The sequence below is a fragment of the Vigna unguiculata genome, chromosome 5 (genome assembly GCF_037176805.1).
Source record: "Vigna unguiculata cultivar grain cowpea cultivar isolate G323 ecotype 2 chromosome 5, ASM3717680v1, whole genome shotgun sequence".
Lineage (NCBI taxonomy): Eukaryota > Viridiplantae > Streptophyta > Magnoliopsida > Fabales > Fabaceae > Vigna > Vigna unguiculata.
Window position 1 is genome coordinate 47182145 of NC_140796.1, and position 72089 is coordinate 47254233.

General features: G+C 30.4%; 7 protein-coding genes, 1 long non-coding RNA gene and 1 other non-coding gene across 15 annotated transcripts; 6 read left to right on the forward strand and 3 right to left on the reverse strand.

The window, feature by feature from the left end:
- Positions 1-1460: 1460 nt before the first annotated feature.
- On the reverse strand, positions 1461-6757 carry LOC114185499 (pentatricopeptide repeat-containing protein At1g06270-like). Of its 5 annotated transcripts, none has more exons than XM_085674034.1 (4): positions 6470-6757; positions 5585-5642; positions 3540-3665; positions 1461-2689 (listed from the first exon to the last, which is right to left on the reverse strand). In XM_085674034.1, exon 4 carries the CDS (start codon positions 2633-2635, stop codon positions 1607-1609), a length of 1029 nt encoding a protein of 342 aa, XP_085530160.1. In that variant the 5' UTR covers positions 2636-2689; positions 3540-3665; positions 5585-5642; positions 6470-6757; the 3' UTR covers positions 1461-1606. The 5 variants fall into 5 exon arrangements, with proteins under 5 accessions (XP_085530160.1, XP_085530158.1, XP_027929050.2 ...); XM_085674032.1 differs by having other exon boundaries at positions 4497-5642; XM_028073249.2 differs by lacking the exon at positions 6470-6757 and adding an exon at positions 3798-3836 and having other exon boundaries at positions 4497-6456.
- A 2863-nt stretch (positions 6758-9620) lies between these two features.
- LOC114184832 (shikimate O-hydroxycinnamoyltransferase-like) lies at positions 9621-26541 on the reverse strand. The gene is made up of 4 exons (XM_085672991.1): positions 26382-26541; positions 14100-14504; positions 13871-14024; positions 9621-10509 (listed from the first exon to the last, which is right to left on the reverse strand). Exons 2-4 carry the CDS (start codon positions 14496-14498, stop codon positions 9779-9781), a joined length of 1284 nt encoding a protein of 427 aa, XP_085529117.1. The 5' UTR covers positions 14499-14504; positions 26382-26541; the 3' UTR covers positions 9621-9778.
- On the forward strand, positions 11267-13229 carry LOC146886496 (uncharacterized). 2 transcript variants are annotated; one of them, XR_014994885.1, is made up of 2 exons: positions 11267-11648; positions 12540-13229. It is a non-coding gene; the product is annotated as an uncharacterized LOC146886496 (long non-coding RNA). The 2 variants fall into 2 exon arrangements; XR_014994886.1 differs by having other exon boundaries at positions 11267-11644.
- A 6597-nt stretch (positions 26542-33138) lies between the features above and the next one.
- Positions 33139-35694, forward strand: LOC114185326 (rac-like GTP-binding protein RAC2). 2 transcript variants are annotated; one of them, XM_085673144.1, is made up of 7 exons: positions 33139-33544; positions 33637-33724; positions 33916-34025; positions 34183-34246; positions 34354-34418; positions 34540-34608; positions 35333-35694. In XM_085673144.1, the coding sequence occupies exons 1-7, from the start codon at positions 33446-33448 to the stop codon at positions 35429-35431; spliced, it is 594 nt and encodes a 197-aa protein (XP_085529270.1). In that variant the 5' UTR covers positions 33139-33445; the 3' UTR covers positions 35432-35694. The 2 variants fall into 2 exon arrangements, with proteins under 2 accessions (XP_085529270.1, XP_085529271.1); XM_085673145.1 differs by having other exon boundaries at positions 33147-33544; positions 34354-34422; positions 34547-34608.
- A 1244-nt stretch (positions 35695-36938) lies between these two features.
- On the forward strand, positions 36939-37011 carry TRNAR-CCU (transfer RNA arginine (anticodon CCU)). The gene has a single exon. It is a non-coding gene; the product is annotated as a tRNA-Arg (tRNA).
- Positions 37012-40263: 3252 nt separating this feature from the next.
- On the forward strand, positions 40264-42197 carry LOC114185324 (ras-related protein RABA1f-like). The gene is made up of 2 exons (XM_028072986.2): positions 40264-40614; positions 41606-42197. Exons 1-2 carry the CDS (start codon positions 40403-40405, stop codon positions 42042-42044), a joined length of 651 nt encoding a protein of 216 aa, XP_027928787.1. The 5' UTR covers positions 40264-40402; the 3' UTR covers positions 42045-42197.
- A 6973-nt stretch (positions 42198-49170) lies between these two features.
- LOC114183022 (proteophosphoglycan-like protein) lies at positions 49171-51292 on the reverse strand. The gene is made up of 2 exons (XM_028069853.2): positions 50603-51292; positions 49171-49621 (listed from the first exon to the last, which is right to left on the reverse strand). Coding segments are annotated over exons 1-2 (597 nt in total). The 5' UTR covers positions 51199-51292; the 3' UTR covers positions 49171-49620.
- Positions 51293-63451: 12159 nt separating this feature from the next.
- FLA13 (FASCICLIN-like arabinogalactan protein 13 precursor) lies at positions 63452-64578 on the forward strand. The gene has a single exon (XM_028072491.2). The coding sequence runs from the start codon at positions 63634-63636 to the stop codon at positions 64372-64374; it is 741 nt and encodes a 246-aa protein (XP_027928292.1). The 5' UTR covers positions 63452-63633; the 3' UTR covers positions 64375-64578.
- A 552-nt stretch (positions 64579-65130) lies between these two features.
- Positions 65131-69140, forward strand: PHB7 (prohibitin 7). The gene is made up of 6 exons (XM_028072490.2): positions 65131-65374; positions 65644-65828; positions 66064-66180; positions 67637-67807; positions 68159-68371; positions 68747-69140. Exons 2-6 carry the CDS (start codon positions 65652-65654, stop codon positions 68936-68938), a joined length of 870 nt encoding a protein of 289 aa, XP_027928291.1. The 5' UTR covers positions 65131-65374; positions 65644-65651; the 3' UTR covers positions 68939-69140.
- The last annotated feature ends 2949 nt before the right edge of the window (positions 69141-72089 follow it).

Below are 72089 nucleotides of genomic sequence, written 5' to 3' on the forward strand. Positions count from 1 at the left end.
AAATCAAATTGCACTAAGGCGAAATTAATGAGTTAAGAAATATTTTAGACCGAACAATTTCTTCTTTTGAGTAAATGTATTTTTTACCCATTTTTTAATTAGAAGCAATATGTTTTCCTCTTGTATGTGGTTTTTCTACATTATAAGCACATCTTAATTTGTTACAAATTGTTGGAAGTCCCACATCTACTAGAGATAAGGACAATTATCTATATATAAGTGGGGGTCAAACCTCACCTTACAAGCTGATTATGTGGGGTTGAGTTAGGCTTAAACTTCACTACTAACACAGATAATAAAATCATGATCTAATTATTGATCGAATTATTCTTTGTGTAAATGGAGCTTTAGTTCTGATTCAATTATTGAAGATTTTAAGTCATTGAAAGAGCGTATAGCAACACTCTTACTAAAGGTAATTTTCTCTTTTTTTAATATATTATTATTGATGTTAAACTTTATGTTTCACTTTCATATATATTAGTCATTTTTGTTAGATTCTATTATTATGTGTGTTTGTTTTGAGCAAAGAAAATGATAAGAGAAAATGAAAAAAAAAATTAATTAGAAAAAATAATTTATAAATAAAAAATATAACTTGACCCCCTTAATTTTTTGTTCAAGTTCCGCCACTGCTTACTATGAAACTCAATCACATCTTCAATATACATTTCCTCTTAACACAACAATTGTGCAGTTATGTTCAAATGATGTATACCATGTCAATTTTTTTTATGTTGCACATTTGAATATTTCTACTCCTTTTTAATATTGAATATTTGATAATATTATCTTTTCATGATCAGAATATTTTACTATTTTATAAAAATTAATTAATTGATATTTCAAGAAAACGAGTACAGACATATATACATGTTATTCGGTAGGAATGAGGATGAAACAAAAACTTAATCTGAACCATATACTTTTAATATTTAATTTTATTTAAATTAACATCGTCAATGCTAAGTTATATCTTAATTCTAAATTCGTATGCATTCTTCACGATTAATATGAACCATATTTTAAATCTAAAACCTATAGATTTAGATATGACAAATCTCCTCACCCATAATTTTCAAATAAATATATATATATATATATATATATATATATATATATATATATATATATATATTTCATTTATATTCATCCTCCTTTTCATCTCTTTTGTGAATACTCATCTTCTTCGTCCAAAAAAATCTCTTTCATCTATACTATTTTTTTTTCTATCCACACATATCTTTAATTTAGATTTATTCCATCATCTCCTTCATCTAAATTTCTCTTCTTCTCTTCTTCATCTACACTTATCTTTTTCATCAATTATATTTTTTCTATCGTTTTTCACTCAATTTTTTGTTCATATTTTTTTTTTCATTCACATTCTTCTCATTATTTTTTATTTTTTTGTCACGTTATAATGTTTTTATGAAATCATCGGTTAATTCAAATAAATATTAAAAATAAATAAGGTAGTGTCAGCTGACGCTAACCTTAACAATTAATATGAATGGTAGGACACCCTAATAAAAAAGTCACAAGTCTTAGCATGTCACCCCATCGGCATTAAGCATTGTACTTGCCCCTCCAAATAATTTAACAACTAAGATTTAAGTGCTGCAAATCTATGTCTCATAGCACAAGCTATCTTCCACTCCTTGATATTGGCCAAACCTTCAATAATCTTCTGTCTGACCCTTATATATGGTATAAACCCTCTTTCTGTCATCCCTGTTGCAACCTTTGCAGCCAAAACATACTCACATTTCTCCAAACACCCTTCAATCACTAACTCATAACTTTCAAATCCGACAGAGTTACCCTCTTTCTCCATGAATTCAATCATCTCAACAGCATTCCATATTTCCCTGTTTGCCCGTAATGCTGCCAACAATTTCACCAGTGTTCCCTGCCCTGGGGTTAAACCATACTGCACCACCATTTGCTTCATCAAATCCTGTGCCTCAGTAGTCTTTCTCACTCGGCTCATGGCACCAATTACAGTGCCATAACTATTTGAATCTGGTATACATCCAGCCCCTCCCATGCCCCTAAGGACTTTAACGGCTTCCACTAGTTGGTCAACAGCACAGAGAGATGATAATAGATAATTACAAGTCCCACAGTCAGGAGTATATCCAATTGTTTGCATCTGAAGTAAAATATCAGCAACAGATTGGGAGAGGCATCGCCTCTCCAACCAAGCCGATGAGAGGAGAACACGAGTCTGAGGAACCGGAAGGCAACCAGACCGTAGAGTCCGTTGTAGGACAGCAAGTGCAAGGGGGAAAGGATGAGAGCTTTGAAGAGTGTAAGAAAGAAGATAGGAATAAGCTAGCTGAGGCTTGGAACGTGGTCTGATAGGTATAAAAGATTGCAAAATTTCATCAATAATTTGCACTCGTAAGTTACGAGGAAATGAAGAAAAGAAAGAGAAAGGATTTGAATTTTGGCACGACTCCAACGAAATGAAAAGGTCAGGAATTTTAACATAGTTTTTCGCTTCTACTTCCTCTCTTACAGCATGCTCAAGCTTTTGCAATGAAGACACTGAGCGAGCTGAAGGACATCGGCTCAAAAAAGGCCGGAAATGAAGAAGAAATCTATGCTGAACTGTTGCTCCTATTACCATTCTTGATCAGCTAGTATTGTATTGGAGCGCCTTCTGGCATGAGAGAAATGAAACCTGAGGAAATTTGCAGAAAATAACTTAGTGCATTAATAGGGCAAAAGGGTGTGAGAAAAAAAAAATTGATAGATATGGCCACGCATTCACAAAATAAAATATAAATATCTTTTTCTGTATGCTTTACAGAGAGGTTCCTTCACACGGGGGACATGAAATAAGGTTTCACTAGAAACTACCAACTGAACGTTACCGGTGGTTAAAGAAAGAAGTGAAATGATTAAATCACGAAATTGTGGCACGCCAAGCAGTACATCATGACCAAAAAGACAACACATCTGCGTATCAATGTATAGAATCCAAATTGAAATTAACAGATATAAACATACAATGCAACGATTAACAATAAACATATAACTAGGTTCAAACATTATGATGCAAACAGTGCAAAATGAGTAGGGAATCAAAATACCTCTCCTTGGAACATGCAACTGAAATAAACTACCCAAATGTAACTATATCAGACAACCATAAAGTATTTAAGGGTGTTGCCAAATTGAGATGCAAATTGTGGTGTTATGCTGGACTGTGGTGCAAACGGAAGTTGAGGTGGATTACTAGGCCTTGGAGTATGATTATGCCCTGGAGTATGAGTAATTCATTTTCCTTAAAATTTCCTAAGACTTTTCAATGCTTACTACTGGTGAAACCCATGGTGACCTTTTCAATACAAACTATTGTAACCGCAAAACCACTTAAAATACAATAGACAAATGAAAAGTGATGAGAAAAATAGAAGGGGAACACATGCAAATAGCCCAAATTCAAAAAAACTCTTGATATCTTTATTAATGAGCCTATCAACATCAAAATCTACACCCAAATCAGATAGTTTTTTTATTCAACTTACTTGGGCAAGATGGATGAAGCGCAGGTGGACACAATGTAGATGGTGGTTGACCACTTCTACTTTGGGTAGGAGCTGAAACTTGGTCATTATTCTTCTTCATGGATATTTTCTTCATTGTCAGGAATTCTATAAACAATAACATTATTACAAGTCAATTCACATTCATTAAATCATGATTAACTAATATAATTCATGCATAACTAATATGGATGATAACGTAAACAAAACTAATATAGAAATGTTTAATTCCAGTATGACCTTGTTAATGGTATATTCCCTTCTCCATCTGGTATACTCCTATTTTTTCACAAGCAAAATAAATAAAATTGGATTAATTGCTATTTTGTTCATGAGAGGATTTTTTCTACAGAAATCATTACGTCTTTTATTAGTTCCAATTATCAACCTGCTTAAACTACCAATTTCTTCACAGGCAAGGAATGTCTTACATGCATAGCAAGTTAGATGTGTGCGACTTATATGCACCAACTTAAAAGACTATCATGAGATTATATGTAGATAACGAGATTGGAACAAGTTTCTTTGTAAATTTGATTGATAAAGGCTGAGAATACTGAGTTGTTAGAATATTTGTTGGTTGCTGTAAATATCTCCTTTAATTAATTGTTCATTATATACATAATTAGGCTCAAATATTTTCCTGATTATGTATGACTCTTTCCATAATTTTTGGGATCTACCTTGTCTTAGTCTATTTATATAATTACAAGCCTAACTTGCTGACTCTCAAGCATGTTTTTCCCTCAATTCTAAGTCTCTAATGCAACATAAGAGCCATAAGATGAGCCATAAGAGCTTAGCAGGTTCAAATGCAACATCTTGACCCTATAAAATGTCCAAACATTCAAATATAAATCAATTTATCAATGACAAAGTTTGCTTTATAAAAATACAAACAAAGGAATATTAGATAACAACTCTAAGGCCTTGGCTTACCTTCACATTGTTCAACACACCGGGGTTGCGAATTTAGGATGAGCAAAATTTGCAAATTAAACAAACAAGTTAGTAACTATGACTTAACCCCAAAAGAAGTTGTTTTACAAAGCAATATTAAAGGGACAGGGAGAGCAGCATTGATAATTCAAGATAAAATTATTAATAACAACTTAACAAGCAAAAAGTTTATCAAGATGTAGACCTCCCATAAAATTCTTCAGCTAGCTCAACCGCAAAAGAGAGTCTAGAGATGTCAGCTTTACGTATCTTAACACACAAAATTAAAATTTCAGTCTAACCTAAAATTGAAGAGTTCAAGACTATTCAATTTCTAACAAGTTGAAACTTGATATCAGAAAATTTTCTTTAAAAGAAAACTGATCTGTGTTCAATGGTTCAAAGACAAAAAGCAAACCATAATTTGTTACAAATTTAGAATTGCAAATACCAGGTATATTTATTCTGCCCACATTGGACTAAGGTAATTTGTAGATGAAAGTGGACCAAAAAATGGGTGAACAGAGATACCTCGTTAGAAGTCACAAAACCGGAACCCAAGAAGGAAGGAGAGAATGACACCTCTCTTTCTCTCTCTCTCTCTGGTATTTCAAAGTGTTTCACTCTTGTACTTAAATGTACATTGCCCAAAGTTCTAACTAATATATTATCAATATAGTTCTCAACACATTGGCTATATATTCAAAATAACAGCTGATATTTGGGAATTGGGTAATTTCTAGCTTTAGTTTTTATTAGGTGTCTAGAAATTCTAGCAAATCTACTGAAGTTTAAACAGTGTAAAGCCCTAAAAATAACCAATCTAGCACATCATAGGAGTATTTATAATATTAGAAACAGTCATCAAATTATTAATAGTGAGGTAAGTTGTCTACTATTCTGTCTTTCACAAATTATTTAATGAGCGCACATGCTTCAATTTCATGGGTTTCCAAATCCTTTCTCCAACCCATACTCAGTATCCTCGCTTTAAAAGCATCCCTTATACCAACTCTTTTGTGCATTTTACATTACAAGATAAACACCAGCCAAAAACAAGAAATTGGGAGATGACAGCAATTACTAACCGTCTTAGGAAAATTATATATATGTACAAAACTCAAGACAGTTGCCAGAGCAAATATGCTGCAAAAGAAAATACAAAAGAAATCCAATAAAAAAAAATCAACATACCATTCAACACAGAAAACAGCATGCGTGCTCAAAAAGCAATTACCGATCATCATATACATTGGACTTCCCCACACTTTCAAATCCTTCGGTGTCAAGGTAAAAGACAGAAGTTCTTACTCCATTAATATTTAGGCACAGAATAAGGTATATGTACACATAATATGATACTGTTTTTCATTCATTATTGAATTTGAATCATGATTTGCACTGTCTTATTATATGCACAGAATAAGGTACATGTACACACATTTATGTATTACTAATAATAATCCAGTGACTCCTCAATTTGTAGAAGAAGCTATATAAAATGGTCATAATTCAAACACACTACCTCTTGGCTATGGATTGAAACAAGGGCTTTCAGTTGCGCTCACCTAAATAATGCATGATTATGTCCATGTAAAACATCAAGAAACCATAATTGTAAAGATATACAAAAGGCACAGTTTGTTTCAAATAAAAATGTTCGCTATTATGAACTATATAGAATATGCCTTCAGAAAAAAAAAAAAAAAAAAAAAAACTAACTGGCTATACGAGAAATAAAACTAACTGGCTATACAAGAAAAAGCAAGAACACCCCTGGTAAGCATCAACGAAATGTTATATAAAGCATCTCAATATTGATGCGAAATCAAAACTCATTAAGTATCTACTCGAAGTCACACCAATCTATTATTATTTCCTTTATGTATTTTTGGTGACAAATGAAATTAAAAAATACAATCCCTAACAGTGGTTCTAAACGAAATTCATCCAAATGGAGAAGAAAACCTAACCTTCGTATTGAAGAAAACGAAATTGAATTTCGGCCTCCGCAATGATCGAGCTTAACGATGTAGTGGATCCAGCGCCTCCGCAGTGGCCAGCCTCCCAATGCAACGATGCAGAGCAGGTACGGCAGTGCGATGTCGGTGCAGCGGAGCGGTTCCACCGATGCAGTCCAGGTCCGATGCGATGCAAGTCTGGTGCGGTGGCGATGGAGTTAAGTGCGACGAGATTCCTACGACAAAGATACTAAGGTTTAAGGGAAAACAAACAAGTGGAAGAGAGAAAAATAAAATAAAATAGTTTAAATTGTCATTCTATATGGCGATTAATATAAGTTTGGTTCTTAAGTTTTGTTATATCTCAGTTCTTATTTTTTTTAAAATATTTAATTTAATTTTTATTATGTTAAAGTCAATATTATTATGGGTTAATTTTTAATTTTTTAATTTTTTAATTTTTTTTACATGTGTCACTTTGTATTTGTCTCATGTGTCAAAATGATTCAATTTTATTTTTATATTTGTTTTCAATTTCAATTTAATCTCAATTTGTGTGAAAAATAAAACAATATTATTCCTCTTTAAATTGATACTCTATTTATTTTTTTTTATAAATTTTATGGTAATATTTTACTAAAATTAACGTGTTTATTAAATAATTCTAGAAATATTTTAAATTACCTTTAAAGTATATACAAAGTTTTAAACTTTGGTTTTGTTTTGAACTTGAGATTTAGTTTCTAATTTTATGTGTGACAAATTATTTAACTTTTAATCTTCATTAAGTTTGTGTAATATAATTACAAATTTGACATTAGGTTTAATTATTCGGATGATACCCACTTTAGTACATGTATGTCAATCTGGTACCCGCTTTTAAAAAAGTGTCAATTGCATTCCAACTTTTGAAAAAGTGCTTCAATTAGGTCCCTTTCAGACGGAGTTGACTAACACCGTTAGTCAACGTGCCACGTGTCACCCTGTGATTTTTTTATTTTTTTTATTTTTAAAAAAAATTGAAATTTTTTGAAATTTTTTGAAAAAAATAAAAATAAAAATGCCATGTGTCAGGTCCCTGTGTGTGACACATGGCATTGTCATTGTCACGTGGCATTGCAATGCCACGTGTCAGTGTCACTATCAGATGTCATTGTGTTGATTTCGATTTAGTCCCTATATATGTCTTTTTATTTCAATTTGGTACCCACTTTTGTGTATCTGATTCAATTTTGTCCTAATTTTTTTAATAAGAAAAATATTTTTGTAATCCATTTTTTTAAGATTAAAAGTAATTAAGTATAAATATTTTTGCAAAATTATGTAGTAATATTTATATTGTTTTACTAATATTTTTTAGACTAAATTTATTATTTGTATAAAATGTTTTACTAATATTTTTTTTATTAAAAATGACTTTTTAACATATTACTTTATTAATTACTTTTTTATTAAGTACTCATGTTTTGTTAATTTTTTTTTCAAAATAGAACAATATTGTCTCTTACTAATTTTAAACCAAAATTTCTATTTGTCCGAATGTTATACTAATTTTTTTTTATTAAAAATCACTTTTACCACTAAATTTTAATATAAATATCAAATACTTAATTTTTGTAAAAATTTTATACTTAATTACTTTTAATTTTATAAAAAATGGATTTTAATTATTAAAAAAAAATTAGGTCAAGATTGAATGAGATACACATACGTAGGTACTAAATTGAAACAAAAAGACATATGTGCGGACTAAATCGAAATCAACACAATGACATCTGATAGTGACATTAACACGTGGCATTGCAATGCCACGTGTCACACACAAGGACCTGACACGTGGCATTTTTTTTTTCAAAAAATTTAAAAAAAAATAAAAAAATCACAAACTGACACGTGACACGTTGACTAACACGTTAGTCAACTCCGTCTGAAAGAGACTTAATTGAAGCATTTTTTCAAAAGTTGGGATGCAATTGACACTTTTTTAAAAGCGGGTATTAGATTGACACACCTGTACCAAAGTGGGTACCATCCGAGTAATTCAACCTTGACATTACTTGACAAATACAAGAACCAGAAAAATAATTTAACCTAAAATAAAACAAAATTAATCTTTTAATTATTTTGTAATTATTTGATTAAAAAAATATTTAAAAAATATTTAATTACATATATTTACTGAAGTTTTAAATAAACCTAGACTAATTTCCTGAGGTTTAGAAATAAATCTTTGGTACTTAACCAAGGTTTTTAACAACCTCTGTTACTTAATTTTATTGTTGGGGATATTTTAACTTCTAATAAATAACCCCGTTAAATCCAAATCTTTTTGTAGTGAGGGTGTGAGAAAAAAATAAAAGGAGGGAAATTATCTTTTGACAAATTAACAAAGTTTCTAAAAGTAGAATTAAAGTTGATTAATTTTTTATTTTTTAATTAAAATAAAATAAAAATCGATAGATATGCCCAAGCATTCACAAAATAAAATATAAATATATTTTTCTGTATGCTTGACAGAGAGGTTCCTTTACACGGGGACATGAAACGAGGTTTCAGTAGAAACTACCAACTGAACATTACCAGTAGTTAAAGAAAGAAGTGAAATGATTAAATCACAAAATTGTGGCACGCCAAGCAGTAGATCATGACCAAAAAGACAACACATCTGCGTATCAATGTATAGAATTAATTGAAATTAACATAAACATACAATACAACTGTTTTTCAATCAAGATTTATGGTCTCAATAAGCAAATTATATAACTTGATGAAAGTAAGATTAGATCAGCAGACAAAAATTCATGCTTTACAAATTTATGTCACTCAAGGCTTCGAATAACGAATGACATTGCAGAATCAGATTCAAAGGTAGAAGCTTGAAATAATCGATAAGAATTATGTGATAAACAAAGAGGAACTTAAGGGTTCCTTTGCATCAATTGAACTGACAATTGTAATGTCACCGACAATCATTTTGATGAAATGCCTAACACCAAGGTATCTTTAGTATGCATATTTCAAAAATGTTTAAAAAAAGAAAGACAATTAGCTCCAGCAGAATACATTCGTGAAACAAAGTTGTTTTCATAACTGACTAGAGAATTTATTACATCTTCCTGCAAGTGGTTGGAGTAGAGATTTGATTACATCTTCCTGCAAGCGGTTATTTTTAAAACAAGATGCTCACTTATTCAAGACAATTATATAAATAGTTGCTGATTTAAAACCAAAAGAAATCCACAAAGAATACTAAAGGAAGGCGTGCGTCGACAAAGATAGGAAGCGAGAATTGGAGAAGGGTAGAAGCTGATATCGAACCCCTCATATGTCATAAAAGAATTCTTGAAACAACTTCATATGATGTTGTGGTAGGGCGATTGCCAAATACAAAGTGCCATCATTTTCTGAGCTTGGAATTATGATTGCTAGACCCTCGTGTGCAATCCAACCAGGTCTCATGAAGATTGGTCTCCCCCAACCAAAGTCAGCATCATAGATTGGAAACTTAGCCCAGCTATTGATACCAACATTTGGAGTCCCAAAAGTATGAGGTCCACGAACAAGAGCACTTAGATCAGGCTGTAGCTGTAGATAGTCAAGAGCCGACCTCAGATATTGGTTGTCCATTCTCATAATTGCATTGTGGATTTTGTTTGCAGCATAGCATGTAGGTTTCGACAACAGATCTCCTACCAGTGCTGTGGGAATGGTGGAGAAGATGACATTGCCAAGGTAACCAGGAGGAAGAGCAGGTTCCAGCCTTGACCTTCCATCAATTGGAATATACAGTCTCGTTTCCTCCTCATCAGGAAGCCCTCTTGCTCTGCACACACTTCTCCATATATGTGCTGCCAACATCTCATAACTGCTATACTTCATTGTGTTGCCATCTTCTTTGTATTTGCCCTTCAGGATGTTGACATGCTCACCACTCACTTTTAGAATAGAAGCAACCACATCGGTGTTGGTGGTGGTGGTGATGTTAATGCGGGGTCGTGAGAGCTGGTATTCGTGGTGAGGAAAAGCTGGTTGAGGTGGCTCCCTGGCACGAACACTACTAGATTTATTAGATTTAGTAACATTTTTCTGTTACATTTATTCTAAATGTTACCTTATAAATGACTATAGTAATACTTTTCAAAAAATGTTACCATAAGTAATTAAAAATGTTACTATTGTTATTATGATATTGTAACACTTTTAAATAAATGTTACTATAAATAAGTAATTAATTTTTATTTTTTTATATTAATTGTAAAATTTTAAAATGATAATAGTAATTTTATTATAACATTGAAATAGTTAATATTAATTTAAAATTTAATATTTTAAAATAATATTTTAATTTATTTTAAAGTAAATTTAAAGTAATATTATTACAGGATTTCCTGACTTTAGCAACATTTGTGTAGTCACATTTACTAAAAATACTACTATATACATCCTATAGTAATGTTATCCCACAGTAATATTTTCTTAAAAACGTCATTATAAATAATATTAATCATAATATTGCAATAGGTTTTGAAAATGTTACTATAAATAAATAAATTTACTGTATAATATAATTTTACTAGTATTATTAGAAATTAATTAAATATAAAATAATAATAACCCATGCCTTGTTAAAATGTAATTAGAAATTATGTTCTAGTAAATTTTAATTTATTTTAGAAATTAAATTTTAATCAATAAAAATTATCAAAATAGAAACGAACTTTTTAGTTTTTAATTATTGTATTATTAAAAATTTGATATTTTTATCTTTATTCTCAAAATTTAGATGTTAAAATTCACAAAACCATTTTTTTTTCTCTAGGGTTAATTCAACGTCTTCGAACAACTTTCCCTTCTTCCTCTCCACCACTTTGCTTCCATCTCCGATGAAGTCTGCACGCCGCCTCATTCGCCGCAGCCGCAGCCGCAGCCGCCTCATTCGTCGTAGCCGCAGCCGCCTTATTCGCCGCAGCCGCAGCCGCAATGCATCACCAAAACCGACATTAGCGCCGACAGTTGCCAACACTTTCAGCCATCAACGTCAGTGCCGCCGTTAGGGAGATGTCGCCGACAACGACACAATTTCTCGTCGCCTTCCCCCTCTCTCGAGATCGCGTGTGAGGTTTCTCTTCTTCCTCCATTTCAAACTTGGGTTTCTACCCCTGAACCAGCCATAAGAGACTTTCTTGTGTAGGTTCGTTTGTCTAAATTGATTTTATTGCTTTTTGTTTTGGGTCCAATATTTTGAGGTTTAGGTTTTATTTTGTTATCTTAGTAAGATTTTGTGAATTGGGGCTAATAGCCTACCTTGTTCGTGAATCAGGTTTTATTGATACTTTTTTTTTTTTCGTATTTGCTTTCTATGATATTCAGACGATAGATGATAGATGGGTTTGCTTATTTAAATCCAATTCTTAATGTAAAATCGCTAGATAATAAAAAAGTGAATGTCTTATATCTCTCATTAACTGTACACTGTCATATAGCATTAGATGTAGAAGAGGAAACTAAAAACTACGATCACTTTGTGTTGTGAAAGGAGAAATAGGAAAGTTAATGCCCCTGCTTCAGTAGTTTACCTATCACTTTTCATTTGTGGAAGTTTTGTGTGGTTCATTTAAGGTTGTAATTGAAACAAGGAGGTCATTGTTTGTGAATAGTGTGATTTATACAATGTTTGGTGATATGGTTGGAGTATAAAGCCTCCTCATCCACCTAGATTTGTTTTAAGAAGGTTATGTTTTTTGTTTCACAGTAGATCAAAGTCCAATGCAATTTCAAAGAATTATTATTTCTAATCTGTTATATGCTGAATTATTATTGAATTTCTATTTTGAAGAATATTTTATCTATTTCCTGGAAGTTTTATTTTGAACTCCTTTATTACTAATACTTTTTAAATTGAAAAAATAAAATAAAATAAAATACCTCTAATTATGGACATAATGCTATAGTTGTGAATGAATTTCTTGGTCATGGTTGGAGATAGGTAACATTTTTTTTTTGCAATGTTTAATATATTTTGAGAAACAACAAGCATTGGAATCTTAGGCATATATTTATGAGATGATTTGTTATGTTGTAGGTTACTCCCAAGTCCAACAAAACTTTAGGAGTTTTGGTACTGAAAACTCGTGGACTTTTCACATAAGCTTATTGGTATTGGATTGGAGTAGGAGCATTAATTGGTTATGTATTTCTATTTAATTTTTTGTTCACCTTGCCATCTTCATACATCTTTTAACTGAGAAATTTACTTGGATTCTTTTATATAACCACAAACATAATTTGTTCTCATTGAATATGTTTCTTCTGCAGCATTCGGAACGAATCAAGCAGGGCTATCCCAAGAGACATTGATGGAGAGAAATGCTTCAACAATTGAAGAGTTATTTCAATTAACTAATGGAAAGAGCTCATCTGGTGAGTCCTTGAGCACAAGTTACATTTTCTCCATTTTCAGCTTGTGCTTTGGTATTGAGGCCATAAACTATTGAATGTGATGACAAGGCAGAAATGAAAATGGTAGACGAAGCAACTATGTCATTAAGGTCATTTTCTGGAAGAGTTAGTGACAAGGCTAACAGAAGTGGAAGGAGTATGGTTCTTCCTTTTCAACCTTTATCCTTCACTTTTGATGAGATCAAATATTCTATAAATATTCCACATGTACTTTATTTTAGTTCCTGTACTATGTTACTATTTCAGTTTGAGCTTGATTCTTTCAGTTTAATGTTTGGATTAGTTCCAATATATGTTTTGCTCCTTCCATCAATTTATCTCACCAACAATAATATTTTTAGCTAAGTTGACAAACAATTTCAATGATGTTTCTAAGGTAATATTTCATATCTAAATTCTCATGTGTTATGATAAAGTACAATGTAGTGTAGGATCTAGGTGAATCCAGATTAGCAATAAATGTATCATCTCCAACTTTTCCTTTCCACCAAGCGGATTCTCCAGAAATTTCTCCATATATTTCCAGCCCAAGAAAGTCCCATGATCTGGTAGTGTACAATTTATAGTCTTTGCTCAAGAATTAATTACACTTGGGTGTTCTACATTTAGTAACATTTTTTAATTGTTATAAATAAGAGAATCAATAACATTTACTTAAATGTTAGAAAATATATAGGTAACATTTTTTTAAATGTTAGAAAATGGATAGGTAACATTTGTAAAGTGTTAGTAAAGATACTAATTCACAACATTTTTCTAATGTTAGTAAAGATACTATTTGGTAACATTTTTAAAAATGATACTAATAATACACAACAATGTTGTTAAAACCTTTTGGTAACATGTACTATACACAACATGTGTATAAATGTTACCTTTGTAAATAACAACATTTTTTTAATTTTTAGCAACATTTTTTAAATGTTATTGAAACTAATATATCTAGTAGTGGAAGTAAGGTCCTGTTAATAAATGGAGGAACAGAAATGTCAATGCCACGAGCCACATCGGACCATGCATTGATGAAGTGAAGACACGATGCTCCATCTGCTACATGGTGCTGTATACCGACTCCTAACGACACCCCTCCACATTTGAAATATGTTACCTGAATCCATGCAGTGCAGTGCGGTAAATATGAGTTTTATGTTATCCTTGAATAAGAGAAAGAAAAGGCACGCACCTGTAATACCACTATCGGATATGTTTCGATGCCGGCACAATAATCCACCGCGGGAATAAGGTTGCGATGGTGAAAGGTGTGAATGAAGTTGTCCATGGCAACGGTGGCATGAGCCTCGACGAAAAGTACACCCTGACCGTCACAATAAATCTCCACACGGTGGTCTTCACCGTGACGGAGACGGGCGGCCATTGGGTAAAAAAGGACGAGGGTCTTACTCAGAGCTTGTTTCAGAATGTTGGCGTTGAAGAAATTGGAAGCCCCGTTTGGTTTGTAGAAATAGACGGTGGGAAGGTGGTAATTCCCCACCAGCAAATCTAAGTCTGAGTTCCACAACACCTTTCGCGGTGTCGCCTCCGCGGGTTGCACCATTATCGACTCCTCCACACTGATCGTCATCAGTTTCTGCTTACAACTATATGGCACCTTTTATCATGAAAAAACATGCATATGTATAGCCGTAACATCTCTGTCTAAAATTATCATAATTCAATCAACAAAAATATATTCGAACATAAAATTCGAACTCAATTTTGACATGGGACGTGACACCCTTTTTTTCTTTTATTTTTATTTTTTTTAAATCAAACAGAACCCATGGTCACGTGCGTGGAGGTTATGTGCTGTAAACAGACGTGGAGAGAGAAAGTAACACAAAATGCAAAATTTGGTAGTTTTGGTGAGAGAGGGAGAGGAAGGCGTTGCCGGAGAACAGGTGTCTGACCAGAACTCATCAACGGCGAGGTATTCAGGGTTAGTGCTATTTTCAGAAGACGACCACTAGGGCTTCCACAAATCGAAGACTTCCGGCACACAACAACGAGCACGGTGGGTAGAAACCTTTTTCTGGCCTTAATGTATTTGTTAATCGTTGATTTTTTAATAACCGCTTATATGGCAGAAACTGTGCGATTTGAATTCCGTTTTACTTATCTGTAGGGTTTCCCAATCATGGAATCATGTATTGAGGTTTTGGTTGAGTAAAGTGAAATTTCCAGTTGGGTGTATTGGTGCTTTTGATTTTATCAGTGTACAAAACAAGGCAGTTTGGATGTTGAAATAATTGATTGAGGTGGTCAAATAATTGTTCATTTAATGTATATAATATTTGTGAAATTCTTAACATTATGATTTTTTACATATATGTATTTTCGTCATTGCTGTAAAGCGAAGTTCATTGGTGCTTTGAACGAAAAGTTAACTGTGGCACAAAAGGAGTATATTGCAAGCACCTCGTTTTGGTGGTTTCCGATGTTAAAGCAATCATTGAAGATAAGTAGAAACGTTTTATCTCAGTTATGTATTAAATGGGTTGAAAGAAGGGGTGGTTTTGATGTTGGTGGTGAAGTGGTGGACTTTAGTTTATTAGACGTTTGTTTAGGGTTAGGATTGAGGGTGGTCGGAGAAAAAATTGATTTAAATAGGAAGTTGTGGAGAGTGAGACGTTGAATACTTTTGGGCGTCAAAGAGTTGATGTTAAGTTGATATATGATTTTTTGATGAAATTTGATGATGATGTTGGTGATGTTGAATTATTTTGCAAGCTATATGTTGTGTTAGGAATATCAGAGGTTCAAGAGTGTTGCCACAAAAACACCATATTCTGTTTATGGAAAAAAGAAGTTGAAATCACTACAAATTGGTTGATTTTGTTAATTTGAAAACACCATTGCTATTTAATTTTGAGTTATTTAAGAATGTTTGTTATGGATTGATTTTACAGGACAAAGTATGTCCATGATTCTGTTATGTGTTTTTGTGTTTGAAAATGTATGTTGCAGGTTTTTAGATGTTTTGCATTTATTTTGCGCAGCAGTAATATTTTTTTGTTTTTTGTGGGTGGTAGAACCAAATTATATAGCACAACACCCCACTTCATTTCCCTTCACCCCTCATTTTGCTGTGAGATAAAAAATATGTAATAGAAGTCCTTAGTGAATGTTGTGGGGAATTAAATTTTGGAGGCCAGGAATTATGAACCATATAAAATTGACTTTCAGCAGTTTGTTGTTGGCACGTATTTGTCATTGCTTAAGCAGATTGGGGCTGTTCACTTGAACCAGAATATATAACAACACTCCCCAATTTGAGTACTTGTACTCCCCACTTGATAACGTAATTGATACTTTTAAGAACATTTTATTTCCTACATAAAATAAAAGTTGTTATTAAAACTGTTTTTCGCATTTTGGATTGGTCATAATAAAATTAAAAATTTAATTGCTTAACATAATTCAGAAATTTAAGATGGTTATTAAAGTTGTTACTGTGAATCAGAATATATAACACCAGTCCCCATTTTGGATAGTTTTACTCCCCACTTTGTAACGTTGTTGAAAGTTTAAAGAACATTTTATTTCCTTCCAAAAATAAAATGTTATTAAAAATGTTATTTTAAATTTGAATTGGTCGTAATTAAAAATAAAAAATTTAATTGCTTAACAAAATTCAGAAATTTAAGATGGTTATTAAACCTGGTACTGTGAACCAGAATATATAACACCACTCCCCATTTGGGATACTTTTACTCCCCACTAGGGATGTCAACGGGGCGGGTAGGGTACAGGTAGTAGCTCCCCCGTACCCTACCCGCTGGATAAATATTTGCCCCGTACTTGTACCCATATCCGTCGGGTATCCATTATGCGGGTACCCGTCTATTTTTTTCATATCCGCGGGTATCCACGGGTACCCGCGGGTATCCACGGGTACCCGCGGGTATCCACGGGTACCCGCGGGTATCCACGGGTATTTACAAAAATATTTAAAAAAATATATATTTAACCATAATTAGTGCTTAGATCAACTAGTCCCCTTTCTCCGATTGATTCTTAAAAAACAAACAAATAAAAAATCACTATCAATTTATATTGTAGTTTATTTTTGAATAAAATATTAAAGAAATTACTAACTTCATCAATGTCTATCTCTTGCAACATTGTATAAAGTTTCATGGTTGTCCAATTTTAATCTAGAAGAGCCTTAAAACATAAGAAGTTCAGTAAAAATTTCTAACAATCACTTAATTAAAATATCTAAGTAAAAGTGTTAATTTCTTTACCTTCCATGTTGGTCCATAACCAGTCTTAGAGACACATCAATGCCTCCACAATATATGGAAGTAATTTACTCATTTGTGGGGTAAGAATCTGACCACCATTATTGAATGAAGACAATATATATATATATATATATATATATATATATATATATATATATAAGGGTAAAGTTTAGCGGGTACGGGTATCCACGGGTATGGATACTATGATACTCGTACCCGCCCCATTAACATGCGGGTATCAAAAATACCCATACCCGCGAGTAGCGGGTATCCATTTTTAATATCCATTTACTATCCGTTGCGGGTTTTATCCGCGGATACCCGCGGGTACGGATTTTTTTGACATCCCTACTCCCCACTTTGTAACGTTGTTGAAAGTTTAAAGATAATTTTATTTCCTTCAAAAATTCAAATGATATTAAAACTGTTATTCTAAATTTAAATCGGTCATAATTTAAAATAAAAATTTAATTGCTTAACAAAATTCAGAAATTTTAGATGGTTATTAAACCTGGTACTGTGAACCAGAATATATAATACCACTCCCCATTTTGGAAACTTTTACTCCCCACTTTGTAACGTAATTGAAAGTTTAAAGAACATTTAATTTCCTTCCAAAATTAAAATGATATTTAAATTGTTATTCTAAATTTAAATCGGTCATAATTTAAAATAAAAAATTTAATTGCTTAACAAAATTCAGAAATTTTAGATGGTTATTAAACCTGGTACGATGAACCAGAATATATACCACCACTCCCCATTTTGGAAACTTTTACTCCCCACTTTGTAACGTCATTGAAAGTTTAAAGAACATTTAATTTCCTTCCAAAATTAAAATGATATTAAAACTGTTATTCTAAATTTAAATCGGTCATAATTTAAAATAAAAAATTTAATTGCTTAACAAAATTCAGAAATTTTAGATGGTTATTAAACCTGGTACGATGAACCAGAATATATACCACCACTCCCCATTTGGGAAACCTTTACTCCCCACTTTGTAACGTAATTGAAAGTTTAAAGAACATTTAATTTCCTTCCAAAATTAAAATGATATTAAAACTGTTATTCTAAATTTAAATCGGTCATAATTTAAAATAAAAAATTTAATTGCTTAACAAAATTCAGAAAGTTTAGATGGTTATTAAACCTGGTACGGTGAACCAGAATATATACCACCACTCCCCATTTGGGAAACTTTTACTCCCCACTTTGTAACGTAATTGAAAGTTTAAAGAACATTTAATTTCCTTCCAAAATTAAAATGATATTAAAACTGTTATTCTAAATTTAAATCGGTCATAATTTAAAATAAAAAATTTAATTGCTTAACAAAATTCAGAAAGTTTAGATGGTTATTAAACCTGGTACGGTGAACCAGAATATATATCACCACTCCCCATTTGGGAAACTTTTACTCCCCACTTTGTAACGTAATTGAAAGTTTAAAGAACATTTTATTTCCTTCCAAAATTAAAATGATATTAAAACTGTTATTCTAAATTTAAATTGGTCATAATTTAAAATAAAAAATTTAATTGCTTAACAAAATTCAGAAATTTTAGATGGTTATGTGAACCAGAATATATACCACCACTCCCCATTTGGGATACTTTTACTCCCCACTTTGTAACGTAATTGATGGTTCTACTACCCCTTTAAAGTTCATCTTTCTGACCAGGAAATAAAATTTACTTAGTTTCATAGTGTTCATTGCTTGAGAACACAAACACTAGGAGACGAAAACCAAAATATTCATGATCACTCCACATCAAATTATTCTTGACGCCTCAGATAGGACATAATTTGTGGTATTGTTGTTATTTTTGTTTTCCTCTTAATTCATGATTGCTCACATCCTAATGATTTTGCACCTAATGTGTTGGTCATATTAGTATCTAATAATTCACAACTATCCGCACATTCAAACATGAAACAGATGTTTATTACAATAGGAGGTGCAGAACACTTTGGTTGCAATAGGAGGTGCACATTCTCATCAGATTGTCCTTTACCCACCATCCTTTTCTATTTTACAACTGAAAACATTTACCCTTCAATGACATAGTATCAAATAATTACACAAACCAAATAAAATTCCAAAAAGAACAAACAATAACAACAATATCAAACACCAAAGCCCATCCCCTGAAACATAAAAAATTCCTATTTTCCATATCTAACCATAACTCAGTAACATTCGGCCACCCAAAATTAAAAAAACCCCAAATGTGCTGCTTTGAAAATTTTGGTGTTGTCCAAAGGCACAACATTGTCAAACACCACTACATGCCACTACAAAATCAAGACTACAAAACCACACCACAATGCAAACCAGAATATACCAACGACTCTGTCAAACAATGTTGCACCAAACTCGAAAATAAATGAAACGTTTTTCCCCCAAAGATTAAACCTTTTCGATTGGTGAAGAAAAAAACACGAACCTTACACTAAAATGGTGTTGTGGAACGGCTTCCGGTAGGTTGGTTGTCATTGTCGTCGACTCGCTTCCACTGGATTCGATCCCCTCCACTATCGTCGCTGTCGCAGGTGTGTCCTCTCACGGTGACCGCCTCCCGCCTCGCTTCTGTAACACCACAACTTCTCTGTCTCGGCTTCCTCCGACTATCTCAGTCTCTCTCGGCCGTTCCGCCGACTTCCTCACGCTGGCTTCACCTTTCCACACACTTAATCACCCTGTCTCCGCCTTTCCTTCGAGTTGCTCACGCTGTCGCTGCCTTTCCGCCGACTTTCTCACGCTGTTTTCGCCTCTCCTCCGACTTGCAGAAACTGTCTCCACTTCCTCCGACTTTCTCCCTCCCTGTCTCACGAACACTCTACAAATTTTGCATTTTGTGTTACTTTCTCTCTCCACGTCTGTTTACAGCACATAACCTCCGCGCACGTGACCATGGGTTCTGTTTGATTTAAAAAAAAAGTAAAAATAAAAGAAAAAAAGGGTGCCACGTCACCCATGTCAAAATTGAATTCGAATTTTATGTTCGAATATCATTTTCGTTCAATCAATGCTCTACCAACTTCAACTTTCAACCTACTTTCTATGCTAGTGAGACTGATATAATATTAATATATATATATATATATATATATATATATATATATATATATATATATATATATATATATATATATATATATATATATATATATATATATATATATATATATATATATATATATATATATATATATATACTTTGTGTTCAAATTTTGGTATTTTAATTTTATTTTTAATTATTATTTTATAAATTAATTATTTTATGAATAATTTATTTTTAATCGTTATTTTAAAAATATCTTTTTGTCTTTAATAATTATTTTAAAAATTTCTTTTGTATTCATATTTTATTTTTCTATTTTTATATTTATGAACTATTTTAAAAATTAATTAGATACTTTTTATTAATCTTAACTCAAATTTCTATGAAAATTAAAAAATACAAACACATAAACATGATAGCGTTTGTGTTTTCAATAGTTTATTTTAAGTTATTTTTTGTTCCTTTGGTATTGTTGAACTCATTCCTATTTTGATGGAAAATTTCTACATTAACAAGCTATACCCAACTTTTTCAAGAATTTTGTAATTGGGCATGGGATGGGATGTATACATCCATCCTGTACTCGTTTCCATATCCGTAAAAGTTCTCGTATTCGTTTAAATTATTAAAATAATTATAATTTATTAAATAATTATATATATATATATATATATATATTACATACTTTCTATTTTTTATCTACTCATTGTTTAGCATGTTATGAATTTCAATCGTATCTCCAATCTCCAAGGTATTTTTCTTCTTATTACAATCTTTTGTGCAATTATATTAAAATTATATATATATATATATATATATATATATATATATATATATCAATTAAATGTTTTTTATTTCTCACATTTGAATATTTATACTCTTTTTTAATATTTTTATTTATTATATATTTATTTTTCATATGAGAATGTTTAACACTGTCATTTTAAATGTTTGATAGCATAAACCTTTTATTTTATTATCTCTCAATTATTCAACTAGGTTGATATTTGAAAATTTTTCTTAGATCTTTAAGGTATTTTTCATCTTATCATACCTCTAACTAGAGATGGCAAATAAACCCGTCCCCGTGGGTATTGCCCGAACCCGTCCCCGTTTTGACGGGGAATCCCCGCATTGACTGGGTATGGGTATGGGTATAGGGAATCCCCGACTTTTTCAATTGGGTATGAGGATGGGTATGGGGATGTACATATCCCCGCCATATTACCCGTCCCCGTTTAAATTATTAAAATATTCCTAATTAATTAAATAACCACATATATATATATATATATATATTGTTTTTTATTTATTCTAATTATTTGGTTTGTCATGAAACTAATTTTGCATTTCAATTATATTTTTCATCTTATCATAATTTTTATATAATTATGTTCAAAAATATGTATGTTAATTAAAAAAATTTATGTCTCACATTTGAATATTTCTATTATTTTTTAATATTTTTATTTAATGTATATTTTTCTTTCACATGAAAATGTTTAATACTCTCAATTTAAGTATTTAATAGCACAAACATTTCGTTTACCAGGTAATATAAAAAAATCATTTACTTATTATTCTTATTATTAGTTTTTGTTTCATTTGAATAACTTTTTTATTTCACTAAAACATTTTTTGTTATTTCTCAACTACTGAGTATATATGTTGATATTTGAAAAGTTTTCTTAGATCTCTAAGATATTTTTCAACTTATCATACCCTTAATTATACATTTGTTTTCTTTTGTGCGATTTCTTTCAATAGTCTCTCAAATTGTTTGTAAACATTTGTTGATTTTTTAATATTTTATTTCTTGTTTATTTTCATTATGTATAATACTATTTCGATATATTTTATTTAATTATTTTTTATTTTTTAACTCATTATCAATCATACTGTAATTTTTTCACTATAATTATATAAATAACTTTTATTTACTACAATATAAAAATTTAATGTAATTGTCATTAATATTTTTTTATCACCATCCAACATAATTGAAGTTCAAAAGATACAAGATCTATGTTAAAATTTTATTATTATGATTATTATTTGTTCTTTGTATCATTTTGATTAAGTAATGTATTATAACTTTTATTAGTGTATAAAAAAGAGATTCATTAGAATTTAAAATATTGAAGTAAACAAACATTTAAAATATATTTTAATTTGAATATTTGTTTCCTTTTATGGTTTCATTAATGTTTGCAAATTTAATAAATGTGTTGGTTCTCGTGAAATTTTATTTGGTATTATATTCTAAAATGTAAATAATTATAATTTATTTTAAACTTTTATTATGATTATTATTTGTTCTTTGTATCATTTTGATCAAATGATGTATTATAATTTTTATTAGTATATAAAAAAGATATTCATTAGAATTTAAAAGATTGAAGTAAACAAACATTTAAAATATATTTTAATTTGAATATTTATTTTTCGCTTATACTTTTAAAAAAATATTTTTAAATATTATCAACTAGGTTTCATTAATGTTTGTAAATTAATAAATGTGTTGGTTCTCATGAAACTTTATTTGGTATTATAATCTAAAATGCAAACAGTTATAATTTATTTTAAACTTTTATTATGATTATTATTTGTTCTTTGTATCATTTTGATCAAATGATGTACTATAACTTTTATTAGTGTATAAAAAAGATATTTATTAGAATTTAAAAGATTGAAGTAAACAAACATTTAAAATATCAATTATGTTCTTTGTATCATTTTGATCAAATGATGTATTATAACTTTTATTAGTGTATAAAAAAAATTTATTAGAATTTAAAAGATTGAAGTAAACAAACATTTAAAATATATTTTAATTTGAATATTTATTTTTCTTTTATATTTTTTAAAAAATATTTTTAAATTTTATCAATTATGTTTCATTAATATTTGCAAATTTAATAATTGTTTTAGTTCTCATGAAATTTTATTTGGTATTATTATATAAAATGTAAACAATTATAATTTATTTTAAAGTATTTGATATGGAAGAAACAATCATCATTCTAATATTGAATATTTGATAATATTATGTTTCCTTTATCATAAAAATTTTACTATTTTATAAAAATTAATTAAAATTAATATTGAAGTAGTAAGAAAATGGGTATGGGTATGGGTACGAGATTATACCCGTTACCCGGTGGGATGGGGATAGGTCAAAAGTTTAATACCCGTTGGGTTTGGGTATGGGGATGAGGATGAATTTTTTTTACGGGGATGGGTATGGGATAGCGAAACCCGTGTCCGCCCCGCTCCGTTGCCATCCCTACCTCTAACAATACATTTGTCTTCTTTTTGTGCAATTTAGTTCAAAGGTCTGTCAAATTGTTTCCATCTGATATTTTTTTAATATTTTTATTTGTTGTTTATGTTTATAATGTAAATTTTTGTTTTGATGTTTTTATATAATTATTACTATAGTAATTTTATTGTTGTATAAATAAATTTTATTTACTATGATATCATAATTTAATGTAATTGTCATGAATTTTTTTATCATCGTTAGACATATATTGAAGTTCAAAAGATGAAAAATCTATATTAAATTTTAATTATGAAATATTAATTTAATCTCTTTTTTTTAGATTTTGATTAAGTGATGTATTATAATTTTTATTAGTATTAGAATTTAAAAATTGAAATAAAAATACATTTAAAATAATTTTTAATTTAAATATTTATTTAAGAAAAAAACTTTTAAATTTTATCAATTAAGTAACATCGTTTGCAAATTTAAAAAATATTTTCATTCTCATAAAATTTTATTTAGTATTTTAATTTAAAATAATTATAATTTATTTATAAATATTTAATATTAATAAAAAAATACCATCCTTTGAAAAAAAAAATTTGGTAACTTTTTATTATTTCAATACCTATCTACGAATATCATAATTCAATCAGTGCTCTCATCAACTTCAACTTCCTAATGGTATGAGTTATTTATGATCTCCTTTATGTCACATAGTTTTTTAATTTGATTTTACATAACAAATGATACTAGAAATTGTAATGATTATCTCAAGTAGATATAATAAAAAGTTGTTTTAATCATCCATATATTTATGGAGAGGACATTATTACTTTTTACACCTAATAAATTTTACATAAATTTTATATATACGTTTTTATCTTAGATTTTTTTTTCTAGTGGTCACTAATTTTTTTTATTTCATTCATTTTGATATTTTTTATCATGTTTCGATTTAATTTAGTTTTTCGATTATTTAAAAAATTCAATTCGACCCTTTTGACGTTAACACTCTATGTCATATGTCAAGTTGGTGCAATTTTTAATTATTTTTAAAATATATAAATTGTTTAGTGTTAAATTATAGTTATGCCATATGACAATGATAGTAAATATTTTCAATTTAGTCTTCTATTTAATTTGTTAATTCAATTTAGTCTTTTTATTCTTTAAAACGATCCAATTGATCTTCTCTTATTTCAGAATAAATTAGTAATTAAGCTCAATTACAACTTATAAATATATATATATATATATATATATATATATATATGTTAAAATAATTTTTTAAAATTTTTATATCAAATTACTTCACCTAAATACTCAAATAATTTTATTTTAATTTTTACACTTATAAAAAGTAAAATAATTTGAATATTTAGGTATAGTGATTTGAAAATTCAAAAAATTATTATTTTAACATGTATATATAAATTGTAATTAAGTTTATTTACTAATTTGGTATCAAATTAGAAAGGACAAAATTTAATCATTTTAAAAAATACGAGAACTAAAATAAATAAAAAGTTTAAATAGATGACTAAATTGAGGACAACCACTACCATTACCACATATCACTACTGTGTAACCTCACACATGAAAGTTTATATATTTAAAAAATAAAAATAAAATAAAGGTTAAAATACATTTTTGGTCACAATTTTCGTCAAGTTTTGTCAAATAAGTCTTAACTTTGGTTTTGTGTTCAAATAGATCTCAATTTTCGTCAATTTTGTTCAATTGGGTCATTTTTTGCTAACACCGTTTAAATTATTATCGGTCATGAACAGTGACTACCACGTGTCACTTTGATATAAATTATAATTGTTTACATTTTATATTAGAATACCAAATAAAATTTCATGAGAACCAAAATATTTATTAAATTTGCAAAGTGTAAATATTAATGAAACCTAGTTGATAAAATTTAAAAATATTTTTAAAAAAATTTAAAGAAAAAAAAATTCAAATTAAAATATATTTTAAATGTTTGTTTACTTCAATTTTTTAAATTCTAATGAATCTCTTCTTTTATACACTAATAAAAATGATAATACATCACTTAATCAAAATGACACCAATAACAAACAATAAACATAATAATAAAATTTTAACATAGATATTGTATCGTTTAAACTCCAATATATGTTGGATGGTGATAAAAAAATATTTATGGCAATTACATTAAATTTTGATATTGTAATAAATAAAATTTATACAATTATAGTAAAAAAAAAATTACAGTATGATTGATGTAATAAATTAGAAAATAAAAAATAATTAGATAAAATATACCTAAATAGTATTCTACATGATGAAAATAAACAACAAATAAAAGTATTAAAAAATTATCAAATGTGTGTCTTAGAAACAATTTGAGAAACTATTGAAAGAAATCGCACAAAAGAAAACAAATGTATAATTAAGTGTATAATAAGATGAAAAATACCTTAGATATCTAAGAACAGTTTTCAAATATCAACATATATATATTCAATGGTTGAGAAGTAATTGTTTTAGTGAAACAAAATAGTTCTTCAAATGAAACAAAAATTAATAAAAATAAATAAATATTTTTTATATTACCTAGTAAATAAAATTGTGTGTTCTGATATATTAAGTAAAACAGCAAAAACATTTTCCCTAAAAGGCAAGATTGGTTACATAGATCACATAATGCTGCTGCTGGACTTCATTAAAGACCACATTTTCAGAGATATTATTTTTGGCCAACTAAACCCTAGCTCCCAACCAAACATTTAATCTAAACCCAAGTAAAACAATGGATTATGAACAGAACAAGATCACATAACATATAAGAAGATTTCAAAAGAATTAAGAAATGAAAAATTGATGAATTGGAAACGTAAATGAGTGCTCACCTTATGCGGTAGATCCTGCAGCGTTTGAAGAATCGACAGACAGAAGAAATAAACGAACCATTTGACTCCTTAGTGGTCCGTTCAAGACTTGCACTTTCTTCTCGATGGAATGGGTTTCTGGAAGGGGCACAATTTGTGGGGGCGAGGCTAGATTCAAGCTAATTTATTGTCAAAACATAATTTTCCTTTAATAATTTGATTTCCATTAAATCCATTATCCTAACAAATATTCAACCTAGAGTCTCAATCAGTCTTTGAGCTTATTGCCTCAATCGTGGTTGAATTTAACACCACACAATCCTCTTATTGTAGTTGAATTATTGATGAAATTTTTTTCTAAGATTAACTAAGCAACATCTGATATTGGTCAAGTCACTTAAAAGCTGTTGTCCTTTATGTTCTTTCAAATATGCTCTAATTTTCTTTTTGTCGTTTATAATAACAGTAATAACAACTGTCCTTAATAATTTTATTTTTGATTTCTTATCTGGATTCCTGTAATTATATAGGTTGTTGATTGTTAAACTTTTAGTGGCTGTTTGTGTTACTTTATAATGACAGTCTTGGAAGTAATCATAGAGGCATGTTCTTGAAACGAGGCAAATTAGCAAGCTTTATTATTTGCTATCATTTGTCTAATCGAGAACAAAAAGTGTGATACTTTTGTAAATGGAGAAATTACTAATACCAAAAAAGCACAACTAAATGTAAAATTTATAAGAAATGTTAAATTTATTATAATAATTATTAATCGTGAATCACGTCAATTTTGATAAAATAAGACCTCACAAATGACTATAAACATGGTACTAAAAACTCAAGATAAATATATCGTAATTTACTTGTAGCTGAATTTAGCTTTGTTTATTTGATTTATACAGACAGTTTTTCTCTTTCAATATATTGTAGTGAAAGTAATCTTTTAAATATTCGTTTACTAAAATACTTTTTCAATGTGCCACTTTTGTTAGTGTGTGAAAGAATTAGTAGTGAATCATTGGACCTATAAAACAAGCATGTTACTATACATAAAACACAAACTCAATAGAATTTCGAATTTTGCATATATCTGTTTACAAACTTACATGAAACATTGAATCTTCTGTAGAAAAGGTCTCCATTCAATAATGTCAATGAAGTTAAAACTTATTATTCTTTACAAGGTTAGATAACCTGTTACACAACTATCATGAAACTGGGTTGATTAGCACACTTGTTTCCAAGTATATAGTTATTCTCAAATGTGAAATTGGATCACTTACCTCAGAAAGACAAATTCATGAGTATAGTTTTTTGTTTTCCTTATTCTGGGGTTTTTTATTTCTATAACTGTATAACAGTTATTATAGGAAAATGATATATTAACAACTGATTTTTAACAACTTCTCTCACTATCTGACATAAGAGTGATTTTTCATTATTTTTTTTTTCACAATTCCACGTTAGATACTTGAGTAAAGAGAGAAAGGGAGGTTGATGGAGTGATAGAAGTGAGAGAAGCAAGGAGAGAGAACGAAGTGGAAGTGGTGAGAGAAGTGGAGAGTAGTGTGTGGTTTCTCCTTCTCTCAAGTTTTTTCTTCCTCCATCTTCGAAGTCTATTGTTCGTCACCCCTCTAATTTTCTTCTTCCTCCATGCTCGTAGTTTTCTTCTTCCTTCATTCTCCAAGTTTGTTGTTCCTCCGTTTTGGAAGATATTTTCGGACTGGGTTCGTCATTTCCCTTTTGGTGGAGCAGAAAAAGTTTTAGGTTTACCCACTACAACAAATTTTTTGTATTCGTTGATGTTTGTGGAAATGAGGCATTTTTGTTTCTGTTTTTGGTTAATATGTGATAAAGTTTGGATATTTTTTTAAAACAATGTTGTTCAAGAGCGGATTGATGAGGCATGATTGGTGTTTTTCGTTCTGTCGTGGTCTACATTGGTGAAGAGGTAAGCAAAGTCATTATTGAAGCCAACCCATTGGTGGGTGGTGTGGTAATGAAAACAGACTTTACGTAATATAAAATGTTTATTTATGGTTGCAGGTGGAGCTGCAAAAATTTAGGCAATACTACATTTGTGATTGGGGTCTGGATCCACAAAATATTCACCGCGACGCTGTTCTTTTCGCCATTCAGTACAACACATTTGAATTCCCAACACTAGATTGATACATTTAGAACATCAGATGTTGTAAATGACACACTGCTTTTTAATCATTAAGTTCATTAATTACTGTATAGGCCATGCAATTTAAATATTAACAGCTTTTGATGGATGTTCAACTGTTTGCAATATTTGTTGAAACCCAAGAGCGAATAAATGTTAAACTTTGCTTCAGTTATTGAAATTATGCCCATAAATTTAATATGGATTATTAAAAATTTCCAATTTATGTGTGAAGCAGGGGTTTCGTAAGTGCGAACCTGAATTTTTTTGAATAACTTTGTTATCCCTCACTGTGGTTTGCGTATTAGCCATTACGTTTTTAGAATTTAACATGTCTGCATCATGGTTGAAGTGTGTTGGAATAAGGTGTACCTATTTAAAGAAATGGTTTTGTCGGTCGTTATCCCAGATGTAAGTGCAAAGCAATGAGTTAGGTTCTGCTAACCTACGCTGAATGATTTGAACAAAACATTTTCCCTGGTTGAGTTTGATTATAAGTATCCTTCTGGACAGACCCCTTGGTGGCATCAATAATTTATAAAGTTTGTTAATTAAGTGACGTTAGAGGAAGTTTTAATGATAAATTTTGCAAATTGTTATAAAGTTATTGAATATGAAAAACTTTCAGCTTAAGTGCAAAGTTGTGTTACTGTAAGTGCAAAACTAAACTTTTATGCATTACATTGTTTTCCCTCACCCATATAAAAGTAGTAGCCCTTAAGTTTTAAGAATTTAACACGTTTGGTTCGTGGATGAGGTGAGTTGGTATAACATGAACCCATTTCAATAGGTGGTGGTGTGACAAGTGATCCAGGATTTAAGTGTCAACCCAGGAGTCCCTTTCTGCTAACCTGCGTTATATGATTTGAAAAAAATGTTTCCACTTGTTGGCTTGGATGATAAGTATCTCGTTTGGTGGTGTGAGTAAATTATACACTTCATTAATAAAGTTAACTCACACCAATTGATAAGACATAATGTTTATAAATTTTGCAAATTGTTTTTAATTTATTGGATATGAAAAGCTTCCAGTTTAAGTGCAAAATTGTGTTATCGTAAGTGCGAACCTATATTTTTTTGCGAAACATTATTTTCCCTCACCCATATAAAAGTAGTAGCCCTTAAATTTTGAGAATTTAACATGTTTAGTTCGTGGATGAGGTGGGTTGGTATAATATGAACCCATTTCAATAGGTGGTGGTGTGACAATTGATCCAAAATTTAAGTGCCAACCCAGGAGTCCCTTTCTGCTATCCTGCGTTATATGATTTGAACAAAATGTTTTCACTTGTTGGCTTGGATGATAAGTATCCCGTTTGATGGCGTGAGTAAATTATACACTTCATTAATAAAGTTAACTCACACCAATTGATAAGAAATAATGTTTATAAATTTTGCAGATTGTTTTTAATTTATTGGATATGAAAAACTTCCAGTTTAAGTGCAAAATTGTGTTATCGTAAGTGCGAACCTGTATTATCGTAGGTGGTGGTGTGACAAGTGATCTAGGATTTAAGTGTCAATCCAGGAGTCCCCTTCTGCTAACCTGCGTTATATGATTTGAAAAAAATGTTTACACTTGTTGGCTTGGATGATAAGTATCTCGTTTGGTGGTGTGAGTAAATTATACACTTCATTAATAAAGTTAACTCACACCAATTGATAAGACATAATGTTTATAAATTTTGCAAATTGTTTTTAATTTATTGGATATGAAAAGCTTCCAGTTTAAGTGCAAAATTGTGTTATCGTAAGTGCGAACCTATATTTTTTTGCGAAACATTATTTTCCCTCACCCATATAAAAGTAGTAGCCCTTAAATTTTGAGAATTTAACATGTTTGGTTCGTGGATGAGGTGGGTTGGTATAATATGAACCCATTTCAATAGGTGGTGGTGTGACAATTGATCCAAAATTTAAGTGCCAACCCAGGAGTCCCTTTCTGCTATCCTGCGTTATATGATTTGAACAAAATGTTTTCACTTGTTGGCTTAGATGATAAGTATCCCGTTTGATGGCGTTAGTAAATTATACACTTCATTAATAAAGTTAACTCACACCAATTGATAAGAAATAATGTTTATAAATTTGCAAATTGTTTTTAATTTATTGGATATGAAAAACTTCCAATTTAAGTGCAAAGTTGTATTATCGTAAGTGCGAACCTGTAATTTTCTGCGAAACATTATTTTCTCTCACCCACATAAAACTAGTAGCCCTTAAATTTTGAGAATTTAACATGTTTTATTCGTGGATGAGGTGAGTTGGTATAACATGAACCCATTTCAATAGGTGGTGGTGTGACAAGAGATCAAGAATTTAAGTGCCAACCCAAGAGTCTCATTCTACTAACCTGCATTATATGATTTGAACAAAATGTTTTCACTTGTTGGCTTGGATGATAAGTATCCCGTTTGGTGGCGTGAGTAAATTATACACTTCATTAATAAAGTTAACTCACACCAATTGATAAAAAATAATGTTTATAAATTTTGCAAATTGTTTTTAATTTATTGGATATGAAAAACTTAGTTTAAGTGCAAAATTGTGTTATCATAAGTGCGAACCTATACTTTTTTGTGAACCAAAATTTAGGTCCACAGTAATTAATGAACTTAATTATTAAAAAACAGCGTGTCATTTACAACATCCGATGTTCTAAATGTATCAAGGGTTGGGAATTCAAATGTGTTGTACTGAATGGCGAAAAGAACAGCGTCGCGATGAATATTTTGTGGATCCAGAACCCAATCACAAATGTAGTATTGCCTAAATTGTTGCAGCTCTGCCTGCAACCATAAATAAACATTTTATATTACGTAAAATCTGTTTTCATTACCACACCACCAACCAATGGGTTGGCTTCAACAATGACTTTGCTTACTTCTTCACCAATGTAGACTACAACAGAACGAAAAACACCAATCCTGCCTCATCAATCCGCTCTTGAACAACACTGTTTAAAAAAAATCCAAACTTTATCATATATTAACCAAAAACCAAAACAAAAATGTCTGCTTTCCACAAACATCAATGAATACAAAAAATTTGTTGCAGTAGGTAAACTGAAAACTTGCTCCAAAAGGAAAATGACGAACCCAATCCAAAAATATCTTCTAAAACGAAAGAACAACAAACTTGGAGAATGAAAGAAGAAGAAAACTAAGGGCATAGAGGTAGAAGAAAATTAGAGGGGTGACGAGCAATAAACTTCGAAGATGGAGGAAGAAAAAACTTGGGAGAAGGAAAAACCATAAACTGCTCTCTACTTCTCTCACCACTTCCACTCCGCTCTCTCTCCTTACTTCTCCTTACTTCTCTTACTTCTGTCACTCCATCAACCTCCCTTTTTGTCTCCACTCAAACATCCAAAGTGAAATTGTGAAAAAAAAACATTAAAAATTAAAAAATCACTGTCACAGGTAATAAGAATCAGTTGTTAATATATAATTTTCCTTTATTATACCGCCAAAACTCTACTATATTTGAATCTAATAAGAACTCTGTATAACGGTTTACAGACTAATGATTCCAAATATTGCTTCGCAGATTGAAAGCTTAAATTTTCAGCTGGGACATGATTTGTCCCTTTTTATTATGGCATGAGATACATTAAAAAGTAATGTAGCTACCTTGCAAAAAGAGGGTTGAACTAAGCTTTTTTCATACTAAATCATCATGTTAAGCCCTGGTTATTGGAGCTGTTGTCTAGATTAAGGAAACTCTCTATTAACATGATGATGCATTCAACATGTTAAAGCTAACTTCAAGTGAAAATGAACCAGAAGAGCAAAAATCCTTCTGATTTTATGTCTTAGCAGTGATAGGAATCCTTCTCTTTTATTTTGCAAAAGAAAAGAAAAATCACAGTTGCTTACAGATGAATGAAATCACAGTTGGTGCTCAATTATACTGTGCTGAGTTACATATTACTAATGCATACATAGAATTATTAAAAGTCAAAAAGTTTGCTTTGCGGATGAAAATAAGAACACGTTGGTGGGTCTTCAATAACACTAACCACCCAATAAAGATGTGGAAAGATCCACCACAGCCAAGAACAGAACGTTGATTCATCATTTGATCAGTGTCAAGGTGACTTGGAAAATCAATAATTTTTTCCATGAACTATAGTGTCAAACTCATCCACCCACTTCCACTTTGTCCAATATTTGGAGTCTGTGTCGCTTTACGGCACCATATAGTGCAACTTCATACCATGCTTTTGGTTTGGTAATGTCCAAACTTTCAGTTTTTACCATCTACTTTCTTTTTCACCAATTGTAATTAATGATTCTCATTTGGAGCATTAGTTAGTTCTGGTGTAGCCATTACCCCAGCAGTGGCTATGTTTTTTTGTTCTTCACAATAAAATATTTATCAGCTTTATTAACTATTCATGTGTCCAAAACATGACCAACAACTTTTAATGAAGTTTTTTTATTGTAAGTACGTTTTTTTATCTTGGAAAACATGAGTGCATTCCATTCAGACTAACGTAATGTTGATAATGAATGCTTATGTTCTAAATACTAATTATTCTCTCTCTCCCTTGTACAATACTTAACCAACAAACACCACTACTGCACCAAACAACTCTTTTTGCTGCTCTGGCCTTCCCCTTAAAGAAACAGAAAGCCAAATGCAATAATGGACAAGATAAAAGAGGGTCACTAAAGTTGGTGCTGAGGGACTTAGCTTATTAAATGCTGATCATCCCCTCCATTTCTTTTCAAAATTCAAATTGACCCTTCTGACCTTCTCACCCCTCTTTCCAACCATCAAGCTTCTTCTCTTCATTGTTTCATTTTTATTTCCAATTCTTCAACTGAAAGAAGCTCAGGAGCTGAAAATCATGACAGCAACAGAATGCTAAAGATGTGATGTGAGGTGAGGAAACCACAGGAACTTGAAAATGAGTACTGCAAGATTCATCAAGTGTGTTACTGTGGGAGATGGAGCTGTGGGAAAGACCTGTATGCTCATCTCTTACACCAGCAACACCTTTCCCACGGTATGCAATGCATGATTTTTAGCTGTTTCAATGTGCTGTGCTTAGTCAATAAAAAAGTTCACTTTTTTCTTTCTGCCAAAAACAAAAACCAGGACTATGTGCCTACAGTTTTTGACAACTTCAGTGCAAATGTGGTGGTTGATGGAAGCACAATTAACCTGGGATTATGGGACACTGCCGGTATGTAACAAAACTGCTAGTTACTATATATCACTAAGCAGTTGTATACTTGTACTGTAGTAATGTGCATAGTGGTGAAAAGAAGGTTTTGTTCACTAAAACTAGATATTGTTGAGATTAAACTTCTTAATTCCTGATATAGCTACTGTTTTTCCATCCCTTACTCATTTATTGTAGCTTCATAAATTCAGGACAGGAGGACTACAACAGGCTTAGGCCTTTGAGCTATAGAGGAGCTGATGTTTTTTTGCTGGCATTTTCCCTCCTCAGTAGAGCCAGCTATGAAAATATCTCTAAGAAGGTTCTTCTTCTGCAAGCCTCTTATTTCTCCCTCTGTGATGACACATTCACACATACTGATATTACACAAAGACACATAACATCTCACATGTGTGTCTGAACTGTGATATGGTATAATTCTTGCCAATAGAATCTGACACTAGGCCCATTTTATGCAGTGGATTCCTGAGCTGAGACATTATGCCCCAACTGTGCCAATTGTACTTGTGGGAACCAAACTTGGTATCAGCTAATAAATACTATGAAAATTAATTCATATTTTGGTATTATTTAAGCTTTCATCTGTGCAATCATCTGTTAGTTAAGGTGATCTTATAATTTTACTGCAGACTTGAGGGAAGACAGGCAGTATTTGATTGATCATCCTGCAGCCACACCTATAACTACTGTCCAGGCAAGTCACTCAAGTTCTATGTTCTAACAAAGACCATTTTCTTGTCTGTGGCACAGAATTTTTGTTTCTTTTTTTTTTTCTGGTTTTGTTTTCAGTGCACCTGAATGCTGTAAATGTTTAGCAGGGAGAAGAGCTGAAGAAGGCGATTGGTGCTGCTGTGTACATAGAATGCAGCTCAAAGACTCAGCAGGTTCTGATATTTCAGTGCTTATAGATAGACAAAATTTTAGATACATTCTAAGCAAATTGCATTAAAAGGGTCCTATTGGAGATTCAATATGAAATTGTACCAAGTTGTTTAACTTATGGGGTAATCGATTAAGTTATACTAGGGAGATTGTTATAGCAGAACATGTACCAATTATAGTTTCAATATTAACCACATTAGGTTATACAAGACCAATTTGTCCACACACAGCAATTATTTTTGCCACTTTTGCACCATCTAACCAGGGACAAATATCTAGTTATCAACATGCACTATGTAACTAATGGAGATAAAACTAGGTTTTAACATATATATGTATAGGCTTAAACGGTAGAAAAGTGGTTCCACAAACAAAATAGTAACAACTTCTTTTTAATAGATCATTTAACCTAAAAAAGTCTCTATCAATAATAAAATGTATATATATACAGTGCAGACATTTTTTTAACGCAACTGTATAGTAACCATAGCACTTTAGTCATTTTGCTGCAGATGTCAGACCACTCTTGTGAATTATTTTTGTTTTTTAAAATTTGTTTGTGAAATAGCTTTCTCCGAGACATTGAATTTGGTAAACAATACACAGCATCATTTGTCTGATAGTGTATGACATTATTAAAGTTAATTAATAATCTATCAACTTGTGCAACATGCTTGAAAGTACATAATTTTAGCCTGATTTGATGTCTATGCTGCAATATTTCAGAATGTGAAGGCTGTGTTTGATGCTGCAATCAAGGTTGTTTTGCAGCCACCAAAGCCGAAGAAAAAACGAAAGAAGAACAGATCCTGCGTTTTCCTTTAATTGGAATACATGTTTGATTTGCATCTGTAACATTCGTGTAACCTTCTCTTAAGTTTTCCTTTCTTCTCTTTCTGCATTGACCTTTTGAAACATATGTATTCCACACTCTACCCTCTTTCCGTTTTCTCATATATTTTCTTGTTGGTGGATCCAAATGATGTTCCAATGCACTCTACATATACAAAATTGTACTCATTTAAAGATAAATTTTGTGATGAGAGGAGTATAATAATAGCATTAATCATCACTTCTGTGTCGCTCAACTTTTCTTAACACTGTTCTCTCTTCTAACTTATGGTTAAACTTTCTATCATGACTGTTCTTACCCGAATCAATCGTGGATTTTTAAACTGGTGATAAAATCCAAATGGTGGTTTGGATGAGCAAATATCTCTTTTACTTTATTTAGTCAAATTAGACTGTTGAACCGTATTCTTTTAGTATATTTGTGAAACTGGGTAGTTGCAATGACACGTTTGTCGTTAATTGTTAATCAAGTCCTTCACGAGCTGCAACAAACATAGTTTTGTACTAGCTGCAATAAGCATAGTTTTGTACTAGCTTTGTCATTTATGTTTAACTGGGACCAAAAAGTTTAGCAGGTAGAATCATTGTTGATTTTCAAGTCTGAATTCACATAAAAAGCAATAACATCATGTGAAGTTATTGCTGTGATTGTTCCTTCTTAGTTATTCAGTTATCTATATTGAGGGAGGACCAGGTGCAAGAAAAGTCTACTTTGGTCTGGTTGGCATTGGTGTCTTCTACATCCTACATTAATTCATCATCAAAAGCTTACTTATTTAGGTACTCAAATGTCTATTACTTCTCCCATCTTCATCATTCTTGTTCCCCACAAAAAGCAACCTCAATCACCAACTTATTTCACAACAGATCAAAATGCAAGAGAATAATACATGCACACCAACTTGAAAACAATCCAACTTTTATTTTATCAACATTATCATCATTATTTTATGTTCTATCATTCTATTGTGAGATACAATATTCATATCACAAAATTAAATTACAAGTATGCCCCTCAAAATTTTAAATTATTATTTAATTTATTATTATTTATAATTTTTGTGTATTACGAATTAAACCGTCTTTAATGTCTTTGAAGGCATATAGGTAACTTTCTAGTTTATTCATAAAATATTGACATTAGAATATCTATATAGATTTATCTATCTTCCGCTTAATTTTTTTATGGATGATGTCAACTAACAAATTTGTTGTCACTTTGTGAAATCAAATTGAGATTAAAATATCAAATGATGTCTCACTTAATGTATCACATAAAAAAACTAACTCTTTTACAAAATATCTATGAAAGGCAAATCTTAAGTGCTCTAAGCTACTAATTTTTTAAATGTTGACATATGCAGAATGAGTGGTGAAATATATTTTAAAACTGCATCATTATTTTTCATTTTCCCGTATTTCTCATTTATTTTACATAATAAAATATATATTTTTCTTGAACGAGAAGCATAACGTACAAGCGCCTGTAGCTCAGTGGATAGAGCGTCTGTTTCCTAAGCAGAAAGTCGTAGGTTCGACCCCTACCTGGCGCGATGATTTTTTGGGGTTTTTAAATTGATTTTATTTAATAATTTTATTTTATTAACATATATATTTTGGATTACTTAGCGGATCACATAAGTACTATTGAATATGTTGGTACGTAATTAAATTATTTAAACATATTAAAATATATTTTCATCCACTTAAATAAAAAATGATTTAGCGAAAAAGATAAAAAATATTATAATAACTTTTACGTCTTAAAGAATCAGTCTCTGATAAATATCATTGGTGTAAACCAAAAGAATAAGCAGATAAATGTTGTTCTCTCTGGCTGGATCAACGTTGCGGAAAAGTGATTGTGACGAACTTGGATTTCAACTTGGAAGCAGTTTTTTGTGACACAACAATGGCTTAGCTAAGCTTTCTTTTTCGTCATGAATGTGAAATGAAAATGGTGAATATTTTATGATGAATCAACACCGTAGAATAGTAGTATTTGGAATTCAAAAGTTACGACCAATTCATGAAAGAAAAGTATATTAGTAATATTATACGGTCAGATGGGTGAAGTTTCTCCTTTTACGCGTAACAAAATGTTGAGAAGCTTTATATATTTACTGAAAAAAGTATCTTCATGTAGTATTAAAATAATATTTTTATTTTTCATTTAGTTCTTCTTTTGGTGACAGTTAAAAATTATGTATAATTGTGTTACTAAACAGAATAACAAAATTTTATAAATCATATCGAATCTATTATCATTAAAGCGGGTTTTTTTTTCAGTTTTAACATGAAGTGAAAATATTAACTTTAATGAGTGGGATAATTTTTTGAACTAGTGAAATTCATGAAATTGGACTAAAAGAAGTAAAAATCGATATAAATTTAAATCATTATATTTTAAAAAAATAACAGTATTTTAAAACATGGACTAGTTATTGACCTGATCAGAAGTATGAGATAGTAAATTAATAATTATCTCAGTATTTTAGGAGAAATAAAAAAATATTAGCAATTGCGGAAGTGATTAATAACTATTACATTAGTTTAAACTTATTAACTAATCTAAATATGTAAATTAATTTTAGTTTAAGAAAAAAAATTATTTTATCCTTCTCTCTTAAAACTATTTATGAAATTGTTTAACTAAAGCTACTTCGAAGATGAAAAATTGAGAGACATGTCCTTATTCCATACATATTTATCAATTTGTATATACTATATTAATTAATAAAAAGTAATTATTTATGTGCCTTGAACTTTCGAGAACTCTCCCCTGGTCTTTTCAATCAATATAATTAATTAATTATATTCTTAGACTTAATAATTTATGCACTCTAACTTCTAAATGTTGTTATTTATTAGCATTTTAGTGAGACTGGTTTAAAAAAAATATATATATTACAATGACAGGTGAATAATTAATTGAATTCATGAACTTAAAGGGTCATATTAGTATTTTCTTTTCAAGCATCAACTTTAATTCGTCTATTTTTTAACCTTAAAATTAGAGTCAAAAGATTAATTATACTTTCAAATAATCTTGTATTTATAAAAAGTTACGATGTACAAATATGATATGTGTATCAAATACGATACGTATATGATATATTGATACGTTCATGTTTAAAATAATATGATATGATACGTGATAAATATGTTATATATAAATATTAAAAAGTGTACAATAATTTTTTAAAAGTAGAATAATTATATAATTGTTATTGTGTGAATCTAAATTTTCTTAACAGAGATAAATTATTTTGATAGCAAAACCTGATATCTAATGTTAGTGACCAATTTAGAAACCAATTCATAATTAAAATTATTTTAATTATCAATTTAAAGATCAATTATAATTTTTTGAAACTATTTTAGTTGTCAATTTAGTTATTGTACGGTGACTAATTATTTTTTGTCACTAAAATTGATCACTATTCAAAACTTTTCTTGTAGTATAATACGATTTTATAAATTAGATACTTAATTGATAAATATTGATAAAGTATTAAACACGATACATGTCACATATGAATACGTGACTCAAGTTGAAGTATAGTGCATCATAGACAAAAAGGTCAGTGAAATAATTATTTTTAAATTTTAAATTTTTGAGTAAATGATATAGAGACTAAAAGAATGGTTACATTGGTCTGTTTATAACCTCTAGTCCACTAAAACGTAATGTCAGGACAATCTCAAGTTAGAGGTTTGTGAGTTTGTCCATTGGTTCAATTATAATAATAATAATATTATTATTATTATTATTATTATATACTAAAGTTATATTTAATTATATAATTTTTTTCTATTTCTTAATTAGTACCTCTAGTTTGTATAGGCATTAAAAACATGTTTAATCACATGAATACTTTTTATCTCTTAATTAATACTTCTAGAATTATGATTTGAGGGAATTTTTATTTTTACATGCTAAACTATTCAATTGTCATTATATCTTGTAAATGTTCAAAATGTAAATTGCAATTTATATCTCTATTATATCTCCATTAAATACTTATATCCTTCAAACAACACACTACGGAATTTATAATTACTTTTTTTAATTATAGTATTTTATATTAATTATAATAAATTAATTTTAAAATTATACATATTAATATAAAACTATATGTAATAGGATTTGGGAGTCAGCCAACCATTTAATGGTACGAGCCTTCATGATATGAAGAAGCAACAAAGAACAACAATCTTTTCATCCAGGAAAGAAAATTCTATTCTCCATTAATTAAAAAAAAAACATAATTAAGTAACTTGTGTATTATACAAGGACGTAAATTAATGTTACTTATTTTTCAAAAACTATTGTTATATATACTCAATAATCTTACATTATTTAGAAACTTTAAGTTAAAGATAATTTAAATATATTATGTTTTTAAAAGTAAAATCATAACTCTGAATTTTAAACACACTTTAACAATATTGTCTAAACTAACATTAACGCTATTTGCAAGTATTCATAGAAAAAAAAAATTGACAAATAGATAGTCTAATAATAATCTTATAATAGAAATTTTACAGATGAATTAATGAATTAAATGTTTTCATACAGTCCATTTATTTCTTTTCTGATAAAAAAAAACAGTCTATTTCTTTAATTTAAGTAAAATATTTAGCAACAAAAATAATATGGTGAAAGGTAATAATAATAATAATTATATTATTATAATATTGAAGAAAAACGTAGGAAAGTAGGAGAAGAGTCATTTTGAATACTTCTCCCTCCAACAGCCAAAGCCTACCTTCCTTCCTCGTACACGCTACACATACACCTCTCTCTCTCTCTCTCTCCATCCGTGTCTGCTATAACCACAATGTTTAGCAATTTGCAACATATAATAAACTCACCCATTTACTCTCTCAACCCAATTTCCTTTCTTTCACCATCCATTGCTTTTCCTTCACCCAAACTCAATGGGTGCCGACGAAGACTATGACTACTTGTTCAAGCTCGTCCTCATCGGTGATTCTGCCGTTGGAAAGTCCAACCTCTTGTCCCGATTCACGCGAAACGAGTTCAGCTTGGAGACCAAATCCACCATCGGCGTCGAATTCGCCACCCGCAGCGTCCCCGTCGATAGCAAACTCGTCAAGGCACAAATCTGGGACACCGCCGGCCAAGAAAGGTCTCACCTTTTTCGCTTTCTCCATATGCATGTCATTCTTGCTTTAATTTAACCTTCTTGGGTTCTCTTAGTTTTGCATTTGAATCGTCGGATCTTTGTGGGGTTCTTGATTTTGATCCTCATGATCAGGTCACTGATCGAAGAACTGATGCCTGATTTCACTGTGTTCTGTAATATACGGTTGCTGGTTGGCTAGGGAAGGTTTTCAAGACATCAAAAAAGTAATAGTTTGTTCAATTTGTCAGGTTTCTTTGTCGGACAGGATCTGTGTAGTTGTTCTATCTAGGAAACATGCGTAGATTTGGATTGGGATCACGTGCCTCTTTCTTTACCTTTTCAATTCAAAAATAACACCTTTTCTCCGGAATGGGTGGAGACAAATTTGCTCGTATTCACAACTCACATTTCTAACATGTATTACAATGCTGATTTATCTTGATGAAATATTAAGCATCCGATCTTGATCCAACAATTCTAAAATTGCCAGATGGGTGAATGCGTGCAAAATACTCTGCAAAAGTCCAGAATGACAGTATTTTCTCAATGAAAAGGAGACAAGTGATTTGATTTCCACGTGTTGTTAATCTTTGTAAATAAAATCTATGTTGAAATGAAGAGATGCAGAGTTCTCTGTCATTGACCAGTTAAATATTACTAAGTCAGTCCTAAGGTCATACCAAATTTTGATAAATCTTATTTAGAAGCTCGATCCTGTTCCAATTTGATCAAATACATAATTAAGTGATTCTTACTATCATGAAGTGCGATTTAACAAAACATTCTTTGGTTTATTTTCATCTGCCAAAAGAATACTGCAATTGAATCTTGGTCAACACATTGTACTAAAGTCTTATACTGATAAACTTGCAATGCCTTTTTCTTTTCCTGAACCCTATAGTTATAACTCTTAGTAATTCCTAAATGCATACCAACTATGATTTCTGAGAGGTGAATGAAAACTGAACTTCTTTTTCTGTTTACCTTACCACAGATATCGTGCTATTACAAGTGCATATTACCGAGGAGCAGTTGGTGCTTTGGTTGTGTACGATGTAACTCGACACGTGACGTTTGAGAACGTGGAGAGATGGTTGAAGGAGCTTCGGGATCACACAGAAGCCTATGTTGTGGTGATGTTGGTGGGAAACAAAGCAGATCTTCGACATTTGCGTGCAGTGTCTACTGAAGAAGCCAAAGAATTTGCAGAAAAAGAGAAGATATTCTTCATGGAAACCTCTGCGCTTGAGTCCTTGAATGTGGACAGTGCTTTCGTAGAAGTGCTGACTCAGATATACAATGTTGTGAGTAGGAAAACCCTTGACACAGTGGATGGCTCTCATTCAACATCCTTGCCCAAAGGGGAAACCATTGTTGTTGGAATCAAAGATGATGTCTCAGCTGTTAAAAAAAGTGGATGCTGTTCCACATAGTTTGTTTGAGATACAAAAGGTGTTGATTATGCAGTATAACATGATGTTGTGTCCATCCATTGTTTTATTTTGTTCAATTTTTGGTTGCTCATATATACTATTCACCTCAACAGCCCTTCATTTTGGTCATAATACAGGTTTTCTATATTCAAATTTCTGCCTTTTTCTGTCTTGTATTATCTGGACATGATGATTGATAAAGAAAACAGAGTTGCATGATAAAAGAAAAGTAACATAACAGGTTTAAAATGTTTGATAGTCCTTGAAAATTTGGTGAGTTTTAATTTTGGTTTTTAATGTTTATGGTTGATAAAAGTAAAAGAAAGTAAGAAAGTATTTTAATATATTTTTTAATGTTTATGGTGAGTTGCCAGATTTTTTATTTGTTTTTAGTTTGGACTTTGTTTTAAACTTTTTTATACTTTATTTTCATTATTTGTATTTCTTTCTTGAGAACATCAAGGTAGAATCTAAGTGTTGTAATAAAATAAGGGTGGAAAGATTGGGTCCAACTCAAATTTGGCATCTCCTATTGTTTGTATTTTTAAATAAGCATTAGTGTATCATATAATATAATAACTAAATTTAAATGGCTAATATAATAATAAGTTCAATATAATAAATAAAAGGAGTTATAAAAGTATGCATAACATCCAATATACTAAATAAAAGTAATAAAAGCTAAACGAAGCATAACATATAACTGTAAATTTTGATTCTGTAGTTCTGAACATTATTTATTGATGTACTCGTTATTAGTTTAATTCATTTGATTTGATGATGTGATTTAAAAAATTAAATTATAAAAAATGGAATTGAAACTTTTAATTATAAAAGTTAAGGAGTTTTTATGAAATAATTGAATAATTTAATCATAAAATTATTTTCATCAGAGTTATTATTAAATGTGATAATATCAATCCATTTAGTCAAAATATTCGTAGTTGAGTCTCCTTGTGTGAATACTCATACAATCAACATCAACCACGCTATTGCAACCAAAATTAGTTTCTGACCAAGTAGATGAAAGCTCATTCCAATACTAAATAAAATATCAAATCCTTATTTTAAAATATACATTCACCTCCTTTATAATATTAATAAAGTAAAAATTATAACTTTTATTTTATTTAAATAAACCTGGATTAAAATTGTATAATAATATAGTAATAAACAAATATTATTCTTATTTTCATATGAAAAGAAAGTATAATTGCAAAAAATAAAATAGAATATCAAATAAATAATAATAATATTTTACTAATTTAAAATTATGAGGATAAGAGTACGAAAAATATGTACATATTCATCATCATATTTGTACTTATTTAAAAATGTAGGTATTATTCATAATTATACTCACATCTTATCTATACGAGTATTCTTTATTAATATTGAAACAAATTTAGACAATATACATAAATATAAGTTTATTTGATTCATAATCATTTTATTAAAAATATAAATGAGGTAAGTGAATATTTGTTGTAATGTAGACGGGGAGTGTATGTAATTTAAAGGAAGGTAAGTTTAATTTTCCTTTTTTTTTAACATGAAGATGAAAAGCAAAGAGAAGGGAAATAAAGAAGGAAGAAGAATGATATTTCAAGAAAATTGTTATCTAAGTCTCACTTTCTATGTATCTCATAGGATACAAATTTGCTTTCTTTTTCTAAGTTGATTTATCTATTGTTGGAATATTTTCTAATATCATTAATAAACTATTTTTTCTTCTTCTTATTGAAGTAGGACATCTTTCCCTTTAATTTAGGACAACAATTATTTTTTTCTTCTCTTGTTTGCTTGAATCTCCAATTTTATATGCATCTGTTTTTGTTGAATTTGAACACATTTGTGATCTTTGTTCTAAAGATGAACTTCATGAATCCTCAAAATACTTAAAAGTCCTTCATCCTATATTAATATCTTAAGTTACATGTCCTTACGGTTTTTTGGTTCTGTGATTATTTAAAAGATATTTTTTCACTGTTTATATATTATTATTATTATTATTATTATTATTATTATTATTATTATTATTATTATGTCATGGTTAATGATTATTATTAATATTATTTTCTTATAAATTTTGACACATGATTCCACGATAATATATAACGTATTTCAAATACCCATATAAATATATATATATATATATATATATATATATATATATATATATATATATATATATATATTATAATATTTTATATATTTTTTATTTATATCATTTGGTACATATTATACTTTCTACATTAGGAAAGGAAAAAAATATTATTTATTTACAATTTTTTCTCATATATTAGTCTTCAAGTATTTGGAGGAAAGGGGTTATGGATGAGATTCACTTGGATTAAAGAGGGTAATAGAATTTTCCAAAATGACATAGAATTATTCATGCATTTGTTTGTCATGTATTTTCCGGGAAGACCGTCATGATGTCGATGAAAAACGAATCAAGCATATCAGAAGCGGCCATTAATGATGAGATTATAAAAAAAATTCATACAATCTTTTCTTGAATAACATTTTATTCATTTAAATCCTTAAGATAACGTCTCGACTACAAATTAATTTAACTTGAGGGAATATAACAGATAGTAGATAATCCGATAGAATTGATGTGAAAATTCATACACATAAATTAAAGTGAAATAGATAAGAATAATAAATCAATAAATATATATCATATATATATATAATAACTATTCTTAATTATAATAATAAAAAAGATTGTTCCGTGTAAATATATACAAGTTCATTTAAAATATTATAGTTACATGTTTACGTATTTAGTTATAAGTAAAAGCATTATTTAGTTTAGATTTTTTTTAATATATATATATATATATATAAATTAAATTATCATAAATAATAATATATAACTCCAGTATATATATTTTCCATATTACAAATATACATATATACATATATTAAATTTAAGCCTCATAAATATTAACAAAAAAAAAATAAAATTAAAGTACTCCATTTAATAAAAATAGCATGAAATAAATAAGAGAAGAAATAAGATCGGATTAGAGACATCTCACTCATTAGTAAAAATAAGTACAAGAAAGATATACCATGGTAAATATCTCATTTCTCATACTTTAGAGATTGTAAGGGATAAGTGTACGTTTTCCTTCTTTATACTCTCGCATTGTCAGGCTCTTTTCTTGTTAATTATGTCTTCTCTATTTTTATTTTTCACTTCACTACATTACTTTGTTTCACTCTCTATGTCTTCTTCTCTATTTTTTTTTTCCTTTAGCCGTTTGAACCAATGCTATTTATAAGCATCTTAATCTATACATACATGTATAAATACACTTTTTCATTCAATTTCTTTGGATTTTGGTTAGATTTAGTTTATCTCCATCTTGGAATTTCTATAGAAAGTTTTTAAACATTTAATGTAACTGACACTTTGTATTTAAATTTTATTCTTTGTCCTTCTTTGTGACTAAGCGAAATAGTAGAAGCTATGATTATTTTCTCTACATCTTAAATTTCAACATATCGAAAAGATAAAACCTAATAAAAGTCTCACACACACACACATACACACACACACACACACACACACACACACACATATATATATATATATATATATATATATTAAACAATAAAATTTATAAATAATGTGATTGTAATGAATTGTATATTATTGCATTATAAAATTTATGGATGTTAGAGGTTCCCACACATTGAATATGTCATTTGTTCGAACCTCAATTTGTTTGAAATAACATCATTAGGATTAATTACTATATTTGAAATATTGTTGACTTTAAAACTTAGAGTTTTTTCACCATTTTGTTCTTAAAAAACATGTAAGGGGATTAATGAAAGACTTTATTTAAATTATCTTTGATTTGTGTTCTGAATAATGTGAAACTATTGAGATACCAAAACATTATCCAAGATCTTCAAGTTGATTTGAGCCTGAGAGAAGATGTGTTGTAAGACTTCCAATTTATTGAGTAGAACCTACATTCTCCAAAGCATGTTGTTTAGAGTTTCATCCTTCATCGTGACGAAGCTTTCATATATATTCAATGGTGAGAGTGACAATTTTTATGAATCGAACATTTTCATTTCCTTAATAGTTGATACGTATGAAGTATCATAGTTATTTCCTTAATAATTGATACGTATGGAGTATCATAGTTGTTTTCAACTTACACACCTTTTTATCTATTTTTAGATAAAGCATGTAATATTTGACTTTTGTTTTTTAACTACATGAATTGTAGTCTTCTTGTAACTATTATGGATCAGGTTTCAATATAATAATACTACTTTTTCTTATTATGTTCCATAAATTATAATTTGTGAGTTTAATGTATATATTCACTTTATTCATCCACTAGGAATAATCCTCTCATATAACATGGATATGTGAGTGAGGCTTCTTCTTAACTATGATGTATCCTTTTTAAATTGTTATACTAGATATTTTCCTCTCTTGCAATTTGAACATCTTATCACTTAGTCTCCTTTGATAAAATATTTTAAAACGTTTTTAAAACCTTTTTTATTTCTCAAATAAGTTATTATTTGTTCTATAAAAATTGAGCATAATTATGAGAAAATATCAAACAACAATACAAATAATATTAAATACTCATTGATAATATATAAAATAGTATTAGCATTATCAAGTAATATTGTTTGATTTTTTCTTTTAAAAATATCATTTAAGTTGTATAAAGTTACCTTTTCGCTCTTGTGATCGAAAATTTGACACATTTAAGGAAAATGTTTTATTTATTTTTTGTTTATACTAAAAATCTAAATGGTAAAATTCACAACACCAAAAATCAATGACAAGCTGTCTAATTAAGTAAAAGAAGTATGCATTTAGTTCGATGCTAAATTATGTTAACATTCATTCATTTCACACCACTACACCATTTAAAATTAGAAAAACCTCTCCTAGAGATATAAAATGATATAAAATTAAAATAAATCAAATTCACAAAAAATGCAAAAGTTTAAAATGTTGTAATAAAACTTAAATCAAATCTAAACTTTGTAGATATTTAACTAACAAACTATTCTTATATTAATTATGGGTGTTGAAATTAGGGAAGATAAAATGAGCTAGGTCTCACCGGCCAACCCATCAACTTGAAGAATAAAGGGTCAAGACAAATATTTTAACATGTTAACTCGTATAAGTTTGACCCACTAACCACTACTAGAAGTTTTCATATTAAATGAGATTTTTTCTTGCAAATTTATTAAAAAAAATATAAGAAAAGACTTTTTCTATCATTATTTTTAAGAATTTTAATTAGCAAGTAATTTCTTTGTGGGTAATCATTTCCTACAAAATTATAAAATTTATAAGTATTTCCTATAAAGTTTGTTGCAAAAAGTGTTTTATACAAAATATTTTGCAAGAAAATTAGTAGCAATTTTTTACAAATTTTTTTTCAAAACAAAATTTGTAAGTACTTCCTACAAAATTTGTAAGTACTTTCTACGAAAAATTTTCAAAACAAAGAATTGGCAGGAAATATGAGTTCTTTTAATAATGAAACTTGTCAACCTGTTGAACCTTCGAATTAATCTAGTCCAACTGCGACTTATGTTATAATAAAAGATCGTTATGTTGTGTAATAATGTTGTGTGTTTATTGTGTTGCTCCATCCCTAGTTATGTTGTTGTTGCTCTCATCTCACCCTCAAAGGCAAAAGTGTTTCCACAACCACAATTCCTCGACAAACTACTCACAAGACACATCACCAATCATCATGCACCTCACACGAGTTCACCTTATTTAGTTTTGTCATCATCAATCTCTGTGTCGTCCTCCTTGACGACATCATCTTTGCTGTCAATGGATATGTTAATAAATTCTCCCTATGGTTTTAATTTAGGAATTAGGGTTGAAAATTGGAGAGTTTGGAAATTATGAAAGATTATTGAACAACCTCATTTAATTTCAATACGCCTTGATTGAGTTGTAGCTTAGGTCAATGGTTCTACGTTTCAAATTTCATTTTAATTTAAATGAGCTACGCTTCTTAGTGTTGTTTTATAAAAAATGCTTTGTCAATGGGGTTTTAGAGATGAAGCTATCATATGAAGAACAAATGCAAAAATAAAAATAAATAAATAAAAATAAAAATTAGTGAACCAATCCGTCAACTTATCCAATAACGAAAAAGGTTCAATCTTTTTACCCATTTTGTGAAGTTAGACTTGTCCGATCCTATCTAAATTTGATGTACTAGTAGCAGGACCAAAACGGGTCCAACAAACCATTTTTGTACCCTTAGTTGAAATCAAATAATGAAGAGGCAACTATGCTGAAAATTTAGAGGACTTGTTTTCATTAAATTTAATTTTAAATATAACTATCTCATATCAAAGTTATATTTAAAAATGATGAAATAATGGAGAAAACAATTGTTAATAATATAACATGGTATGATCACGGAGGATGACAAATTTTAGTATGTGAACCAGGGGATCAGGTGCATGCATGCACCCTAAAAAAAGTTATTTTTAAACTGTTTATGTCCCGATCACACCACGTTTACCAATGTGTTGGTGCATGAGGATAGGTGTCTATCTATTTCAATATTTTACTCATCATAAATAAAACAAGCTAAACCTACTTCAGAATAAATCAAAACAACTTCATTAAGATAATACCAAAAGTTGCGTGTAAAAATAATATTTTATATTTATAGTTGGATAATCATCACTCGGTACTACGTGACGTCAGGATTTTGTTAGAATGCAAAAGACAAAAAAGTCTTCAGAAACTCAAACAGCACTTTGGTTGACAAAGATTAACAATGTTGATGAAAATGGCAGACAATTGGACGGCTAAAAAAAATGGCAATGACTTCTGACAATGACCACACGATTTTACAATATAAAAAATGCAATGACATACTAAGGAAACAATCAACATCATAAAAAATAATTGTGGGCTTCATCTACAATTTTCCAACTTAAAATGCAGCAGCAGCAGTGTCTGTTTAATCTATTATACGATCACCTATGGTTTAGGTACACTTTTCCAGCTTTCACTATGTTTAACCTTGGGTGAAAATTTTCATATGTAAAGCATTTATGGGAACTTATAAAACAAGGTAGTGTGTGTAACTAATGAATGAACGGGCCTTGGCTGAAATAACATTCAATCTGAAATAAGTACAACACAACAGTAAAAAACAATGGGACCTCCTCTAGAACATATGCTCAAAGTACAGAAGGCATGTCTTTCAAAACAGTAAGAAGAAAAAAAGTTTAGCCAGGAATTGAAAATATGTGTATAAATTCTCCACTCTATTGGCATGTGTTAAAGAGGGCCAAACACCAACAGAAGAACTTGGGTGTTAAAAGCCTACAAATTTGGCTATTGTTTGGGATGTTATGTGTTGAAAATCTGCAACCTGGTCAGTTTTCGTCTTCGGTGATTTGAGATGCCTTGTGAAAATTGATGTCAGTTCCAGAGAGACAAAGTGCACTGAATTGGTATAGAGAACGCGTCTCTGTAGCAAAATGTGTTCGTCTTCGTCCTCGGAAAAGAATTCAACTTCATAACCATTCTGCACAAAACACATTTTTGTCAAAGCCACGCACAAACTGACTAAACATTGAATATCACACTCCATGCACACTATGACCAACAAAGTCCACAGTTTGTCGTACTACTAGGATACCCTTTTACCTATTATGGACAAAAATATTAAATGAAAAGTTGAATATAGCAAATTGAGAAGATAATCTAGCTACCCAATTCATTTACTCAAAGTAAAATGTAGATATGGAAAGTTTAGATGGTGTAAATTAACCGTACAGACAAATTGATCATAAACCCGTTATCTATATGCACCATGATCAGTATAATACCAATACGTTGTTCCTTAAAAAATATGCTCAACTCCTGTACGATGAAGAACCAGAGGGTAAAAAGTAAACAAGCAGTTCATAATAATATAAACGACTTTGGTTCTTCTTCTAAACCCTTTCTATTACTTCGTCACCATAAGATGCACAACAAAACTTATTAGATTATTATAGAACCTTTAGAAAACTAATTGCTTAATTCATCTTATCCGCTACCTACCAATTGAAAATTAATTAAAAACAGGACGTAAAACAGTTTTACTACAATGTTCACCGTTAAGATGTAAAACTTTATTAAAGATTTGTCGACAAGAAACTTTTGTAAGCATTCAAGAACAAAAAGAAGAGAGTTATTTTATAAATTAAAATTAGTTTGCATGAGTTAAAAATCAGATTTTGCAAACCGATAAGAAATAGCTTTTACAAATTAACACACATAAACTTTAATTTAAGGAGAAAATGCTTCCATTTTTCTCCTAATCACCTTCATCCAAACTCTGAAAAGGCCGAGCAAAGCACGTAATAATCCAATCATTCATACACAGTCCAAGTACACAAAATTGAACAATATTGTCAATGGCGTTGGTGATGCCTACCATCACAAAACGACAACGCTCAAACCCAAAGCAATTGATAAATAAAGAATAAAAAAGAACAAACAAGCAGCGACGTTAACATACCATCCACTGGAATTGGGCCGACTCCCGCGGCCCATGATCCCCGCATCCTGCTGCCCACCCCTCCTCATCCTCTCATGTCCACCCCCGGACTTGGGCCGCCCGTTGGGCCGAAGCGAGCCGGGCCCAGGTGGGGTCTCCTCCCTGGGCACGAACCCAGGCCGGAGGTGTGGCGGCACGAACTTGTTGGTCTTGGGCGGCGGCGAGGGCAAGTCCTTGTTGTCGTGGTTGATAACAGGGAGAGACGAGAGCGAGGAAGCGGTGCCAGTTCGACCGAGGGGGCGGAGCGAGATCGCGTCCGGTGGCGGTTCCGACTGGTCGTGGGTTTGGTGGATCGGATTGGGTGGCGGTTGGTGGTGGGGTTGGGGTTGGGGTTGTGGGGTGGGAGGCGTGACGGGTTTGGGGGTGGGACGGGTCAAGACGAGGATGCGGCCATGGGCTTTGTTGGGGCCGGAGACGGAGGAATAGGAGGCGGAGGAGTAGGAGGAAGAGGAGGGGGAAACGGAATGAGAAGGGTTCCTATTATGAGGGTTGGTGGCTGTGGTTTTGTCGTAGATGTGGTTGAAGTTAATAGAGGCGTACTTGTTGTTTTTTGCCATCCACCGCCTTTCACAGAGCACAACAGATCGAAAATGGCTTCCGCGAGATGCAAGAGACGAAAATGAAAATGAAAATGAAATGCATGTTATGTTCTGCCAACGCAGATTCTCTTCTCCTTAAACATTTGGGCCTTCTCTCTTTACTACTTTTACCTCTAATAAACCATCTGGGCCACTATAAGCCCAATATCATGTCTGTCCAGCCCAGCCCATATCAATACTTTGTTGTAACTAATCCCTTAACAAAAGATTTAACACTCGACAAAATGTTATAAGCTGCTAGCGAATTGCTGGAAATTAACACCATTTACACTTTCTTGAGTGGAATATTTGTATGAATTGTAGTATTTTTATTTATACACGGACAATATATTTTTCTTACCCATCTCGTTTTATCTAGATTGTTATATATATATATATATATATATATATATATATATATATGTGTGTGTGTGTGTGTGAGAGAGAGAGAGAACCTAAAAGATGGTCTAAGAATAGTGGTAGTTTATTTAAAAATATGATACTATAATATTTTAATAATGAAATGTTGAAATCAAATATAGATTTTTTATTAGCATAGATACTATTAACAATAGTTTATGAGATTGTTTATCTTTTGAATGGTTAATCCTTCACAACGTGCTTTATCTATCTTAGCTAACGAAGTATATGCAAGACAACTCTCATATGTTGGAAATGTATGAAGTTAAGTAAGGGAAGATTTATGGGTAGATACTAACCCAATAAGAATAGAGAATTATCAGACTAAATGTCTTATATGAAAGATAATCAATCAACTGAAATTTTTGAGAAATGTTAGGACATGTGATGCAACTAGAAGTTATAAGAGGACTTGAGGAAATCTTATTGTCTTCTTTTTGTTTATTAGTGAATTTTCGAGCTAAAACTTTTTTATTAAGAAAATGTAAAAATTTAGAAAATAGTTTAAGAGTAATTATGTTTTTATATATAAAATATGACACTAAAATATTTTAGATTTAATTATGTCCTTGATTCCCATTTTGGAGTCAAAATCTCAATTTGGTACCCATATTTTTAAAAATCTCATTTTGGTCCCCTTTTTTGTTAAAAAGTCTCAAATATGTCATTTATGTTAAGTCTAGCGTTAAATGGAGTGCCACATGTCAATTCCCCGATTTTTTGAATTTTTGTAAATAAAAAAAATTTACCACGTGTCAAGCTGTCGTCGTGTCACATGACAATGACAGAGTGATGTGGCAATGATAATGCCAAATTCAGTATTATGCCAGATGTCATTTTCTCCGTCTCAATTTGGTTCATGTATTCTAATTTTCGTCTCAATTTAGTCTATATTTTTGTAAAAATAGTACAATTTTGTTCCTCTCCAAATTGAAACAAAAATTAATATTTATATAAATGTTATACAAATATTTTTATTAAATTTGATATTTTTATTATATATTTTTAACATAGCTAAGTTTATTTAAAATTGTATTTCACATTCAACTTTACTTAAAATTGTTTTCAAATTTTAAATTTATATGTTTTTTATTGTTACATGAACTAGTTAATTTATGAATTTTTTCCTATTAACATTATTTTCTATTAACAACTTTAAAACAATTTTAAATAAAGTTCAATGTAAAATATTAATTAAATGAACTTAATTTGGTTTAAAATATTTACTTGAAATATCAATTTTGATAGAAATATTTGTGTACATTTATATAGAAATTAAATTTGATTTCAATTTGGAGATGGACAAAATTGTTAATTTTTACAAAAATTGTGACTAAATTAAGACAAAAATTAAAATAAAGGGACCAAATTGAGAAAATGGAAATCAACTAAGTGACACGTGTCATTGTCACTGATACATCACTCTATCACTGTCACGTGGGACGATAACGGCTTGACACGTGACAATTTTTTTGATTTTTTTAAAATAATTCAAAAAAAATAAATAAGAAAAAAGTCAAAAAATTCAAGAACTAACAAGTGACATTCTCTCTAACGGATGTCTAGCCAAACTTAAAAACAAAAAAAAGACAAATATGAGACTTTTTAACAGAAAAAAAAAGGAGCAAATTGAAATTTTGCCTTCAAATGGAGATAAAAAACGTAATTAAACTAATATTTTAATAATAAAAAATTAAAAGTATAAATAGATATTTTATTAACATAAGTTTCTCTTGGACACGGTGTCAGAAGCTTTCTGTTGGCCAATAACGACCAAGTTGTTGGATACACAGAAAAGACACGTTCCTTTACTGGACACCCTGAATCCAATATGTATTTGCCACAAAATCAGGATGAATAAAAAAATTAAAAAATAAAGGAAATCAGTAAGAAAATCTTCAATATCTCCGATTAAAAGAAAATAAAATAAAAATCAGAAAATAAAACTTTTCGCATATTTCAATATCCCATTTTAGAATAAATTAGTTTATAAATTAGAGTATGATGATGCACAAGAATAACAGATAAGAAAAACATAAGAAAGAAACACTTTTTTTTACCGTAGAATAGTAGTTAGAAGTTCTTAAGAGAAGACGCAGTGTAAGTGGAAACAAAGAAACTCGTGACTTGGAAGAAGCTTTCTAGATGACAGAAGACGCAGTTGCAGAAAGAAAAAGCAACTAGACGCAAAGAAGAAGAAAGAAAGTCTCTAGAGGAGTGGAGAAGGAAGCAGCTGAAAAGGTGCCTTTAAACCATTTTTATAATTTAAATTTGAATATCCATAAAGGTTTTTCATTTAAAAACAACTTATATTATATTATTAAAAAAATTATGAACCTTGATTATAATATCTTCATTGTAGATCTGAACCTTTTCGTTAAATTTTTTTTTTTCCTAATCACATTCTTACGAAACAACTTTTACATGTTTTTTATTTGAATTATAAAAAAACATCAAAATGAAAATCCAAGACAAATAAAATCATGTGCCTTTTCATCTTCACGCTTAGTTTCCATCTCTTTAGCTTTTTCTTACTTTACCTTAAATATATATAACAAATTAGTAAAATCATCATCAAGGCATTGGCGTTTCTTGATTTCTTTATTTTCCTTCTTTTTAGCTCTTTCTTACAACTCATCAACTATAAGCTACCAAAGAGAAGCAAATTGTCTAGTTATACTGGTTAAGATGCTTTGATGCTCAAATAGTTAAATGTTTTAAACAATTCAAATATAACCTCATATAATTTTGAAGGAAAGTATACTTCACTTCAACATAAAGAAATCAACATAAAGTATAGTTTTATGGATTTTTTTGTTGTTGCTTGCATTAGAGTAATTTGGTTCGGTCCCATGGGATCATCAACCCTCAATCTTCGCAACAGACTCAAATACAATCAAAGCTAGCTTCCCCCTACCACAAACCATTTTTTCCTGTTGTGGCAATCATCATCACTCTTCCTAACCCTTAAAAGCTAACCACATATAATTAGTCCTCAAATAGAGAGAATTCATTAACTTACTGATAACATTTATGATTGTTAAGAGACAAGTTTGAAAAGGTTTTAACTACTCAAACATTGTACCATGATTTCTAGTATTTTAGGAACTACTTATACAATTTCATTATCCTAAGGATATGTTTAAAAAATCTTTCCAAAAGCATTAAACTTCTAGTTTATTTCCTGAGTGCACTGCACATTCAGTCTGGTATACTTTTAAAATAGTTGTCATTAAATTTGATAAATTGATTACAAAGGACAAATTGTAGTTAGATAAATGTAAAAATTTCTTATATTGTTGAGTATTTCATTTGAATTCTTAAATTATTTATGCAGAAGTTGTATAGTTGTTAAGAATACGTTTTATAACATTGAACTTAATGGTATGCAAATGATGAAGCAGAATATGTAGATAGCTTGTTTGTGTTGGTGCCAAGGGATGTTGTTGCAAAATTCATTCATAAAGAAAACTCTATAACATTTATTTCTCATGATTACAAAAACTAGAGAAAATTAAAAGTTAAACATCTTCGTTATGCAAAGAAAATTTCACTGTACTGAATTGGAAATAGACAAAGAAGATAGGAAAGCATGGAGATGCTATCATCAACAATTGTGAAATTGCAATAGATATGAGTTTGATTTAGATGTCAAGAAAATTTCTAATTCTTCACTGATTTAGGCATTAATATAATTGATGTTTATTAATAACCATATTTTACTGTGTTCTTTCAAACAAGGAGTGAATTTTATAACAATCAATATATTTCTAATTATAAAAACTTTCTTAACCATTATTAGATCACTAGCTTAATTAGTCTCCATAAATTTGGTTTCATTCAAAATCAATGAGTCATCAATTACAAATGAAATGAAACGTGTACTTAATATCACTCTCAAAATGTGGACAAAATAATTTGCGCCAAGAGACACACTCAAGACTACATGCTAGTTTTAATCATAAGGCACTTGCGTAACAAATTTGTAGTTCACTAATTCTCTCTTCAAAGCACATGCCTTCTCCAATCGTACAATATGCACATCATTCTCCACTTGTATACTAACATATTTGTGTTGTTCTCTTTCTCTGCAACCTCATTGTTCGTCTTGAAGGTTCACACTAAAGAACCTAATAATAACAAAAAACAGATTGATCTTACATTAAGAAAGAAAAGATACAATAACACATTGAACAATATACATTCAGATTTATGAAAAAATAGGGTTTCATACCTTATGAAATTGGGAGTTGTTGAGTCTCTTGGCAAGCGTACCAAAAGTCAACTGTAGTATAATGATTTAAAGTAGGAGTGTCGAACCCACGAGGAACGGATTCAGTTAAAATAACTAATTATCTCGATCAACATATATATACAAAGATTTTAATTTGATTTGACATTAACTATTGCATGAAATTAATATAGTAAAAGCAGAAAAGTTTAGAAAAATACAGTAAAGAAACTGGGATTGAATTTCATCTATCTCCCTTGTCTGTAATCTGGATGAATATAATATATAACATCTGAAAATACCAATATTGATGCACACTCAAAAATCATTTGTACCGATCCCTCGCGTATAAAATTCATAAGATTAGTTTCCTGAATATTGATTCCTCACATATTCAACAAACTATCCAGCATTACGGTCGAGTGTTAAAAGCAATTGATATATTGAGATCTATTCCTAGCATCACAGTATATCAAGTATCATTGTTCAAATCAGATTTTCAGAAATACTTTCCAGTCAGATCTAAAAATCAAAATCAAAACATTTATTGATCAGATAGAAGTAAGCATTAAGAGCAAAACAATAATACCAATACTGAGTAAAACAGAAATGCTATATATAAATATCACCAGATTACATCCAAGTTCGAGTAGATTACATTCAATCTTAAAGGAGAAGATTAGCCACTCATGGTAGCCAACAAAATCCTATGAGCTAAGAAGAAGAAGAAGAAAATGAGAAACTGTGATGCTCCTGGTAGCAGCTCTGCAGTACGGACGTGTTCTTCTCCCAAAATTCCAAGCTGATTTCTCTTTCTGATGCACTCAGAATATATACCCACGAAGTCTCTCTCAAGCTACCAAAGTCTCGCTTGAGCGAGACAGCATTCTTCATCCCAAAGAAAGCCTCTCGCTTGGGCGAGATGTGCTGAAGCCAACATCTCGCTTAGGCGAGCAAGAGTACTTCAAGCTGAAGAAAGGATCTCGCTTAGGCGAGATTGGCAGCATCTGAACTCGCTTGGGCGAGTATGGCGGCAAGGGAGGGTCTCCACTGCACGAACTCTCACTTAAGCGAGATTCTGCGTCGCTTAAGCGAGAATGGCGGTAGTGGCTTTAGCTTAGGCGAGAATGCTTTGGTTTTGAGCGAAGTTAACAGCATTCCTTCCCTATTTTCTCTGTTTCTTACTTTCTCCTTCACTCTTCTTGAGTTCTCTTTAATCTTTCCTGAAAAACACACAAAATAGGATCAAATGATTTCTTTAAATCGAAACTTGGAAGCATGTGATTGAAACTTAGGTTTAGGGAGAATCAATATGAAATGAACACCAATTTAAAGCATAAGTGCCAGAGTTTGTTATGAATCTTTACTGAATTTTGGCACTTATCAGGAGTCAAGGTTTTTTTAGGTTAACCGGAGAGACTAACGCGTAAATGATATCATCTCTATTGCGTAATTGTTTTCAACATCTGTGCGAGATGTAGCATAAAAGGAAATCTTCACAAGAAATGAGGCCAAGTCACTTTTTGGAAGAAGAGACGATGTAAATTTTAATAGATCAAATTTGTAAAAAGCAATGAAGGTTAACATGTGCGATGAGAGGCTAAGTATACAAATGTAAATTTCAAATTTCTTACGATTTTTTATTTGCAAGAAAAATAATAACTAACATATATCTAGATAATTTCATAATTAATATCAATGATTATCTATAAAATATGTTTTTTTTATTTTGAATACAATATTAAGAAAAATATGTGTGTGAAAAAAATATTTCAAAAGAAAAATCTATATATTTATTTACAAATTTATATCAATAAAATAATTTGCAAAAAATCATTTAAAAATCTTACATTTTTTTTGTGATCTTTTATTAGTAAGAAAAAATGACATAATTATATAAATGAAAAATTTGCAAGTAAGTATGGCAAGTATTAAGAATAGTTTTTTAGACAAATAATTTTACACAAGAAAAATCGAAAAATCGCATGTAATTTTAACAATATTGTTTTCTTACGAAAATGCTGCATAAATATTTATCGAATTTTATTTTGCATGAAAATATATTTTCTGTCAAAATATTTTAACAGTAAAATCTGCATGTAATAAATAATTCTTTAGTAATATATATACTCATCCATGATCAATTTTTATTTGTAGTCCACTTTTTGGCCCAACCTCTATGATTGTATCTCTCATGTATTTATTAATGAAATTCTTGTCTTTTATCTTACCATATCTGTCTGGTTAATTAAAAAACATTAGTTCACCTTAATGATAGCAAAAGAAATTGTGAGTGGTTTTCTTTGAGAATCACTCCACTTTATTACTAACAATTGTCACACTTTTCTTTCTTATACAATGCAAAATGATTTTTAACTTAACCTATTTCTTTTCAAAGCAAATGACTTATGAAGTTATTATATGTTGGCAGGAGATATCACCAAGACTATAAGTATCAATAACATGAATGTAGTCCTATGATACGAGCTTCGTGCTAAATGAAATCACATTAATGAAGAATAAAATATCTTCTCAATTTCATAATTAAAAATATCTTGACTATCGAAAGAAGCTTGTAAAGAACCATTAGTTTTTTGGTTAACAATTTGTTTGATTTCCTTTGACACATACATATTATAAATAATTTTTTTTCTCTTTGAATTTTCTAGTTTCAACAATGTTTTATTGTGTAATTTTTTAATTTTAACAAATTTTGACATGTCACATTGAAAAAAAAATTTAACCGTTAATGTACTTTTTAACAAATAAGCTCTTAGGTAAGATCCATGGAATAAAAAATCATCAAAACCGCAATTGATCATATTATTTCCATCACTAGTAGTTTTTTTTTTAAGCTATGAAACATAAGTGTACAAATATTTTGTTTCATCTTCTTAGATATATTCATCTTAATTTCCTATAACAAATAAAACTACATTTAAAAAAGTTACTTAAATATAAAAATCAAATAAGTTAATCTAATAAAAAACTAATTTATTTAGATATAAAAAAATAAAACATATGGAAACTTAAAAAATAATTATAATAATATATTATATATTTTAAAAATAGTATTGAATTATTATACTATGTTATGTTTTATTTTTTAATTTCAGTAAAAAACATTTTAAGATTTAATTTTTTTCTTAAGTAAAATTTTAATTTGTCTTTTTATAATTTTTATGCACAATACTACCTAATTTATAATTTAAAAAATATATTCAAATTATAAAATTTATAATTTTATGTTTGTAATTTAAAAATAAAATAAAGTAAAATAAAAATATATGATTCAAACAAAACACACACAACATATTAATAATTATATAATAAATCATATTTAAATTTAAATTTGAAAAAATTATGATTAAAATTTTAAATTTAAATAAAAATAAATGTAAAATTGTTTTTAATACAAAGATTCAGAATTCGATAAAATATTAAATTATTAATATAATAAAAAAAGTTATTATCATTAAATAAAATCATTTAAATTTTTTAAATAAAATTCATGTGTCCATGTTATACTTTAGTTTATGTATTGAAATTTAAAATTAAAACATTATGTCGCTTTTTTGGTTTTTCCAGAGTTTTCTTTTTCCTTTTCCTCTTTCTTCTTCTTTCTTTCTTTTCTTTGTTTTATAACTCTACAATTGGAAGCAACTTATTATATTTTTTTCACTATGCTGCTAACACTACAGGCAATTGCTAGTGAAATTCATTCATTTTTATTTCTTTTTCTTTTTTTATAAATTTTTTATTTATTCTTTGTTATTCTTGAAAGATTTATATATAGTATATGTAAATTATAGATTCCTGTGTGATTTTCGTACGAGACATATGTCCACAATCAAGTCATCTCCAACATTTTCCTAAACATGAATGTGTCCTTTTGGTGTGTCCAAGAATAGAGTTATACGTGTAAAATGGGTTTTCAACGTCATTAGTTGCACATGAAACACAATAAAATTTAATGTTAAAAATGACTGATAACATTTTTATAATTAAAATGAAAAAAATGATGTTTGTTCCCTCTATAAACATCTAATGTTTGTGTCACTAGTTGCACATGAAACACAACAAAATTTAATGTTAAAAATGACCGATAACATTTTTATAATTAAAACGAAGAAAATGATGTTTGTTCCCTCTATAGACATCTAATGTTTGTTTGACGTTGGCCTCTCTATCATCAACAGTGGCGGACCTAGGAACCCCCCAACGTTTTTGATTTTTTATTTATTTATATTATATGAATTTTTTTTTGTTTTTAATTTTTTAAATTATGTATAAGAAATTTAATGTTTTGGAATTTTTTAAATAATAAAAATATATATTAGGAATTGATAAATATTAAAATAGGTATTTTTTTATTTATTTTATAAAATATAACATTTAATGTTAATGAATAATAAAACATAAAATTAAATTTAATAAAAAATAAATAAATTTATTAAGATATTTTTTATTTTGTCTGTTTTTTGAGTTTCTCACATATTGTATCCACTTTAGACTTTTACTTGTTTTGTTTTCTTTTGTTTATGAAGAAAAAAAAAAGTTGAACACAAATTCATTATTTTGTGCTCTCATTTTTGTATGCTTTCTTCTATTATTGAAGAGAAAAATAATTCTTTTTTTCTCAGTTGATAGTGAAATATTAGTTTAATAATTAATATTATTTTTTATCTCACGAGCATTTGGTATATTCATTTTTATAAATATCAAGAAAAAGCAATGCACTAAGTGTATTTTAATAACTGGTTTTTAATTGTGACTTGATTATCATATAATTTTCTTTTATTAATTACATATCACAATTTTTATTTAGATTATGATAAATTATCTTATAGTATTTTTTTTTAAAACATAAGTATATTGATGAAGAAATAAAAGAATAAATTAATTATTTAAAAGTGATAAAATGGAAGCTACTGTCAGGAAGAAAATAGAAAAAATCAATCTTTGACAAAAATAGGAAGTCAATTACATCTATTTCATTGATTTTTTTAATCTGTCTCGTCTTATTTTAACTCTTCTTGTTTCTACAACTATATCAAAAAGATAATTTTCTACAATGAAAATTATCAAAATAAGACTACAAAATAATACGGAAGATGAATTTTTTTTACTGACGATATGATTATTTACATTAAAAACAAAATATAACTAAAAATTTTAGTATTGATTCAATTATTATTAAGTTAAATAATCTTACGGATCCATAATTAAATATATAAATTTTAAGTATATTTTGGCACCCCCATAAATATCGAGCAAGTTCCGCCACTGATCATCAATGTTATTTGACGTCGACCCTCCTATACTTTGACATTATTGGATGTCTATTCCAAAGGCATCCGACATGAAATTGTTTTAAAATTTCAATACAAACAATGACAGTCTCATTTGTCTTCATTGTTCTTTCAGGCTTTCTCTTCCTAGGTGAACTAGTAGGTGTGACAACGACGATGATGGATAATGAATGTAAGTTTTAGTTCATTTAAACTCAAATGTAAATTGTTTTGTTGCCTTGGTTGAGGTTTTATTTTTCGTTTTCGCTTGATGGATTTTGTGCATTACTGCGTTTTCAAGGCTCTAAGACCCTCTTTAGCGGTGGTGACAAGACCTTAAGGTCATGAATGATCACTTTCGTTTCATGTACTTTAAAAATTAATACTAAATGTTGTTGAAATTTTATCAATTTTTTTATGTTAGACTTCTTCATATACATGTTAGCAAATTATGAAAAATATTTTTTTTCAAATGGGTAGGACTTCAACTTGAGAGAGTTAAAAATTTGAGATTAATTTGTTACAAACAAAATTTAAAACAGAAAAAACAACATTTATAATTTAAGATGTCAGTCTTAAGTATAATTGACGTTAAAACATGTCGATTTCAACATAAATTTAACATCACTTGTTTAACTTCACATTTTACTTTTCTCTTAACATGTTATAATTTGTCACTTCAAGTATAGAATAATTTAATTAACATATCTTCAAAGAAATTGAAAAATTAATTTATCAATTTAAAAATACATAAAATAAGATCAAGCTTGAAAAAAAAAACAATAGAAATAAACCGAAAATGCATCTTCTACGTTTGATTATAATTAACCAAAATGAGTAGTGTAGTGAGTAGAAGAACACAAGTTAGTTAATGAAGCTGACAAAAATCAGATTCTGGAATTATTATTCCAAAGTTCTTCTTCAAGCTAAGTTAAGTCCATGCTACAAGACCCAAAGTTCAGCATATTTAATACCAAAAGCTGCTAACAAATTCCCAACGTGGTCCACAGCCAGCTATGTTGTAATATAAAATAAAAGTATTCAATTAACACCATATTTATATAACTAACCATGATGCTTATGAAGTTTCTAATGCAAATCAATAATTATCTCAATTCTTAATAAGAAAGAAAACAGTATAAACAGTTCCCGACGGAGTTGGGCTTATGCTTCTTCATCAACAAGAAGAATATAGAACATTTGGCGACAATATTCATTATGTGAATGAATTGTGGTGGTACTGAAATGTGAATTGATGTAGAATATTGACTATGGGATGCAAGAAAACAACATAGAGTGATGGACATGGGCGTATTATAAAGTGGCTGAAGTGACTGCGTAGCTTAATCACATTTCTCATCACTGTATTTCTGACAATGATACTCACTCGATCATCCATAATAATGTCTTCAAACTGATTATTTAGTGTTTAATGTTGTCCCACGTGTTGTGTCTACATATGCCAGCCTGTCAAACACTCTTTTACAACTGTTGCTTGTCCATACGATGTATATTCTTCAACGCCCATTATACACACATAATCATTTCATCATCAATTATTTCCACCATTTACACAGTCAACAATTCTTTTTATACATAAATAAACCATTTTTTTTGGTAATTTATGTTTTCTACCTTCTTTTCTTCGCTGCTACATCCACCAACGAGTGTGTGAATATCAACACGCCAAACCAAAGGTAGGTGGAAAAAGAAAGTAACAAGAAAGAAATTCGGTTTATGGTATTGTATATTGAAATTAGGTTTTTACCTTTTACAACAAACCTTTCGGGATTGTATTAATTAGGTTTGACATTATCTAAAATTGCAAATTGCAATTCATTTAAGCTACTTTATGCTTGACCACGTATTCCCATAATTGCAGCCACGTTAAATTTCATTTCTTATTGTACAATTTGACATCAGCCGTTTCCTTTTCATAACAAATAGACCATTCTCCTCTTCTCTGGTTCGTCTCTGTCTCTCCATGTCCTACATAAAATTAAAATCGTGTCTCCCCTGTCTAAATAAAAAAACAGAGTGGTAACACCGAATGCGTGATCCAAGAAATCAGAGCTAAGCTTCTAAACTACTGCGTTGAGTTTTGCAATGGGAAACATTAGGTTTGACTCGATCTTCTTCCTGAAAAATTAATCTCGGTGAATCAATTTCGGTTTCATTCTTTAATGTTGTTTCTCTTTCCTAACAAGAGACGATTCTTCACAAGGTGTCCCCTTCATACATCGTTCTCCATGTCCTACTACCTTCCCTTTAACTTTTTGTGCATTTTCTGGTTCTCATTTGTCAACTAAGCCATTTCTTATCGCGATTTGCAAGCCACGAGCCAGCTCATGCCAACAAAGTCTCAACAACCACACACCAACGCCAAAACCAAATAAAAACCCTTCCATTCTCCACACACTACCACCACACAGTTTCTTTTTCTCTTTTCTTCCCACTCTCTATCTACTCAACATGGCGTTCACCTCTCTCACTCTCATTCTCTTCAGTTCATTCTGCTTGATTCTTCGGGCCCAAGCCCAAGCCCAAGCCCCGGCGCCTTCCTCCGGCGCGGTGGACCTCGTTGCCATCCTCCAAAAGGGTGGCCAATACACAACCCTTATCCGTCTTTTGAATGAGTCGCAGCAACTAACCCAAATCCAGAGTCAACTCAAGTCAAACTCGCAAGGGTTCACTCTTTTCGCGCCCACCGACAACGCTTTCCAGAACCTCAAATCTGGGGCTCTCAACGGTCTCACTGATGAGCAGAAAGTGCAGCTCGTTCTCTACCACGTCACTCCCAAGTACTACTCTCTCTCTGATCTCTTGACCGTCAGCAACCCCGTCAGAACTCAAGCCTCCGGCAGTGAAGGCTCGTGGGGGCTCAACTTCACCGGCCAAGGGAACCAGGTCAACGTCTCCACCGGCGTCGTGGAAACGCAGGTCAACAACGCGCTCAGGCAGCAGTTTCCTCTGGCGGTTTACCAGGTGGACAAGGTGCTGTTGCCGGCAGAGCTCTTCGGAGAGAAGTCCCCCGCGGCGGCTCCGTCTCCGAAGTCTCCGAAAAGCAGCCCTGAAACTCCGAGCGTTGGGAAGGCCGGTGGCGCTCCTTCTCCCTCCGGAGACGCGCAGAATGATAATGGCGCGGCAGGGAGGAATGTGGGATTTGGAGTTATCCTTGGAGTTGGGTTATTCTGCATGGGAGTTCTCTCTTGAGAAAACTTCGCTCTGCATGTGTCGTGTTCTTCGTCTTTTCTTTCTGAATCCGTCTCTTTTCTCTTCTACGGGCAAAAGAAACTGTGTTGGGATTGATTGAGTTTCACCCTCATTCTTTGTATTTAATGTTTCTTTCTTTCCTTACATAAATTTCATGCTTGTTTTATACTTCTCCACTCTCAGAATAACATTTTCTTTTATAAATATTCCAACCTTTTTTCTTTCATCAATATCTAAATACTATATATTATGAGTAATAAGGTTTAATCATGTTAAAAAGTTATTATTTTAAAGAATTGCTTTGAATTACACTTGATGTACGAGCAAATAAACAAACATCTATTTTTATTACTTAGCTTATTATTCTCTCCATTATGTATGTATAGCACGAATAGATTTTAAAGGAAATAAATAACACATGCTAAATTAGTTTTTGCTTGCCACAAGTGGAAAGTCTGGGGCTAAGTATAAATAGTTGTATAATATAAAAGACTAACTAGCAAAAAACAAAAAAAAAAATTACGTAATTTTTTTCCTTCGCTACATGTTTCCTTCTTACAATTACACGTCTCTATCATTTCAAGAACTTTCTCTTTCAAGGAATGTGTTTTGATTAAAAAATCAGTTAAATAATATTTTATTACAAATTATAATAATGTGTCTGGGCAATATATTTTCCTATAACTTTTTATATTAATTTTTAACAATTTACTCATTATTTTGAATAATTGTAATTATCAATATTTGTTGTAATATATTGAAGGTAACAAAGGATATCTCTTAGTTGCAAAAGTATTATTTTTGTTCCTTGGGCTTATGTGATCCGCAGCCCAATAAGCCCAAGCCAATTGGTTCCATCTCTCACTTGCGTCGTCAGAACCGTTTGCGTTTGGTATTCTTTTCTTGTAGGAAAAGTTTAAAAACCTCCACACAAACCCTACATAAACCCCACGATTACCGCAAACCCTTCACTCTCATCAGCGTTCATCGGAATTTCAAGGTATATTGTTTTCCATTTCTCCGGGAGAGTGTAGTTGCACAATCTAGCTTGAGTTCTTTCTCGATCAACTTGATTTTTCAATTCTATTTTTCTCTCAATTTTTAAGAATTTTCATATAATTCGATTAATTTTTTTCTCTCGATAATCATTTCCCTTTCGTTTCTTGTTTTTAAGCTCATTGATATTTGGATCCAGCAGTTCTCTCTTCTTTCCTCTGATATACCCGACTGTTCTTGATGTTCTTTGCATTTGCATTTCTGTTGAATTAGGTAAAAAGATGAATATGAAGAACATGAAAATTCCAAATGTTCCGAGTGGTGGCGCGGCCTCTGCGCTGCTGAAGCTTGGGGTTATCGGTGGAATTGGTTTGTATGCAGCTGCTAATAGTCTCTACAATGTTGAAGGAGGGCACCGAGCTATTGTTTTCAACCGTCTAGTTGGTGTCAAAGACGAGGTTACTGTTTTCCCCGTATTGTATAAAATGAACTCGAAAATTGTCACGGTTTGCTATTTACTGCATTTTAGTGCTTCGTGATAGTTAGTTTGTTGCCTGAATATGATTGTTGCATTCCAGCTGTTGTGGTTGATGTTATTCAAAAGAGTAATCTACCATCTCATTTGAAGTGTTGGCAATTTTTAAGTTAAGTTTTGGTGTTGGTCATGAAATTGGTTTGTTGGTTAATATGCAGGTCTATCCTGAAGGGACTCATTTTGTAATTCCCTGGTTTGAGAGGCCAGTCATCTATGATGTCCGTGCTCGACCCCATCTAGTTGAGAGTACATCTGGGAGTCGTGATCTACAGATGGTAAATACGTTTTGCTAAGATTTGTGTGTTGTTACAGAGTTGTGGTTTTTGTATCACATAAAGAAGTCTGATCTATTTCAGATTATGTTCTTGTGAATGAAATTCATTTAAGCATCTTTCTGACTTTTGACCCTTAATTCCTTTTTTTGATGGAGGTTTTCATGTATGGACATTATCGTGTCCTGTTAAATACATTATTGTAGCTGGATCGTATTGTATTAGTAATATTGTCATCTGAGATTTGTTCAACTATGTTTAACCGTTGACATGATTGCCACAAACATGAAACGACTATTATCATGTTATAAAAAGTACATTCATATTTGTTTATTTTACTTTTCTAGACATGTTACTTTATATAGGAATTTGGACGCCAAATTGTACTTCAATATTAGATTGGGGAAGCAATAGGTTTTGCATGGGTGCTGGTTACAAGGTTCTCTTTTGGTGCATTAAATTAGTTTCTGGATGTGAAGTTTTACCATGCCAAGTTCAACTTATATGATTTAATAATGATAATAATATGGATATGTTGGAATATTGTTTATTTCATCTAGTTGAATACATTCTAAACTAGTGGCCTAGCATTGGGGCTTAGAGAGAAATGGTAGAGTTATCTGTGATGGAATCACTACACAAACACATAATACGTAGCGTACCATATCATTACACAGATATGGGCTCAAGGCCATATATTAAAATACATCTAACACTTTCTTTCAAGCTGGAGCATATAAATCATATGCACTAAACTTGTTTGGTATATAATCAATTCTTGGACCCATAATGATTTGGTAAAGACATTTACCAATTGATCATTGGAATTAACAAATTGAGAAATAAAATCCTTTTTTGGATGAAGTGACAGTCAATCTAAATATATTTGATTATCATAGAATACTGGATTTTAGCCAATATGAAGGACAGTTTGGTCATCACAAATGAGAGTCATCTGTGTAAAGTGAGACACGGATGATAAACATCTATCTCATTTTCATGTAGATTTAGAGCCTAACAGGCGCTTTCTAATCTGAAATGATGCAAAGTAGGTTTTCTTAATTTCCCATTTGGTGTTTAAAATCATTTATTTCTGAATTTCAAAAATATTAGACATTTGAGCATTGGCTTTCAAATCTAAATACCTTATGCAAATGCTTTGTTGGTATCCCATACACTAGTCCCCAATTTTCCTTTTCAGGCTTAGCCTTTGTTTCCGATGGGTGAAGGTATCTGTGGTGATACACTTTTCATCATTATGTACATAATGTCCTTTTTCCTACTGTCCTGGTCTACTCCCCTTTTTAGATCCCCTGTGAATGATAGGATGTTGGATGTTTCACTTAACACTTTATAGCTAATGATTTTCCAGAAACCAATTTCAATAACTATGTTTTTAAAATATTTAACTATACAATATTGACCTTTTCTTCTTGTATTGCACATACATGTTATACAGGTGAAAATTGGACTTCGAGTTCTTACTCGCCCTTTGCCTGAACAATTACCTACAGTTTATCGGACCCTTGGCGAGAATTTTAATGAAAGGGTTTTGCCTTCAATCATACATGAAACTTTGAAAGCTGTGGTTGCCCAATACAATGCCAGCCAGCTAATTACTCAGCGAGAGGTAAGGCACAAACCTTGTCCATATGATGCACGAAAGCTCTGATATATATATTTTAATAGATTGCTAGTTGCTGACATGGTGGAAAAATATGAATTTCTTTTTTGCAATGGATACATGTTAATGATTTGTCTATTGAAACATGTTAAAAAGAAACCATTTTATCATTACTCAATAGCAGAATGTGTATGTTTTTAAAATCAAATTTTAGGATGGTTTGTTAACATTAGTCACGTCCTTCCCAATTTCTTCATTTTTCACTTAATGTTTTCTCATTCGAGTTGACATATTTAGTTATAGCACATGGAGAGTGTGTTTAAACTTTAATATTCAAACCGACCTTAATCTTTGTAGGTTGTTAGTCGGGAGATCCGGAAAATTCTGACGGAGAGAGCAGCTAACTTCAACATTGTCCTTGATGATGTGTCAATTACTGCTTTGACTTTTGGCAAGGAGTTTACTGCTGCAATTGAAGCTAAGCAGGTGGCTGCACAAGAAGCTGAGAGGGCTAAATTTGTTGTGGAAAAAGCGGAGCAAGACAAGAAGAGTGCTGTAATTAGAGCTCAGGTGATGACAAGTTATTAATGCTTAGATTAGATACAGTTATTCTTTTGATGCTCAGAAGAAGTTGCTTCATTTTTTATATTTCTAATGAAAGGTAACTCCTGTAATCCAGTCCCCAAGGAAAAAAATACACAAGGAGAAAATTGACCTACTGTATATTATGGAAAATGTGTTATATTGTGGGTAAACTATATTGCCATTATTCGGATTAGGTCTTCTTGATACCAAATGATCCGTTCATAAATCTGCCTGTTAAGTTTAAGTGAGTTTAAATTTAGTATATATAGTATGCTGTTGACAGTTGTCCTTATTGGATCACTTTTTGCTTCGTAAGTATTCAGTTCTTCCTGACCTTCGTTACGAACCTTCAATGAACAGGGTGAAGCAAAAAGTGCCCAACTGATTGGACAAGCTATTGCCAACAATCCAGCATTTATCACACTGAGGAAGATAGAAGCTGCAAGAGAGATTGCACATACCATATCAAACGCGGCAAACAAAGTTTTCTTGAATTCAGATGATCTGTTGTTGAATCTTCAAGAGATGAGTTTGGAGCCAAGCAAAAAGTGAGTCGGATAGCATGTTTTGTTTCTTATCTTTAGCTCATAAAAGATGAATTCCAGGATGCATTTCTTGATATTTTTAGCAAATTCGACTGTAGATGGTTTCATCAGACAAGTGAATGTTAACCCTTTAAACACGAGATTAATTGAGATCCTATCGAATGCTTCGCATTACAATAATGAAATAATTTCAGTTAGAGTTCGCATCATGATTTTATTTTGTTGCCTGTAATAAGTTTGGTTGTCTTAGTTTTGTTTTGGTTAAATTATTCATTTGGTCCTAATTTTCGTAAGTAAATTTGAATTTGGTTCTCGGTCCTAATTTTCGTAAGTAAATTTGAATTTGGTTCTCAAATTTTTAAAAGTGTTACTTAGGTTGTTAATTTTGATAATTTTTGATAATTTGTATCAATGAAGTCTCGTCCATTTAAATGGGAGAAACAGTGTTAAAAACATAGTAACGTAAGGATATAAAAGTGAACTGAATAGTGAAGTGGCTAAGAAAATGATGTACATGTGGAATTACAAATGTCGTAATAAATCATTAATGTTCTTTCTGCCTTATACATGTTCTACAACCCTTGCAACAATTTTATTCATGTTCTACAATCAACACTTACTACCTGCTTTTCTTGTAAAATTAGGCTCATGAATATCCCAATTAACCAGAAATTTCGGCGGTTGTTTAGTCTAGGTGATAAGTTACAGCATCTATCCATTACTCCTAGGATATGAAATTTATAGGGTTCAATTACTCATACTACATTTTTCATCAATAATCACAGATCATGCATCGTGTCTTAAGAGATTCTTGGCAAAACTAATAATAATGTTTGACAGCAGAGTGTGGCTAAATTCCTATGAAACTAATGCTTTTCATGGGTGAGAGGAAAAGAGAAATAGAAAGGAGGGGAAAATCGGACAATGATGTATTCCCTTATGCTCAGTAGAAAAATAAATATAGAAACGGAAAAAAAAAAAGGAGAAAGTTGACTGTTAGAAACAAAAATTCAAATTATTCTTTACTTTCGTTTTCTCTTCAATCCATATTTCAAAATGTTCTTTCTGCCTTCATTTTTCTCTCTAAACGAACAAAGGGTAAATAAGGCAATGCCATTGTCATTAAAATGCAGTCAATGAGAAGAGGACAGACATTTTAAAAGCACCAAAGTAATATAATTAAACAAACAAGTTAACAGCTAGCCAGAGGAATAAATATCCAACAACCACAGGATCATCAACAGAACGACTTATAAAATTAAGGCATGTAATTGGAACATATGCAAATGCAATCAACAGTTGCTTCATAATCCACAATAATCCATAAATTCGCAAGGGATCTTCTGAGTTCAATCAAAAATTGAACCACCCACATATAAGCATTCCTACCAAATAACTGACAACAGATACAACATCAGAAGGTATAAAATCATGGACTCATCACAAAACTGTTATGTTGCAACGATGAGTAACATGGGTGGAGGGGGTAATGAAAACACATTCCACCAAGAACGCAATTCCACTACCAACACTGATTCCAGATGTTCGAACGCGAACTTTCCACCAATGTGATTCCAGGAACTCGCAATTCTTCTGCAAACCCCTCATTCCCCGGTCGACGAAGTGTATTGCAAACCCTAATTCCATTTTATTATATATTAAATATAAAGCATTACGGCTTTTATTCGTCATTAATGATTTATTATAGCATTTGTAATTCCACATGTACATCATTTACTGTGCCACTTCATTGTTCAGTTCACTTTTATATCTCCACGTTATTGTGCTCTTAACATCGTTTCTCCCATTTAAACGAAAGAGACTTCATTGATACAGAATATCAAAATTAGGGACCTAAGTAACACTTTTAAAAATCAAGGGACCAAATTCAAATTTACTTACGAAAATTAAGACCAGATGAATAATTTAACCTTTTGTTTTTTTCTTGATATGCCCAACCTAGAATAAAATTAAATAATTTTAAGATAAGTATTAAAAGTTCTGGGATTTATAGTGTTGTGGGATTATCAAAGTGAGATTTTTGATAAGTCTGGAGAGATTACAAGAAAGATTTTACGCGGATCGTTGGAATTCCAATAGATTTTGACTTAAAGGGAGGAAATACTGCCCATGTTAATTACTAGTTGGACTTTATTTTTCCTAATAATTAGGTAAAGCATTTTGAATAAAAATGGTTTAGTTCCGCTTCTTCTTTTTTATAACGTTTTTAATTAATTTATTAATTTTTATAAATTAATTATAATAAAATGTTTTATGTGCGTGATATAAGTGAAAACATAATATCATATAATAATATTTTGTTTTTCTTTTTAGTTACATGGTATAAACATTCTTATTGAATTTTTTCATATATTATCCAAATAATCATTAATTATATAGATGTGTTTAATCTACTTATCAAAACGAGAAATGTATTTGTTTGATGTTGGTTTTATAAATAGAAATAGGGGAATCAGATTGTTAAGAAATTCCTTCTTAGCTTTATAAATATTAGACCATCAACTTATTTCCTACTTAGAATATATACTTATAATTACATGAAAAAGTTTTTTAGATTGTTCAACTTTTAGCAAAGATGTCAAATCAATCATACTATTATTGTTCGAGATGAAGTAAAAGAGAAAAGAAAAACAATGGAAAAAATTTGCAAAGCCCAATTTTGTTTTTGAGTATATGGGCTCAGCGTTAATGAGAAGGGGCCATATCCAGCTCCCTTGTCTCCAGGAGTTCCCTAGCTACCCTTTTATTTTCCATTCTGTCTCATTTTTCAAGAACAACTCATTTACCTTCTCTTCTTTTCTCAATTTTTTCAAACAAAAGTTATGTCAGGACTTGAACTACATTCTCCTCCAAGCTTGCTAAACGCTTTGTCTCTACGTAAGTCCACCTATAACCTCTAACCTCTGCTTCATTTCCGTTCTCACCTATGAAGCCCAGACACGGACACAGACACGAACACGACAAGGACACAGGGAAACGTCTAAATTGAAAGAATGACGGACACGGACATGACTATACTTTATGAAAATTAATATTTATATAAAAAACAATCTACCAATTATACTTTATGATCTAATAGAAATCAAGATAAATAATTATAAAAGAAACAAAATCTAGCAAAAGAAAAACAAAAAAAA

Bases quoted from the DNA above. Each gene is read 5' to 3' on its own strand.
- LOC114185499 (XM_028073251.2), bottom strand. From the start codon at position 2,635: ATGGTAATAGGAGCAACAGTTCAGCATAGATTTCTTCTTCATTTCCGG.
- LOC114184832 (XM_085672991.1), bottom strand. From the start codon at position 14,498: ATGACGATCAGTGTGGAGGAGTCGATAATGGTGCAACCCGCGGAGGCG. The intron at 14,025-14,099 runs GTGCGTGCCTTT...GCATGGATTCAG, and splicing joins ATCCGATAGTGGTATTACAG to GTAACATATTTCAAATGTGG. The intron at 10,510-13,870 runs TTCCACTACTAG...AATCTAGTAGTG, and splicing joins ATTTATTAACAGGACCTTAC to TTCGTGCCAGGGAGCCACCT.
- LOC114185326 (XM_085673144.1), top strand. From the start codon at position 33,446: ATGAGTACTGCAAGATTCATCAAGTGTGTTACTGTGGGAGATGGAGCT. The intron at 34,026-34,182 runs GTTCTTCTTCTG...CATTTTATGCAG, and splicing joins ATGAAAATATCTCTAAGAAG to TGGATTCCTGAGCTGAGACA. The intron at 34,609-35,332 runs GTTCTGATATTT...GCAATATTTCAG, and splicing joins GCAGCTCAAAGACTCAGCAG to AATGTGAAGGCTGTGTTTGA.
- LOC114185324 (XM_028072986.2), top strand. From the start codon at position 40,403: ATGGGTGCCGACGAAGACTATGACTACTTGTTCAAGCTCGTCCTCATC. The intron at 40,615-41,605 runs GTCTCACCTTTT...ACCTTACCACAG, and splicing joins GACACCGCCGGCCAAGAAAG to ATATCGTGCTATTACAAGTG.
- LOC114183022 (XM_028069853.2), bottom strand. From the start codon at position 51,198: ATGGCAAAAAACAACAAGTACGCCTCTATTAACTTCAACCACATCTAC.
- FLA13 (XM_028072491.2), top strand. From the start codon at position 63,634: ATGGCGTTCACCTCTCTCACTCTCATTCTCTTCAGTTCATTCTGCTTG.
- PHB7 (XM_028072490.2), top strand. From the start codon at position 65,652: ATGAATATGAAGAACATGAAAATTCCAAATGTTCCGAGTGGTGGCGCG. The intron at 65,829-66,063 runs GTTACTGTTTTC...GTTAATATGCAG, and splicing joins TAGTTGGTGTCAAAGACGAG to GTCTATCCTGAAGGGACTCA. The intron at 67,808-68,158 runs GTAAGGCACAAA...TAATCTTTGTAG, and splicing joins AGCTAATTACTCAGCGAGAG to GTTGTTAGTCGGGAGATCCG.